The 66,734-nt window shown below is 50.3% G+C and overlaps 8 protein-coding genes across 21 annotated transcripts in view; all 8 read left to right on the forward strand.

The window, feature by feature from the left end:
* The first annotated feature begins 1,060 nt into the window (after nt 1-1,060).
* KLK12 (kallikrein related peptidase 12) lies at nt 1,061-5,939 on the forward strand. 5 transcript variants are annotated; one of them, XM_032487873.1, is made up of 6 exons: nt 1,061-1,114; nt 1,705-1,760; nt 2,191-2,350; nt 3,373-3,632; nt 4,580-4,713; nt 5,582-5,939. In XM_032487873.1, exons 2-6 carry the CDS (start codon nt 1,724-1,726, stop codon nt 5,735-5,737), a joined length of 747 nt encoding a protein of 248 aa, XP_032343764.1. In that variant the 5' UTR covers nt 1,061-1,114; nt 1,705-1,723; the 3' UTR covers nt 5,738-5,939. The 5 variants fall into 5 exon arrangements, with proteins under 5 accessions (XP_032343764.1, XP_032343763.1, XP_032343762.1 ...); XM_032487872.1 differs by lacking the exon at nt 1,061-1,114 and adding an exon at nt 1,211-1,528 and having other exon boundaries at nt 1,618-1,760; nt 3,376-3,632; XM_032487871.1 differs by lacking the exon at nt 1,061-1,114 and adding an exon at nt 1,237-1,528 and having other exon boundaries at nt 1,618-1,760.
* A 618-nt stretch (nt 5,940-6,557) lies between these two features.
* LOC102514336 (kallikrein-11) lies at nt 6,558-11,626 on the forward strand. Its single transcript, XM_006174279.3, has 6 exons — nt 6,558-6,936; nt 8,718-8,794; nt 9,430-9,586; nt 9,991-10,256; nt 10,831-10,967; nt 11,381-11,626. Exons 2-6 carry the CDS (start codon nt 8,755-8,757, stop codon nt 11,528-11,530), a joined length of 750 nt encoding a protein of 249 aa, XP_006174341.2. The 5' UTR covers nt 6,558-6,936; nt 8,718-8,754; the 3' UTR covers nt 11,531-11,626.
* Nucleotides 11,627-13,261: 1,635 nt separating this feature from the next.
* KLK10 (kallikrein related peptidase 10) lies at nt 13,262-17,370 on the forward strand. The gene is made up of 6 exons (XM_032487883.1): nt 13,262-13,415; nt 13,887-13,991; nt 14,694-14,877; nt 15,594-15,868; nt 16,057-16,190; nt 16,760-17,370. Exons 2-6 carry the CDS (start codon nt 13,901-13,903, stop codon nt 16,910-16,912), a joined length of 837 nt encoding a protein of 278 aa, XP_032343774.1. The 5' UTR covers nt 13,262-13,415; nt 13,887-13,900; the 3' UTR covers nt 16,913-17,370.
* A 3,397-nt stretch (nt 17,371-20,767) lies between these two features.
* LOC102514753 (kallikrein-9) lies at nt 20,768-27,514 on the forward strand. Its single transcript, XM_006174280.2, has 5 exons — nt 20,768-20,876; nt 21,052-21,208; nt 23,439-23,704; nt 26,198-26,334; nt 26,757-27,514. The coding sequence occupies exons 1-5, from the start codon at nt 20,834-20,836 to the stop codon at nt 26,907-26,909; spliced, it is 756 nt and encodes a 251-aa protein (XP_006174342.1). The 5' UTR covers nt 20,768-20,833; the 3' UTR covers nt 26,910-27,514.
* A 709-nt stretch (nt 27,515-28,223) lies between these two features.
* Nucleotides 28,224-33,084, forward strand: LOC102521031 (kallikrein-8). 8 transcript variants are annotated; one of them, XM_032487845.1, is made up of 7 exons: nt 28,224-28,317; nt 28,728-28,805; nt 29,110-29,202; nt 29,317-29,476; nt 29,689-29,948; nt 31,607-31,740; nt 32,883-33,084. In XM_032487845.1, the coding sequence occupies exons 2-7, from the start codon at nt 28,736-28,738 to the stop codon at nt 33,036-33,038; spliced, it is 873 nt and encodes a 290-aa protein (XP_032343736.1). In that variant the 5' UTR covers nt 28,224-28,317; nt 28,728-28,735; the 3' UTR covers nt 33,039-33,084. The 8 variants fall into 8 exon arrangements, with proteins under 8 accessions (XP_032343736.1, XP_014420395.1, XP_032343735.1 ...); XM_032487844.1 differs by having other exon boundaries at nt 28,226-28,317; nt 28,706-28,805; XM_014564909.2 differs by lacking the exon at nt 29,110-29,202.
* An 8,616-nt stretch (nt 33,085-41,700) lies between these two features.
* Nucleotides 41,701-46,000, forward strand: LOC116666014 (kallikrein-7-like). 2 transcript variants are annotated; one of them, XM_032487911.1, is made up of 6 exons: nt 41,701-41,778; nt 42,088-42,208; nt 42,693-42,852; nt 43,081-43,328; nt 43,588-43,724; nt 45,408-46,000. In XM_032487911.1, the coding sequence occupies exons 2-6, from the start codon at nt 42,142-42,144 to the stop codon at nt 45,561-45,563; spliced, it is 768 nt and encodes a 255-aa protein (XP_032343802.1). In that variant the 5' UTR covers nt 41,701-41,778; nt 42,088-42,141; the 3' UTR covers nt 45,564-46,000. The 2 variants fall into 2 exon arrangements, with proteins under 2 accessions (XP_032343802.1, XP_032343803.1); XM_032487912.1 differs by having other exon boundaries at nt 41,770-41,902.
* Nucleotides 46,001-50,091: 4,091 nt separating this feature from the next.
* Nucleotides 50,092-57,812, forward strand: LOC102515024 (kallikrein-6). 2 transcript variants are annotated; one of them, XM_032487916.1, is made up of 7 exons: nt 50,092-50,191; nt 50,840-50,967; nt 51,362-51,409; nt 51,766-51,922; nt 54,716-54,963; nt 56,052-56,188; nt 57,177-57,812. In XM_032487916.1, exons 3-7 carry the CDS (start codon nt 51,364-51,366, stop codon nt 57,333-57,335), a joined length of 747 nt encoding a protein of 248 aa, XP_032343807.1. In that variant the 5' UTR covers nt 50,092-50,191; nt 50,840-50,967; nt 51,362-51,363; the 3' UTR covers nt 57,336-57,812. The 2 variants fall into 2 exon arrangements, with proteins under 2 accessions (XP_032343807.1, XP_032343808.1); XM_032487917.1 differs by having other exon boundaries at nt 50,112-50,191; nt 50,870-50,967.
* Nucleotides 57,813-62,079: 4,267 nt separating this feature from the next.
* The window catches only part of LOC102521270 (kallikrein-5), a 12,722-nt gene continuing 8,067 nt past the window's right edge, over nt 62,080-66,734 (forward strand). Inside the window, exons 1-2 of the mRNA XM_014564881.2 lie at nt 62,080-62,261; nt 62,553-62,636. Of these exons, the coding sequence (XP_014420367.1) occupies nt 62,558-62,636 (79 nt within the window). The 5' untranslated portion in view covers nt 62,080-62,261; nt 62,553-62,557. The remainder of the gene's footprint in view (nt 62,262-62,552; nt 62,637-66,734) is intronic.

The raw sequence follows: 66,734 nt of genomic DNA on the forward strand, positions 1-66,734 counted from the left end.
CCTCACTCCCTGCAGCCCCAGGCAACCACTCATCTGCTCCATCATCTATCTATTGCGGATTTTTCATATAAATGGGATCATACAGCTTGTGGTTCTTTGTGACTGACTTCTTTCACTCTGCATAACATTTTCAGGGTTCATCCTTCTGTAGCACGCATCAGGACTACGTTCGTTTTATAGCTGAATGCTACTCCATACCATGGATACATCATATTTTATTTATCCATTTATCAGTTGATGGACATCAGCTTAATGGGTATGGGGTCTCTTTTGGGGGTGATGAAAATGCTCTGGAATTAAGGTTGGGGTGACGGTTGCGTAACATAATGAGTGCAGTGCAATTCACTGAATTGTAGACTTTAAATTGGCTCCAAGGCTGGATTTTATGTTGTGTAAATTTTACTTCAAAAAAAAAAAAAAAAAAAGAGATAAAAGCAGAAAGAGAGAGTGAGAAAGGGATTCTGAATCCTGAATCTCTCTCTCTCCCTTCCCTCTCTGTCCTCTGTCTCTCTCTGTTGGATGCCAAAAAAAGCAAACAAACAAACAAAAAAACAAACAAACAAAAACTTTCATAGAATTCAATAAATTGACCTCATATATACAGTAAGACCTGTGCTTCTGGAAGCAGGGAACAGAACTGATTCTGCATTTAAAAAATTCAGTGAGAACCAGACTTCCTGGGATCCCAGTTTGGAAACTCCTCTGTCTCACCTATTTATTTATTTTTTAAATTGAAGTATAGTCGATTTACAATGTTGTGTGAGTTTCTGGTGTACAGCACAGTGATTCAGCCATACATATATTCCTTTTCACATTCTTTCTCAATATAGATTATTGGATAAATATGTGAGATTTATATACAATGTCTCACCTATTTTGAAAGCTCTTCCTTTTCCTCCTCTTCTTTCTCAGCCTCTCATTTTCACTCTCCTGCTCTCTTAGCCTCTCCACCCTCCTGCCCCTTTCCTGCACCACTCAGGGAGGAGTCCCAGGTATCCACGGGCTCCACCCTCCCTGAGGCTTTGTCACTGGAGTTGGGATTAGAACCCAGCTCCCACATCACCTTGAGTCACTGGTCTCAGGGCTGCTGGCTGGTTTGGAGAGGAGGGAGAAGGTACGGGCTGGGTCTTCTCTCCAAAGCCATCCTGTCCCCCTCCTCCTCGCTTCCCCTCTATTTAACTGTAAAGCACAATTATGTGTCATTAGCCAGGAAGAGTTTCTACAGGATTAGAGGGCGCCCCACCCATATCTCCTTGTCCCCTTCCCTCAACCCGGAAGATGCATGGGCTGGGACAAAGAGAGTTAAAAGCTGTGTCAGCTGCTGGTCTGGGACAGACAGACAGAAGGAGGGGGCAGGCGAGGCAGCATGACAGGTGGCTGAGAGGCCAGGTGGACAGCGGGAGAGTTGACCAGCAGGATGGCCGGCAGATGAAAGGACAGGAGGGTAGGTGGCCAGGCAGAGTGCAGAGAGACCGACAGGCTGAAATTGCAACAGCCGCATGGACAACCCAGCGAGCACAGAGACAAGGTGAGGAGGGGCAGGCCATCACCGGCGCAGGGTGACATGCAGGAGACGGGCATGAAGAGGGATGAGCATGTGGACCATCCCCTTCTCAGGTTGCTGCTGGTGGAAAGGATGGGGAAAGGGAAGGTCTGGTTGACCAGGAAAGGGTCATCTCTGAGATGTCCTAACTTCCCCCCCAGAACCTGGAGGTGGCCCACCATGGAGTCCAGCATCTTTTTGCTCCTGTGTCTTATTGGTGAGTTCCCCAGAGGGAAAAGGAGTCCCCTGCCCCCCTCCCTCATGATGATGCCTGGCACTGAGGAGGGAAGCGGGGCCGACTCTATGACTCCATTCGCCTCCATCTCCAGGGGTCCTGTGTACCTCTCTCTCTCTGTATCTTCTGATCCATCTCCCCTCTGTCTCTTCCTGTCACTATGTCTGTCTTTTCTCTCTCTCTGAATCTCTAGTTCTCTCTTATCTTTAAGCATCTCTCTCTCTCTCTCTCTCTCTTCCTCCCTGTGTCACTGTGGGTGTTTCACTGTGTCTTTTTCTATACATCACTGGCTCTGTGTCTCACTGCCTCTGACTCTCTCTCTCACCTCTATCTTGCTCTTTCTGTGTCCTTCCTCCTATCTGAGCCACTATCTCTAGGACTCTGACCCCATCTCTCTGGCCCACGTCCTCAGGGCTCAGCCACCAGGCCACGGAGAAGATTTATAATGGCGAGGAGTGTGTCCCTCACTCGCAGCCTTGGCAGGTGGGGCTGTTTGAGGGCATCCACCTGCGCTGTGGGGGGGTCCTCATTGACCGCAGGTGGGTTCTCACAGCCGCTCACTGCAGTAGCAGGTAAGCCCCCATATGGGTCCCTCCTTTTCCAGGGTGGTCAAAGGGCGGGTGATGGGAAAAGGAGCGCTGGGCAAAGGGGTGCACAGGAGTAAGGAGATGGTCCTTCAGCAAGAAGGTCTGAGGTTAGACAAGGAGTAGGACTAACTCACAATGGTCCTGGGGGGGGGCCTGGGTGGGGAGGGGTGAGCTGGAAGTCAGGGAGGGTCCTGGACCTGCCCACCCACCACCTACATTCCCTTGTGTCCCACTTCCTTCCATATGGCATCCCCTGATGCAGTGTGGGTCATGGGCCCATGTCTGAGCCAAACCCTTTGTGCAGCCTCAAAGGCTACATCTGGCACCTGTCTGGACCCCAGCAGTCCAATCTGTAAAGTGTAGGAATTGGGCTTTGTAGGTTTGATGCTCTGGAATTTTTTGCAAAAGAGAATTTCCAGACATGGAGAGACAGAGATTTATTTGTTTTTTTGTTTTTGTTTTGAGAGGGAGGTAATTAGGTTTATTAATTTACTTATTTATTTTAATGGAGGTATTGGGAATTGAATCCAGAACCTCGTGCGTGCTAAGCATGCGCTCTACCACTGAGCTATACTCTCTCCCCCTGAGGGGCAGAGAGATATGGGGACAGGGAGAAACACAAGCAGGATAGAGAGAGCCCACTCATTATTCCCCTGTTGACTTAGTTGACAATGTTGATGACTCAGATCGTCTCCTAAGCGGTAGGATCAGGGCAGTGAACAGGACAAGCAGATGGCCCTGCTCCCGTGGGCCTCACCAGCTAAGAGAATCAGAAAGCGACACAGTTGCAGTGGCATGGAGAGAAGAAATGCAAAGAACACTAGAAATGGAAAGCTGGCAATGGAAATAGAGACCAAGAGTCAGGAAGAGGCAGAGAGAGACTGAGAGCAAGGGAAGGAGTGAGGGAGAGGACAGCCATCAAAATGCAGAACTGCAGAGAGAGACAAGGGGTCTGGGAGCCCGTGGGATGGCACACCTGTCACCCACTGAGCCGCCATGAAATTCAGCAGGTACTGGGTGCGCCTTGGGGAACACAGCCTCAGCAAGCTGGACTGGACGGAACAGATCCGGCGCAGTGGCTTCTCCGTGACACACCCCGGCTACCAGGGAGCCCTGCACAGCCATGACCATGACCTCCGGCTTCTGCGACTGGGTACCCCTGTTCTCCTGACCCGCAGCGTCCAGCCCCTACCCCTGCCCACCACCTGTGCCCCGGCTGGCACTGAGTGCCACATCTCGGGCTGGGGCACCACCAACCGACCATTGAGTAAGTGGGGCCTGGGGTCAGAGGTCAGGATGGGCAAAAGTTTGGAGGGTAGGGTGAGAGGTCAGGAGTTATGCTAGCTCAGCAGATGGATGGGTAAAGGGTCACAAATCAGGATCATGCTTTGGGCTCTGAGCTCATGGGTCATCAGGGGTCTTGGGAGTAAAAGTGGTTACGTGGTTGGGTGTGGAGTCAGAAGTCATGGGTCAGGGATGTGGTTAGAGGTCAGAGTGATGTTAAGGGTCATCAGACTGGAGCAAAAGGCATATGTAAATAGGATCTTGGGGTCATGGGTCAGGGACTCTGGTGTTAGTCATTGCAGAGTTGAGGTCATGGGATCCAGATGTTGGCCACAGTCTGAGGATGGGAACTAGGATTCTACCAGGGACCACTAGTATGGGATTGGAAACCATAGGGTTCGGTGTGTGGAGCCAGCAGTTAGAGGTCATGGAGTCTGGGGTCAAATAAACTAGGATCAGAGGTCACTTTGGAGTAGGGACCAGTGGTTTAGAAGATGTAGAGCTGAGGTTGGAGGTTAAGGTGAAGACAAGGAACATGGGGCCAAGAGACAGAAGACATGAGGCCAAGTTGAGATCAAAAGGTAATAAGACTGAAGGTGAAAGGTCACAGTAGCTAGGATTGAAGGAGAAAGTCAGGTCTAGATTCATTATATCTGAGGTTGGAAGGACCAGGAGGATCTTGAGTTATAGTACCAAAGTCATAGGTTAAAGGTCAGGCGGGACTGGGTCAATGAACTGGAGTGAATAGTCACCATGCAATCAAGTCATAAATCTGAAATTTAGAGGTTTGAGGATTGTAGAGGAGGCCATAGGAAGGGGTGGATTATGGACTTGGATTGGGCTTCTTGAGAAGAAGGATGTGGCCCCAAAGCTTTGGGGGAGATGAGGGAAGCTTTGGGGGATCCAGCAGTATCCATCTTCCATCCTCAGATCCATTCCCAGACCGGCTCCAATGCCTCAACCTCTCCATTGTCTCCAATGCCACCTGCCGGGCAGTGTTCCCGGGGAGAATCACAGACAACATGGTGTGTGCTGGTGGCATCGCTGGGCAGGATGCCTGCCAGGTAAGCGACTGCAGGCAACACCCAGGACAGGAAATAGGGGAGAGAGAATTGAGGGGTAGGGAGGGCACGTCAGGGAAAGGGGATGGGGAGAGAGATGAGGTCAGAAAGAAAAGAGAGGCACAGAATGTGGGAGGGAGAGCCAGGGAATGGAAGTCAGAGGGAGGGCGGAAACCTGAGAAGGAAAAATGGGTGGGGCACAAAAAGAGGGGGAGAAAGAGACAGAGAAGAAGAGGGAGGGCAAAGAGTTAGCCAGCATTTGGAGCTCAGGCAGGTAACGGGCTGTCTCTCCAGTTCTTCCCCACACCATCCTCCTGTTGATGCTGGCCCGGGTGAGGGTGAGAGATTCCACGATGGAATAGGAAAGGGGTCTGGAGGACTCTCACATTCTGTAATTTGGCTACCTTTTCCTCTCACGTCCTCCAGAAAGAGACGATTGCCCCTCCCTACTGGCCACGGCCCCAGCCATTGTCCTGGAAAGAACTCTAAAGGAGTTCCGCCCTCCTTCACTGGGATTGGGCATTGGTGCCTCTGCGCTCTTCCCTCATTGGTCAGGGCTCCAGCCATTGTCCTTGAGGGACTCTTCTACCATGCATGGAGTCCCGCCCTCCTCCCCTGGGATTGGCTGTTAGAAACAGTGTGTTCCTCTCTATTGGCCAGTCATTTCTGTTGTCCTCTGGGAACCTGGTTTTGTTTTTTGTTTGTTTGTTTGTTTGTTTTTTGTTTTTGGTCTGGTGATGAGGCTTGGAGCCCCAGTCCTCAAGGCTCAGGAATGGTTTGGGAGGACTAGGATGGTGCGCAGAGGGAGAGGAAAACTGAAACGGTATTTCTCCCATATTCATGCAATATTCTTTCTCCTTCTGCCTTCCAGGGTGACTCTGGGGGCCCCCTGGTATGCGGAGGAGTCCTTCAGGGTCTGGTGTCCTGGGGATCCGTGGGGCCTTGTGGGCAAGAAGGCATCCCAGGGGTCTACACCAAAGTTTGCAAATATGTGGACTGGATCCGGATGGTCATGAGGAACAACTGACCTGCTCCCTCCACCTTCATGCCTCTGCTTGGGGGCCACTCTGACCGTCAGCACCAACACCTCTTCCATCATCAACCCCAGTTCCCACTCTTCGTAGACTGGGGATCTTCCCGGAACTCCAACTCCAGCCGGCCCTTCTAAGATCCATGGTTGGGGGAGGAGGAAGTGTGTGACGATCTGAAATAAATATAAATGGAGGAGGGGCTGTGTCTCTTTGATATCCCCATGCTGGTTGGGATTGGAGGGAGGGCTCGTCAGTCACCCTACTCACTGGTGTAGAAATAATTATCAGAGAGGGTGAGGGTTTTCCCGGCAGTGGCCACACAGGAATGGAGTAGAGAAAGTTAACAGTAAAAGTAGGGGACATTTTCCTCCATCAGGCACAACAGGAACACAGCCTAGAGCTTATAAGCTTTTTAAAGGCCCTGAAGGACCTGAAGAGGGGAGGGGGTTGGGGAGAGGGAATTACTGGCTCCAAAATGTCCCCTGAAAACTGCAAAATCAAAATTCACAACCATTGGATTAAATGTCTGTAAAACCTTACATTCTTCCAACTAGCCAGTTGCAACTTGACTCGCCTGTAATTGAGGACACACATATATTTCATGTGGGATACACGTTTGTTTTAATATGTTTGCAGTGATGGAGGGTGGGGTGCAGGCTCGGAAGGCAAGAGGACCCAGCCTAGGTCTTAGAACAGTTCTGCCCACCTCTTAGGTACTTTGTCTTCACAGCTTCTCCAGGAGGTGGAAAGAGGATTTCCCCTCCCAGGTGAATGGAAGGGGAATTGGAGGTGGGAGAGGGTGCGGGGTGACCGTGACAGCTGTGGGAGCATTTGCTGGGTGCCTACTGAACTTGGCTCTCCTGGAGCCCTCATCCCAACCCCCTGAGGCAGGGCTGTCACCCCCATCTCACAGATGAAGAAACCGAGCCTCACCGGGTGGAGTCCCAATCCCACGTCACTGTGGTAGGAAGAGGCAGTGCCGGCTTTGGGGCCAGGGCTGACTGCTGTCAGAACCCAGATCTACCCCGTAGTCTTGCTCCGCACCTGGTTAGGGAAGAGAGGAGGGCAAGACAGAGGGAGATCTGACTGATAGCAACCAAGCCGGGAGAAACAGGGATCGGCACTTGAGTTTTGCAGACAAGGAATTTGAGGTGGCTCAGATTCGGGAAGTCATCGGACCTAGGTCACACAGCGAGTAAGTGTCGTGACTGGATTCTGAGGATCCCGGGGTTCCTGGCAGCCTAGGAGATGGGGAGAAGGGGTCGGACAGAAAGGTGGGCGTGGGCAGAGAAGTGAAGCCTCAGAGGAGCCCTGGGCGTTGGGGCACTTGCAGAGGGAAGACTTCCCTCCCCTGGGCCCTGACTCTCACAGGCCCCAACCTGCCTCCCTCACCCTCCTGCCTGCCCCTCTGCCAGGCAGCAGCCCCACCTGTGTGATGCCCCAGTCCCCTGCCCCCTTAGAATGGAGAAGGGAGGGGGCCCAGAGGAGGCCACGGGCCCACCGGAGCTGGGGCTGTGGGGAGGGAGGGGCAGGGATAGGAGACACAGAGAGACTGGGCGATGAGATGGATGGGGAAGGATTTAGAGACAGAGGTGGAGGGAGAGAGAGAAAGAGGAGTGGAGGAAGACTGAGACAGGGAGACTCAAAGAAAAATATAAAAAACTAGAGGAGATACTGAGAGAGAACCTGGGAGAGAAAAACAGAGTTCAACAAAAACAGGGAGAAAGGCACAGAGATACGTAGAAACAGAAAGAAAAATCACACACACACACACACACACACACACACACAGACACACACACACACACACACACAGCATTATAGAAAGGCAGGGAACCACAGAGATACAGAGACCGGCGAGGATGCAGACAGACAGACAGGTGGACACAGAGGTGTGGAGAAACTGAGAGAAGCTGGGAGAAAAGGGGCTGGGGGTGGTCATGACAGCGGCAGGTGGGCAGCACCTCAGAACCCAGGGCTGGCCTGGGGAGGGCCTCCAACACCCCGCCCCCAGGGCGATAAGGCAGGGCTGGGAGGCCCAGTCATCCTGGGCCCGCCCGGGGCCACCCCCTGCCTGCGCCCCTTTCTGGTGCCTCCCACTCCTCTCCGAGACCCAGCCTGCCGCATCTGCCACCACTGCCCACTGCTGGGCCCCCGAGCCCCAGCCCCAGAGCCCATGAGTCTGGGAGGGAAGGGAAGGCCCCTCTCCCTCGGGCACTGGCCTACCCAGTGCGCCAGGCCTCCATTTCTTCCTCTGCTCTGTGCTTGGGGCTGGGGGTGGGAACTGGGTCTCTCTGCCTTGATCTGTGTCTCCAGCAGGCTGCCCCTGCCTCAGTGACCTCTGACACCAACTGCGGTTACTGAGTCCAGCCCTTCACCCCCACCCCTGCTGGCCAGGGCGTTTCAGGACATTAGCCTTTCTGGTGACCAGCCCCGCCTGGCTCTATTGGGCTGTTCTTTGAAGGGGCAGGGGTTCAGCAGAGTGGGGGCCAGGATGCTGTCTGGAGTGGAGCCCCCTACCATACTCCAGGCCACCCTCAAATGGCCCATATCACCCTGGAACGGTTACTGACAAAGCCTGGTTCCCTTTATCTTCTCACCCTAAGATGCTGGGCCTGGCCACATCTCAGGTAGCAAGAAGGAAAACATTCTCCAAAATGCACCTCTGAGGTCCCGTGGTTGACTTAAACAGGGCAGGCTCATCATTTGCCCTGGGCAAAGCCCTCCCAGCAACTTCCACAGCCTACTTGGCTCCGGGAAGTTTCTAACTGGGATTAAGCCCTTGAAAGGCCACCCTCAGTACCAGATTTATTTTCAAAGTGTGGAGGTTGGGGTGCTGTGAGAACCAGGGGATTCCTCAAACCCCGCTGCTTCTCCTGTGGGGAGCCGGAGGAGGCAAGGGAGATGGAGAGGGCAGGAGCCAGCCCTCCGTCTCCCTGGAAAGTGACTTGGCCCCATGTCCCTCCTTGTTCCCAGAAGTACCTGGGGCCTGCCGTCCCCTTTGCTCCAGGTCATGATGATTCTGCAATTAATCATTCTCGCTCTGGTGACAGGTATGGTGGGGGATGGGGATGGGCAGGGGCCTCCCTCTGGAATCTCTAGGATCCCCAACCCTCTATCTGGACACTGATGGGGTTGATATTAAAAATATAGACTGGAGGGGAGGGTAGAGCTCAGTGGTAGAGTGTGTGCATAGCATGCTCAAATTCCTGAGTTCAATCCCCAGTACCTCCATTAAATTAATTAATTAATTAATTAATTAATTAATTAATTAATTAAACCTAATTATCACCCCCAAAAAAGCTTAAAAATAAAATGAAAAAATATATGTATATCATAACCCATAGGGCGTGTGAATGCATCTAGGAGCCATTATGAGGTCCTGGGTGCTCTTTGCTGTACCAAAGTGTAATCCTTTTAGAGCTACAATGGGGAGAGGTCAAAGACGGTCCCAGAGGAGGGGCCAGGGCAGCTGGGATGGTGTGGAAGACACTCAAAGGGCTCAGGACAGTGTCTACTGACCAACCACTGTGGAAGGATTTCAATCATTTCACACCTGGTCCATCCATAGAGTGCATCCCAGCGGGACATTAGGTTAAGGTCCAGCCCACCCGCCCGCTGTCCTCCTCCCCCATTTCTGGGAGTCCTCTCATGCTTGAGCCCCCTCTTTCGTCCCCACCCTTTCTAGGGCACACAGGGGGAGAGACCAGGATCATCAAGGGCTACGAGTGTCCTCCTCATTCCCAGCCCTGGCAGGTGGCTCTGTTCCAGAAGACACGGCTGCTGTGTGGGGCGACCCTCATCGCCCCCAAATGGCTCCTGACAGCAGCCCACTGCCGCAAGCCGTGGGTGCGGGGGCTGGGGCGGAGCTGGGAGGGGGCTGGAGATGGAGAGATGGCTGCAGAGGGGCTTGGGGCTGGGCAGAATGAGGATGGGGTGAGGAGACTGGTGTCAGATGTCAGAGATGGGCACAAGTGGCTTTAGCATTGATGATACAGATTGGGTTGGGACTGAAGATGGGAGAATGAATGATGTTGGAACTAAGATGGTGTTGGGAATGGGGTTAGATGCTGGGCTGGCGATATGGTTTAGAAGAGGGTTTTGGTGGGCAGTGGGGATGAGATTGGAAGAGGAGCTATGTTTCTTCATTCTCTTAGGTGCACTCATCTCTCTCCTTCCCCTCATGTCTCTCTCCATCTCCTGTCTCGCCTTCCCTTTCCATCTCTGACCACCGTCTCTCCCACCCCAGCCGATACGTAGTTCACCTGGGAGAACACAACCTCCAGCAGCAGGACGGCTATGAGCAAACCCGGACAGCTACTGAGTCCTTCCCCCACCCAGGCTTCAACAACAGTCTCCCTAACAAAGACCACCGCAATGACATCATGCTGGTGAAGATGGCGGCACCAGCCTTCATCACCTGGGCCGTGCGACCCCTCACCCTGTCATCACACTGTGTCACTGCTGGCACCCACTGCCTCATTTCCGGCTGGGGCACCACGTCCAGCCCCCAGTGTAGGGACTCCAGAGGGGAATGTGATGGGGGGAGGGTGGTTATGATTGTGGAAGGACATGGGGAACCAGAAGAACCTTCAAAGACGAGATTCATAGTGATACAAGAGGAGGCTACCTAAGGGTGTCAATTGTGGGATATGTTGGAAGGAAGTGTGGAAAAGTAAGGGCTGAGGAGGGTGGAGATAAAAGTTTGGGTCTTGAATTCAGACAGACATGATGTGCAATGTCAGATCCAAAACCTGCTAGTTATAGGTCCTCAGGCAAATGGCTTCGCCTCTCTGAACCTTGGTTTCTCCTCTATAAAATGAGAATAATCACATCCACCCACTAGGGCTGGATTAGAGATAAGGTTTATAAAGCAACTGGCATAAAGAATTTTACTTGATAGCATTACTGTTGCTGTTGCTACAAGCAGAGAGATGAGTTGATTGTAAGCAAGAAGGACAGGAACTGGATTCAGAGCAAGGTCCCCGGGTTCAGAAAACCCAGGTGCTGGGTTCAGAGCAAGCCTTGGAGTGTAAGAAAGGGGACCAGAGGGTTCTCACTGTCCATACCCTCTCATGTCGTTTCACAGTGCACGTGCCCCATACCTTGCGATGTGCTAACATCACCATCATTGATCACAAGAAGTGTGAGAACGCCTACCCTGGCAACATCACAGATACCATGGTCTGTGCCAGTGTCCAACAAGAGGGCAAGGACTCCTGCCAGGTCAGAGGGCAGGGCCTGGGTCTCCAACTGCATGGGTTCCACTCCCAACCTCAATTGTGCCTTCATCTACATCAACAATCTCATCCCCAACCTCAAGCCCACATCCCCCTGCACCCCCAAACCCATCTCCACCCCCAGTTCGCATTTCTAACCTAAACATGATCCGCAATTCCATTCCCATTCCCACCCCTATTTCCAACCCCAACCATCCCCAAATCCATTTCAACCCTAACCCCATCTTTGTTCCCACTCATAACTCTAACTCATCCCCAATCTCATGGCCAACCCCATCTTCAATCTCCAACCCCCTCCCAACACCATCCCCACCTCCTGCCTAACACCATGCCCAACCCTTTCCCCTCTTCCGTGGCCTCCCTTCCTCTCTAACTGGTTCTCTCTCTCCCCATCCCCAGGGTGATTCTGGGGGTCCTCTGGTCTGTAACGGGTCTCTTCAAGGCATCATCTCTTGGGGCCAGGATCCATGTGCTGTCACCAGAAAGCCCTGGTGTTTACACAAAGGTCTGCAAATACATGGACTGGATCCAGAAGACGATGGAGAATAATTAGCCAGGACCAGCGCATCACAGCCCAATACCCTTAATCTGTACCTGGGGCTGTGGTTCCTGCTCATTCTGTTAATAATAAAGCCCGAGCCAGGACTCCTTTATGTACTGTTTGGGGGGCTTCTTGACTTTGAGAGATGCTGTAGCATAACCCTCAGTTTGGGGTCTGGAGGTCGGACACCTGGGTTCAAATCTTGCCACATACTAACTTGTGACTCTGAGAGTGATAATAGCCATTTGGTTCACTGGCATGTCTCCAGCCCCAAACACAGATCCTGGCATATACCAAGGTTTCAATAATTACTTACTGAATAAATGAATCTTTCAAATGCTTACTATGTGCCAGCCTCTGGTCCAAGGGCTTTTAAATTATCAACTAACTTAATCTTCACAAACCCCTGTGTGGTTGGTATTATTATTATACCCATTTTGCAGATGGGGGAACAGGCACAGAGAAACAAAGTCACCTGCTCATGGTCACACAGCCAGTAAGTAGAATAGAAAGGAATCTGAAGCAAGGTGATTTCTTAACTACCAAGCAACACTGCCTTCAACAAGACTCAGTTTCCTTATCTGTAAAATCATGCATGCAGCAGTACGATAACACGTGAACAGTACGATAGACCTGTCCATAGTTAGGACCTAAGAAAAGGGAGCTATTAGTGTTTTGTTTCCAACCTCTATGATAGGTAGTTCATCAAGACGTGTGCAGGTCAGTACAGTAGCCACGTATGTCTATTTAAATGAAAATTATCTAAAATTGGAAATGTAATTCTTCAGTTGCATTTGCCACATATCAAAAGCTCTATATCCATGTGTGCCTGGTGGCTGCCATGTTGGCTTGCACACGTCAAACGCTTCCATCGTGGCAGAAAGTTCGATTGGATGGTGCTGAGCTGGACCACCTCTGGAGTTAACTCACTTCTCGCAGGATCTTTCCTTATGTCCTGCTCCCCTTTCAGCAGAGGTAGCTGTCATGAGAGGTAAGAGTCCAAAGCTGGAACTGGGGCCTCCTGGTTGTTAGGTGCACCTGCTGTGTGACCAACTGTGAGTCACTGCCCTGTCTGAGTCTCCCATTCTTCACCAGAAATGAGGAAGTTGGTAGAAATGATGTTGATGCCTCTTGTGGCTTTTGGCCTTCAGTGATTCACAGGCCTGTGTGTCACCTGGAAACATGCAGATGGCAGGGAGGGTATGAAGTGACCACACACCGCCATGATGCAGAACCTCCTCCAACACACATTGGCTGGTCCCTGGGACACACACGGACACTGCTCTGGCTGTGGGTGTGGGCTCAAGCACTGAGCATCCCTCGGGGGCTGCATCTGCCTCCTTCCGCTCTGTGTTTTCTTTTCCTTGTTTGTGTATGTCTGTCTCTTGCTCCTACTCTTTCCTTCAATCTGTCTTAGCTCTGCCTCAGCACTCTGGCTTTTCTCACTGCATCACTCTAGGTATGCATTTCTCTGTTTCTCCCCCCTTCTCAATTACCTTCACCTATCTCCAGCACTACCCAGAGTCCCTGGGGGTTGTGGCACCCTCTCTCCTCATCTAGGAAGACTTCTTGAAACAGGGGACCTGGGGAATCCCTATGAAATCCAACTCCTAGAAGGGTATTTCAGACACTGAGAGAAACCTGTATTCCTGGGCCCCTCCCAGAGCAGGAATCTGGGGCCCAGGTTGGATGCCAGCCTCACCCACTGCATAATTAGGGAGAGGGAAAGGGAGGGGGTGAATCCCTGGAGGGGAGGGTGGGGAAGTTTCCGGGCTCGTTGGGATTAAAAGGGAAGGCCTGGCCAGGGGTCTCCTGGCAGAGAACTTCGGCGGCCCACAGGGCAGGGCAGAGGCACTTCTGGGTCTCCTCCCTTCTTCCCCTCCACGACTCCAGGTGAGCGGGATGCATCTCACCTTGGGTTGGGCGAATCGCGAGAGCATATGTGAGGACCCTCGGGTCGCGGGCAGGAGACTTGTTTGAGCCTCAGTTTTCTTATCTACGAGAAGCGCCTCCGGGTCTTGAACCCCCACCCCAGCTATGAAGGATGGCGAAACCTCAAGCCCTGAGAGGCTGGCAGCAGGGACAGCCCCGGCCCGGAGAGCGATCCCCTCGGGCGTAGAGAGGGGAGGAGGATGCCAGAGGGGCATCACTAGGGTAACTGCGCCCATTACTGCTGTTCAGGCCCAAATCGCCCATCCGCCCACCCCTGCGTTTGTCGGCCGCAGGTTAAACGGGTCCCCGCGGGCTGCGGTGGCCCAGGATGGGAGGACGGGCGCGGCAGGGTGGGGGACTCTGAATGGGCAAATGTTCTGAGCCGCCCCCTGCCCACACCACCCCACCCCACCCCACCCCACCCCACCCCAGCCTAGGTCCTGGCCATGAGATCCCCGCACATCCACCTCTCCACCGCCCCTGGCGCTCGGGCCCTGGCGAAGCTGCTGCTGCCGCTACTGATGGCACAGTTCTCGGGTGAGGCGGGGAACAGGGCTCGACGGGAGGTGCCGGGGACCCAGGGTGATGGGGGAGTGTGCTCTTACCCCCCCCCCCCCCAACCAGCGCACGCCCCTCCCTTTCGGACCCCAGGACACACCCACAGATCCGGAGAGGCCCGGCCTCAAGTCAGACCCGCCCCTCTTCTAGCTCCGCCCTGTGGGTTCCGCCCCCTTTATTCCTCCAAGATCCGAACTCCCCTTTCTCCTCGCCTCGTCCTTTCCCTGCCCTTTCTTACTCCGCCCTAGTTTACCCCAAGCCTTGCCTTCTGGTTTTTGCCCTCGCCCCCTCTTGCAGCGGGTGGCGTTATTCCCGCCCCTACTTTCACCGGCTCCGCGCAGCGTTCTGTCCCCGCCCCTTTTACGCCACGCCCCTTGCTGCCCCGCCTCTTTGTGTACCCGATCTCTTCGAGCTCTGTGTTCTATCCTTGCCCCTCCTGGCCCAGCCTGCCGGGTCCCATTACTCCACTCCGCTCCAACCCCGCCTCCTTCCCCTTTCACATCTCTTTTCTCCTCCCACTTCTATTCACTTCCTTCAGGACCCCCAATTTCCACACACATCCCGGGGTTCTGCTTGTGCTCCCCCAGTCCTCGTCCCATGGCTCCACTCAGACCCCAAACGCAGTCAGCGCTTGCCCTGCTGCCCTGCCTGCTCACATCTCCAACCCCTTTCTTTCTCCAGCCGCGGAGGCTCTGCTGCTCCCCAGAAACGACACGGGCTCGGACCCTGTGGCCTCCGGCTCCCCGTGCGCTCACGGCTCGCAGCCCTGGCAGGTGTCCCTCTTCAATGGCCTCTCGTTCCACTGCGCGGGCGTCCTGGTGGATAAGAGTTGGGTGCTCACGGCCGCGCACTGCGGGAACAAAAAGTAGGGAGATCTCCTCGGGAACGCTAGGGAGGGGCTGTGGAGGCAGGCTCCAGGGAGGGGGCGGGAAGGGCTGGGGCATTTGCCTCTATGGCACTGCCAGCTCGAAGTGGGGTCAGTCCTGGAGGGCTTCATGTAGGAGGAGAAGTGGGATTGTGCTGTGGCCACGAGGGGGCAGTGTGGCCTTTCTCAGCGTTTCTGGGCCCATCCAGAGCCACTGTCCAGCCGATTCTCCTAGGGTTCCACTTAGATGTAGATAGTTGTATGCAGCAGACAGAAATCAGGGTCTCATGTGGTTAGGACTTTAGAACTAAAGGGAATTGTTCATCTCTTGAGTTCCCCACTGAGAGAGGAAGAAAAGGGTAGGTTTACCCAGATAGACCCTCTGCCTTCAATTCCTGCAGAATTTAGGGACCCAAACACCTGATCACTCCTCCCTATGTCCCCCTGAATTGGATCTCCAGCTCCCTTCTCTTCTACCCAATCCTCCCTCAGACCCAGGAGTCAGGGTCTCCAGCCCCTCCTCCATCACTTTCAAGAATCTAGACCCGCAGCTCATCCTCCCTCAGACCCAGACTCTCCAGGCCCCCAGCACCCTCCACTGCTAGGATCGAAGTGTCTGTGCCCACCCCACTGCCCATACTCACCATCCCAGAGACTCAGGGAGCAGCTCCAGTCCCAGTGAAGGCTTTGCATCCATCTGGCTCTTCCCTCCCCAGGCCTCTATGGGCTCGAGTAGGAGATGACCACCTGCTGCTTCTCCAAGGCGAGCAGCTCCGCCGGACCTCTCATTCTGTTATCCACCCCAAGTACCACCAGGGCTCGGGCCCTATCCTGCCAAGGCGAACAGATGAACACGACCTCATGATGCTGAAGCTGGCCAAGCCCGCGGTGCTGGGGCCTCGAATCCAGACCCTACGCCTGCCCTACAGCTGTGCCCAGCCCGGAGACCAGTGCCAGGTCGCTGGCTGGGGCACCACCACCTCCCGAAGAGGCAAGAACTGGGGGTTCTGAGGCCTGTATCTCCCGGAAGGAGGACTGGGTGCTGGGTCTCCTGGGCCTGAGGGAGGAGAGGCTGGGAGTCTGGGGCCTGGGATGGGAACAATCTGGGTTATCTGGACTTCTGGGTCCTCGAGGTTTGGGGGCTGGGCCCCAGGATTACCTGATATTTTCTCCCACCAGTGAAGTACAACAGGGGCCTGACTTGCTCCAGGGTCACTCTCCTGAGCCCTAAAGAGTGTGAGGTCTTCTATCCTGGCGTGGTCACCAGCAACATGATATGTGCAGGACTGGACCGGGGCCAGGATCCCTGCCAGGTAGGGACTGGCCAGGGAGGGTCTCTGACTCTTGGGAGCAAGGATAGGGAGGTTATGGGAAAACAGACATTCCCCAACCCCAGAGCCAACCTCCAGCCCAATTTCATCCCCATGTCCAAAACTACCTCTTTATTACCCCATCTCCAACCTCTTGTCCATCTCTACTTGTTTGGGTCCACCTTCTCATGCCCAACCCTGTCCTCAAGTCCACCTCCAAGCTCGTCCCCAGTCTTAACCCCCTTCCACCTTCAGCCACATTCCCATCCTCAAGCCATTCCTAAACCCCTACCCCCTCCCTGTCTCTGGATCCATCTCCACCCCACACCTACCATGAACTATAATCCCGGCTCCATGGCATCTCCAGTCTCATCTCTTATCCAACACCCCAAACCCCAAGTCCAACCCCATCCCCACCCCATCCCACCCCCAACCCCACCCTAACCTCATCTTTATCCCAACCTAGCTCCAACCCTGCCCACCCCGTCTCTTCCCCATCACTACCCCAGGCCCCCAAGTGGCAGCCCTTCCACTGGTGTATTTATTTGCTCTCTCCTTCCTCCCACCCCCAGAGTGACTCGGGTGGCCCACTGGTCTGTGATGGGACACTTCAGGGCATCCTTTCATGGGGCATTTACCCCTGCGGCTCTGCTCAGCATCCAGCTGTCTACACTCAGATCTGCAAATACACCACCTGGATAGAGAAAACCATCCGCTCCAACTGATCCAGAGGCCCTGCAACTCCTTCACCATCTGCCCTCTTCTTGCTTCCTCTGCAGTCAGCTGGACTCTTCCCCTGCCCCTCTCAAACTTCTGCCGTCCATGCACACCTGCTAACCTCTCTCCTCTTCCCTTGAGCCCCCTGCTCAACGCTGTCCTATGCCGGCATTTAGGTGGAGGTGCAGATAGTGGTAGCAAAGTGCTGTTCATAAGTAAGTTGCAGTCACTAGTCTCGAGAGAAGTTGTCAGTCCCAACTTGGCTTCCTGCTTTGTGACCTTGGCCAAGCCCAGTATCCTCTCTGGGCTTCAGTCTCCTCACCTGGAAAATGAAGATGATGTAGTGCCTACCTCATAAAAGTGTTACAAGGAGACTATAACGTGTGTAGATTGTTATGGAAATTGTCATGTAAAGCATTAACACAATGGATGGAGAGCTCTGACTAAATGTTAACAGGTCCTGGTGCGAATGTGTGTGATTCTGTGTCCTGGAGGGAACAGCACAGGAGTAGCCCCCAATCCCGCCCCCACCCCATACCATCGCCATCCCCACCTCTCAGGGCTGATGGGAGAATCACCTTTCCCACCCTCCTCTCAAGTTCTGTGAAGAACCTCTTAACTACTTCCTTCTTCCCTGCCACTGTTACCCATGTGTGAATCCACCCAACGCCTGTTCCTCAGGTCCCAGCAGGAGCTGGGCTGTCTCTGAGTCATCTGGTACCTCCTGTGCCTTCCCAAGGCCACCAGAATTCAGGGGACCTCACTTTGCATCCACTCCAGCCTCTAAGACTAGAGGAACTCTCCCCATCTTAGTTGCTAAGATGATGCAAAGAAGCCCTCGGAAATTTAGGGGAAGTTTTTTGGTTTCTTTTTTAGCTCCAGCTCCATCCCCTCACCTACCACCAACTACAGTCCCAGCTCCATTGCATCTCCGTTCTCATCCCCCTGGTCCAACACCCAGAGACCTTACGTCCGACTCCATCCTCATCCCATCCCAAACTGGCTTTGAGATTTTGCCCTGAAAAGTTGGGAGGAAGGGTTCTTGTCCCCTCCCCGAAACTGTTTCTGTGTAAATGTTCCTATGCTGGGGGCGCTGTTATACACAGAATCCAGGCAAAGCTAACAGAAGTTTGGGCATCTCCACTTAGCCCGGACTTTGGAGCAGTAACATCAGCGGAACACAGGCACAATAGAAAATTTCCACCCAGCACAGGTTGTTTTGTTTCCCCTTTCAAACACCAGTTTGTGGAGCCCCTGCTGTATGGCAGGACTGGTGCTGGGCTCTGGGAACACAGTGGTGACCACAAGGTCCCTGTCCTCACAGAGCCCGCAGAAGACTGGTGCACAGGGGTTGAGCTGTCTACACAGCTCCCTTCTGCTGACTCTTCCCCCGCCCCTATTAGCACAGCCAGGAAACGTCAATCAGGCATATCAGCTGAGTTTGTCATGTAGGAATCAGAAGCAAAGTAGGTGAGAAGTCGATTCACTTATAAAGGCAATTTGCCTGTCCCTTGAGCACATCGTTACGTGTTTATTGAGCCGTATCCTAAGCCAGATCCTGGTGATGACTCAGACTGGGCCTTACCCTCAGGAGCTGCTGGTCAGGTCAGGGAGACAGGCGAGCCTTACATTCTTGTCACTCAAGTCTCCATCCAAAGGTCACCTCCTCTGGGAGGTCTTCCAGGATTGCTCTGGCTAAAAGGGTCTCTCTGTTACCCACTCCCTTCCCTGGTCAATAAGCCACTGCTCTGTTGATTTCTTTTGCAGGACTTGTTGAAGCAAAAATGATCTCATTTATTTGTTTACTCCATAATGGGTCTGTCCCCTCCTTCCCTTCACCCAGTCAGTGAGGGCAGGGACTCATTTATTCACTGTGGTTTTCTAAGCACCTGTATCGTTCCTGATACATGGAAGGCACTCAACACGTTGTTGAATTAACAAATAACCAAACTGATCAGTGCTGTAGCAGAAGGAGGCACAGGGTGCCCTGAGGGAAGGCTTCTCAGATGAGGGGACATATACATGGGGTTTTAAAGGATAAGTAGGAGTTCACCAGGTAGCGAAGGAAATGTGTTTCTGTAAGTCATTGTGTGACCTTCAGCAAAATGCCTGAATGCTCCCTCTACCTCAGTTATCCCCACTATGAAAGAGAGGCTGATTAGACTCTTGTGACAATTAAATGAGAAAACATTCATGACACGCTGACCACATTGCCAGGCATGGAGCAAACAGTCAATAAAGCTAGCCATCAAAATGTTATTTAAAGCAGTTAGTACAGCACTCAGTACATAGTGGGTATTCAGTCTCTGATCTCAAGGACCTCCTCGTCTAGAGAGGGTTTAAGGCAACTGCAGTCATGAGTGATGTGTATTATGATGTAGGCAGTGCAGGGCTCTGTAGGAGACGGATAGACAGATTTATTAAAAGCCTACCACTGTTGTGTTTCATATGTGTTAGTTCACATAATTCTCCCACAACCCCAGTTATTATTGCTACTTAACAGATGGAGCAGCTGAGAATGGTCCAGTGACTTGCCCAAGGTCACACATGTAATAATTACCAGCGTTGAGGTTTGGATTCACATGGTCCAGTTTCAGAGTCCCTGCTCCAAAGCACGACAACATGATGAGGTCTACACTTCCAAGGAAAGCCCAGACCCAGCTTGATAATCAGGCTTATGACAACAGAAAATGGAAGAGAGGCTATGAGTGCCCCCAGGGAGGAAAAGATGGACTCTGCCTAGGAGAAATCAGAGAAGGCTTCCTAGAGGAGGGAGCATTCAGGTTGGGCCTTGAAGGCTGAGTAGAAGTTCACCAGGACAAGAAGGATATGGAGAAAGACATTCACTCATTCAATTAACATTTCCTGAGGCCTCCCATGAGGCCACCCCTGAACTGGGTGACGCGAGGGACACAGAGATGAGTCAGACCTGGGCTTGGCCCCCCAGGGTCTGTCCATCTGGTGAGGAGGAGGAATGGGAAGAGAGGCAGGAAGGATGGGATGATGGGAAAGACAATGGAGGGGAAGAGATAGGTGGAAAACAAAACAAACAAGACCATGTTTTCAGGACTTAGCCAAGATCTGGTGGCATTAAGCGAATGGGGAACATGCTTGGTTCTAGGCAGGTTGGGACCTGGATCCTTGTGATGGTGGGGACATGAAAAAGGAGGTAGGTTATGACCAGACTGGATTAACCTAATTGGGACCATATTTCCCAACCTCCCAGGAAAGGGAGGGGGCCGAATCCCCAGGGCAGGGAGGGTTGGGGTGTGTACACAGGTACAGCCTTCTTTGTGGTCTCTGTGTTTCTGTCTCTTTCTCTTTCTTTTTCTCACTCTGCATCCTTCTGTGTCTCTTTCTCCCTCTCTGTTTGTTTCTTTCTCATCCTTCCCTGCCTCACCCCATCGTGCCTGCTTGCCTGCCTTCCTCCCGCTGACCCCTGGTTCTTTCTCCCACCCCTGGGCGGTCCTCCTACTTAACTTTCCGGCCTGCCCAGTGCATCAGTCCCAGCTCACTGCAGCTTCAGTTCAAGATAAACTTGCTTCCACCCTAGGACCCCACCTTAGGGATCTTCCTCCTCCAGGCCACAGAATATCCGGTATGCAGATGTTGCATCTGGAAGTCATGGCGAATGAGGGCTCCCCTGTCTGGAGAACCCCAGGAGGACTATGCAACCCAGGGCCCCTCCCCCATTCAGTGGAGTCCTGATGATGCAGGCCACCAGCTCATCTCGACAGGGGGTATCCCCCTGTATCTCCTCCCTTCCCATGGCTCCCAGTCAAGGCCCTAGGACTTCCGCCTCCCTGTGGGACATTTCCCAACTCAGATTAATCATGGGGCGGCCCCAGGGAGGAGGAAGATGGCATGGCTTACCATAAAGAAGGTCAGGGCACGAAGCACAGACTCAAGGACCCAGGAAACCTGAGGTCATGAGGCTGGGATTCGTCTGTGCTCTGCTTTCTCTCCTGGCAGGTGAGGCTCCTGCCACCCATCCCAGGCCACTGCCCCTCCATGGCCCCCAAGCACCCCTCCACCAGGCCCTTTGTCCCCTAGGCTTCCACTCCTGCCCTCTAGGCACCCCAGCATCTCCCCCAGCCCTACCACCTTGCTCTTCACTAACCCTTCTGCACACCTCCCACCCTTCCAGGGCACAGCTGGGCAGACACCCGAGCCATTGGGGCCGAGGAATGCCGCCCCAACTCACAGCCTTGGCAGGCTGGGCTCTTCCACCTCACCCACCTCTTCTGCGGGGCGACCCTCATCAGCGACCGCTGGCTGCTCACAGCTGCCCACTGCCGCAAGCCGTGAGTGACCTGGGCGGGCCACTCTGGGGAGGGGGTTGGGGGTCAGGAAAGGGTGACGGGGCAAGGGGCCTCTGGCAGAGGAGGGAGGGAGTGGGCAGAAAGGGCTGCCTCCATTTCTGTTCCCCAGAGTTCAGTTCTTACAATTACAAAGAGTCGACTCTCCAAATTCTAGCCTTCTAAATAATCTGGCTCTAAGAGTGGAAATTTTGAAACTTTGACCCTTAGGAGCCTGGACTCTGACCCAGAAAAAGCCAGAGTGGTAGACTCCTAAAATCTTGAATCCAGGAGGTTTTACATTAGCTTCACTGAATTCTAGAATCCTGGATTCAGAGACTGGGAAAATCAAAGAAGTCTAGAGCTGCGCTGTCCAATGAAAATACAGCCCCAACCACGTGGGGAAAGTTTAACTTTTCTAGTAGAGAACACATTAAAAGGTAAAAAAGCAATGAGTAAAATTAATTTTAATAATAGATTTAACTTGACATATTCAAAATATTATTTCCTCGTTAAGCAATTTTTGAATATTTCTGAATGACATGGTTTAGTCCCTTTTTCTACAGCCTTCGAAACCAGACATGTATTTTAGAAGCATGACACACCTCAGTTTGGACCAGCCGTATTTCAGGTGCTCAATAGTTGTATTGCATAGCGCAATCCTAGAATCTTAGATCCAGAATATTCCAGCCTGGTTCACTGAATACAGAATTACATAGTCCTGGACTCTCTGAATCACAATGTTCTAGAATACTGTGACTTGTAGAATTCTAGAATCTTGAACAAAGAGCATTCCAGAAGCTTATATTCATACATGACTAGGTGGGTTTAATATCCCAGAATGCTGTCAGTCAAAATTCCTAAAATCCCCAAAGTTTTAACTGAGAGAATTCTGGAATTTGAAGCTATTTGAATCCTAGGTTCTTACAAATCTAAAATCAAAGATTTATAGAACTCTAGAATGATGAAATTCTAGTCTTATTGTCCCAAACTATTAGCATTCTGGTTCTTTGTATCCTAGATTTAGTTCAGATAATTTAAAAATCCTAGATTTTTTGACCCAGAAAAATCTAGAACATTAGAATCTTGACTTCATGAGATTTTAGAACTTGAGCCTCATAGAATTCTAAAATTGTGGATTCCTAAAGTGTTAGAATCTTAAAATTCCAGAATCTAGAATCTACCTGAAGCAGAAATCCTTTTTATATTATCAGGAAAGGGGCCATATATCCTGTTCTGATGTTTTCCCCTCTAGGGATGATGCACAGGGGCTGTACAGGATGCTGTGTGGGAGTTTCCCATCATGCATTGCTCCGTAATTGAGCCTCTTTTAGCTCAGGCCTGTACATCAGGCTAGGAAGACAGTGTTCGGATTTCAGCCCCAAAGAGAAAGAATGGGAGAAGCAGAGCTATGGAGGTACAAGGGACTCAGGGGGCAAGGACAAGTTGGGGCTGGTTTCCCAGATGCAGAACCAAGGCAACAAGTTGACAGAGAGGGACAGAGATAGAAATAACACCTCATACTCCTCAAGCCCTGAGTTCTCAGTCATTAACCTAGTTCCTAAAGTCAGAGGTCAGAGGCTGGGGGTGGACATGTAGACCCCCTGAGGGTCCCCAGCTGTTCAGGGCATGGACCAAGAGCAGAACAAGTGGACTGGGGCTGCCAGGAGAGGGCTTGAGGCAGGACCTCAGGAAGAAATTCACTGAGGGGTGAGGGATATGGCAGATGGGAAAAGCCTGAGCCCACAGACGACCCCAACTTGGGGATTTTCCATATCCTGCCCTCGCCATACATAAATTCACACACACAGAGCCACTCCCCACAGAAGCCATCAGACCTGTGAGGGCGGGGGTGTGGGGCTGTTGTTGGGTGGTAGGTGGAGCCTCTACATGCCTCCATGGTTCCAGGAGACCCAGCTCACCACTAAGGCCCCAGGTGGGGCAGGAAGAAAGGTGGCTCACTTGGTATGGGGCTAGGAAGGGGTGTGAGCTTTCAAGGGAGAGCTACAGAGGTAGAGGCAGACAAAGGGATGAAGTGGGAAGCAGGGACCCAGAGAGGGTGTGTGCGTTGCTTAAAATCACACAGCACCCTGGATCACACATAGATGATGGGGGCCCAGAGAGGGTGTGTGGCTTTTGGAGAGTCACACAGCATCCTGGGTGATAAGAAAAAGAGGACTGGACTGAGAAGACACCACACATTCTCCCACCTTGACCTCTGAGACCTGTCCAACAGGTATCTGTGGGTCCGCCTCGGGGAGCACCACCTCTGGCAATGGGAGGGTTCAGAGCAGCTGTTCCGGGCCACAGACTTCTTCCCTCACCCTGGGTTCAACCAGGACCTCAGCGCCCAAGACCACAAAGATGACATCATGCTGATCCGTCTGCCCAGGAAGGCACGTCTGGGACCTGCCGTGCAGCCCCTCAACCTCAGCCAAACCTGCGTCTCCCCGGGCACCCAGTGCCTCATCTCAGGCTGGGGGGCCGTGTCCAGTCCCAAAGGTATAGCCTTGCCCACCACACACACTCTCATGTTTCATGCCATGAGTCTGAACCCCATCTCTTTCTGTCTGTTTTTTCATCTCTTAAGTTCTGTCTATCATCTATCTCCACGTAGTTCATCAAATCTAAATGCTATAAATTGTACCATGAGTCATTATTTTACAACCCCTCTAAGAATGAGAAAAAGAAAAAAATGTTCCCATCAATCCTCGCTGGCACCATTCACTGGGAGACACATCCTGATTTCAGAGGTGTTGAAATGTGAGTATATGCATCTTACGATTAAAATAAGGGCTACGTCTCTCAGAGTCACAAATCAGCAATCCATTCATCAAATTTGGCTCCCCACAGCCATGCTGGTTTTCAAATTGTCTTGAAAGAAACCCCAACAATTCATTTATTCGGCTTGTTGCTGCCAACATGGAGAACCTGAGAGATATTACATTAAAGTCAAGTTACTGGATTCGCTTGAAAAATTCAAAACTGGCACTGCTGGGTCCACAGTTCTAAAATAGCGACCACCGGTGACCGAACCAAGGAAGGCTGCCCCTTTTCAGACAAGAAATGGGTTCTTGAGCCACTGCAGTTCACCACACTGGCTGCTGTTTCCCTGCAAAGTCCCCTCCACCCACTTCTGTTTACCCATCGAGTCTCTGGAAGCATCTGAATTTGTAACCCACATATTATATACATGGATAAATATGTATCTACCTGTATTATATCTACCTTTATTATATATGCTGTATCTCCCTCCTTCTCTAACTAACCTCTAAATCCTTCTCCCTGCCTCTGTCAATTACCATCTCCCTAGAAAAGGCTCCTCCCCTTTATCTCACTGCTTTCTCCCTGGAAATCTCTGTGTCTGTTTCTCCCTATTTCTTCATTGCCTCCTCTGAGAATCCCTTTCCCCTTGAGAGGTCTCTGTCTCCTGCCATAGTCCCTCTTTTTCTCTGTGTCTCTCTTCTTGTCTCTTGGGTCTCTGCATTTTTCTGTTTCTTTGCCACTGTCTCTAATTTCTCTCTTTCAGAATTTTTTTCATTTTTCAGTTTTATTAGGTAGAACTGTTGCAATTTGACTGCACATGTACAATGTATTACATGTAAATACATATACACAATATACTGCACATATTTAAAAAATTTACTTACATGTACTGTTCATTGTTTCTAAGAACGTTTAGAGCTTTAGCTTTCTAAACTTACATAGTTATCAAAGGAATAAACCCAACCAAAAAATAAGAATTAATTCAAAGAGATACATACACCCGACCATTAACAGCAACATTATTTATAATTGCCAAGATATGGAAGCATCTTAAGCACACATAAATAGATGAATGGATAATGAAGATGAAGTACATATATATGTAATGGAATACAACTCACCCATAAGAAAGAAAGATATTTTGTCATTTGCAGCCCTTCATTCACTTTTTTTTCCACTTCAAAAACCAGAATTTTATAACTGGCATAAACATTTCCATTGCATCAAAAAGAGCAAAATACCTAGAAATAAACTTAACAAGGAGCTTACCTATACTCTGAAAACTGTATAACATTGATGAAGGAAATTGAAGATGATACAAAGAAGTGGAAAGGTATCCTGTGCTCTTGGATTGGAAGAATCAACATTATCAAAATGGCCACACTACCCAAAGCAATCCACACATCCAAGGCAACCCCTGCCAAAGTACTCATAACATTTTTCACAGAACTAGAACAAACAATTCCAAAATTTATATGGAACCATAAAAGACCCCGAACTGCCAAAGCAATCTTTTGTAGGTCATTTTTTTTCTCTTTCTTCTTTTTGTTCTCTTTCTTATGGTTTGATGACTAGAGAAGTTCTTTTAACATTTGTTGGAAAGCTGGTTTGGTGGATGCTGAATTCTTTTAGTTTTTGTTTATCTGTGAAGCTTTTGATTTCTCCAACAAATTGAAATGAGAGCCTTGCTGGATAGAGTATTCTTGGGTGTAGGTTTTCCCCTTTCATCACTTTAAGTATGTTGTGCCACCCACTTCTGGCCTGTAGAGTTTCTGCTGAAAAATCAGCTGATAACCTTACGGGAGTTCCCTTGTATGTTATTTGTTGCTTTTCTCTCGTTCATTTTAATATTTTCTCCTTATCCTTAATTTTGGTCAATTTGATGACTATATGCCTTGATGTGCTCCTCTTTGGGTTGATTCTGTGTGGTACTCTCTGCATCTCCTGGACTTGGGTGACTGTTTCCTTTCCCAAGTTGGGGAAGTTTTCAGTTACTGTTTTTTGTTTGTTTGTTTTTTGTTTTAATGGAGGCCCTGGTAATTGAACCCAGGACTCCTCATGCATGCTAAGCATGTGCTCTACCACTGAGCTATACCCACCCCCCGATCTTTGAGAGTCAAATACGATGGCTTGGTGGGTCCTTCTTAGGAAACAGGGAGGTGGGTGCGGAGGGGCGCTGAGTGTGGTGGGGACAGCTGCTGACCTTTTACGGACCTCTTTCCCCAACAGTGCGGTTCCCACTTGCACTGCAGTGTGCCAACATCAGCGTCCTGGAGCCCAGACTCTGCCACTGGGCGTATCCAGGCCACATCTCAGACAGCATGGTCTGTGCCGGCCTGTGGGAGGGCGGCCGGGGCTCCTGCCAGGTGAGGCCTACTCTGCGAAAGAGCGGGAGGGGTGTCCTGCAGGGATTTCGGGGGCCTGGAGGAGAAGGGAGCTGAGGCCCCAGACTTCTTGAATCAGACCAAGGAAGGAGCTGGGATACCTGGGCCCTGGGAGAGAATGGGGCCAGGGCCTAGATTCCTGGATCTAAAGCAGGAGGGGACTGGGGGTTGGACTCTATGTCCTGGGGGAGGAGGGAGTTAGGAGCCCAGAATGCTAGGTACCAGGGGGAGGTGAGGGCTATCAGCTTTTACTCCTGGGTCTGAGGGAGGAGAGACTGGAGACCAGCACGCCTGGGTCCTGGAGGAGGAGGAAACTGGGGGCTTCCTGGGAGGGAGAAAGTGGCCTGTGTAATGTTACGTACGAGTAGACCTGCCTAACAGGTTCTCTGTTCGTCTGAGCACAGGGTGACTCTGGGGGCCCGCTGGTTTGCAACGGGACCCTGGCTGGTGTGGTGTCTGGGGGCTCAGAGCCCTGCTCCGAACCCGGGCGCCCCGCCGTCTATACAGCTGTATGCTACTACCAGGACTGGATCCAAAAGACCATGAAGGACATCTGAGCCCTTGTGCCTTGGACGAGCAGGACAGGGGCGTGGGCGCAGGGTAGGAGAATTGCAAGACTCCAGTCTCAGTGGTCTCCGCCGTTGGCCTCAGCTGCTCTGGAGACGCCTTCTGGATATTCAAGTTCCCACCTTCGGGATATTTAGACCCAGGCTCCAGCGAAATACATAGCCACGCCCCCTTGGAAGGAAAGAGGAGACACCTCTACCCCTCTCAGCTCCATCCCTATGACGTCACCAAGAACGGGCACTGACCCCATGGAACAGCATCACCTGTGGCTCCACCGGAGTAAAGACATCCACTAAATAGCTCCTCCTCTCCGAGCTTTGCCCAGTGATATTTCCCCTCTGAGCTCCACCCCTTGCGGCCCCGCCTCCCTCGTCAGAGATCCCGCCCCTGTGACGTGACGGGCATGGTAGCTTTCCCCACGTGGAACTCAGGCACCGTGTCGGGCTCCGCCCCTCGTGGCCCCGCCCTAGGCGTGTCCAGGGTTTGAATCCTGGCGGGGACACGACCTGAAGAAGTTGGGAGAGGGTGTCGATCCCTTCGGATCCAAGGGATGCTTTTACATTAAACGTGCAGAACCGCGCCTTCCTTCTGCCTGCTTTGTGGGATAAAGGAAGGACAACGGGTGGGCGGTGGAGGGCAGAGAGGGAACCGCCACTGCTTTGCAATTCCCTTTAAAGCCCCGAGTCGATCCTGCCTAAAGTCTGTCTCCATCAGCCCGATTGCTGCAAGGCTCCTGGGTTCTGCTTGGGTTGGTCCCGTCCCCCCGGAGGGAAGGGGAAATCAGGTCACGGTGCCTCCTAAACCTGCCTTCCCAGATCCTGGACCTCTCAGGGGGCAGCGGGCGGGGCCGACCCGCCCTCTGAAGTCGGGAACAAGAGGACTCGCCCTGTCCTCCATTCCGGGTTACTGGCAGCAGCCCTCTCCTGCCACAAAACCCCAGGCTCCAAATTCCTCCTTCCAAAAAGAAGGATTAAGAATTAAGAATTCAGTGCCAGCCCCTTCTCCCTCAGACCCCAAATCCAGGTCTCCTTACCCCTCCTCCCTCAGACCCAGGAGCCCGGGCCCCCCTGCCCCCTCTTCCCTAGGACCAGAATGTCTGGGCCCCCAGTCCTGTCTATTTCAGACCCAGGAGTCGCAGCACCAAGTTCCTTCACTCCCAGATCTCAAGAGTTGAAGATTCCGAACCCTCTTGCCTCAAGATTTCCCCTTCAGCTCCTCGGCTCCTCCTCGCTAATACCCAGGGTTCCAGTTCCCAGAGTGGGAGGAGGCTGAGCGGGAGGCGGGCATTCCCAATTAAAAAGCTCCAGAATCTTGTACCAGGCAGGCAGAGCTGAAGTCCCGGGCCCTCTTCCTCTGGGTCGGAATCAATAGGTGACCCCGCCTCCTGGATTCTGTAAGGTGAGATGCCAAAGTTCTCAGGCATCAGGCCCCTGAACCCCTCTCCCAGGGTCTAGGCCCTCAACCTCAGATCCCTGCCTCCTTTGAGACCCAGGAATCAGCACCTCAGCCCCCAAGATTTAGGAGTCCCACCTCCCAGCAATCTCTTCCTTCAGACCCAAGAGTCCGGGACCCTAACTCCCTCCTTCCTTGGAATGTAGAAATTCAGACCCGAGCTCCCCAGCTCCTCAGATTCAGGAATCTGGTGCCCCATCCCCTTCTTCCTGAGACCCAAGAATCCGGATCCCCAGCCCCTTCCTCCTGCAGGATCCAGAAGAACAGCTCCAGCTGCTCTGCTTCTTCCCAGATCCCAAGGTCACCAGGACTTTCTCCTCTCTCCTCCTCTCAGTTCTGCCCTCTCCCTCTCCCAGATCCCACCATGGGACGCCCCCCACCTGCTGCAGTCTGGATCTGGACACTCCTGCTGCTGCTGTTGGAAGCCTGGGCAGGTGAGTGGCTGCGCAAGGCGCCGGTGGTGCGCGGGAGCCTGTGGGGATGCTGTGGGGCTGGTATGTGTGGGTGCGTGCTGTGGGTGCGTGCGGTGGCAGGTGGGGAGATGCGAAGCATGCAGTCGCATGTGGGAGCTTCTGTGGGCTTTTCTGTCGGTGGGGGGAGGCGCGGCACACGTGGCAGCAGGTAGGAATGTGTCAGGTTCTGCTGCATTTTGCATGAGGACACCCAGCCTGCAGGGCTGCTTGCTGAGGGGCGCAGATACTCACAGGAGTATACGGGGCATGTGGATTCCCGTGACAGCAGGTGGAAGCACGCGCAGGCTCGCGACTCCGTGTGTGATGCCCCGCGGGCTTCCACGAGCGGACGTGTGCGTCTGTGTAGCAGCATACGCAGGTCAGGAGGCAAATGCCCGAGGGTGTGTGTGTATTCATGTGAACCCACAGTGGTTTTCCTGGCCCTTGCACTGCCCCAGAGGGTGGCGATCCGACCCTCTCCTTCCTGCTACAGGACACTTGTGGGCACAGGAGCCCAAGGTGCTGCAGGGCCAGGAGTGCAAGGCCAATTCGCAGCCTTGGCAGACGGCTTTGTTCCAGGGCAACCGGCTGCTCTGCGGGGGTGTTCTCGTAGATGACCACTGGGTCCTCACAGCAGCCCACTGTAAAAAAGAGTGAGTGGATGCCTGGGGCAGGGGTGGGCTGGAGGCAGGGGAAAGAGTGGGCTGGGGCTTCGCATCAGGAAGGGAGAGCTGGGGACCCGGTCTCTGAGAAACGAGGTCTGAGAGAAGAGGGAACTGAGGGACCCGGACTTCCAGGTCTGAGAGTGGAGGGACCTGGGGGCCCAGATCCCTGCCTGGGTCCCAAACCACCCCCATAATTACAGGAAATACACAGTGCGCCTGGGAGAGCACAGCCTGAAGAAGAAGGATGGAACAGAACAAGAAATGGCTGTGGCCCAGTCCATCCCACACCCCTGCTATAACAGCAGCAGCGATGACCACAGCCACGATCTGATGCTGATTCGACTACGTGGTCGGGCATCCCTGGGGTCCAAAGTGAAGCCCATCAACCTGGCGGATCGCTGCCCTCAAACTGGCCAGAAGTGCACCATCTCGGGCTGGGGCACTGTCACCAGCCCCCAAGGTAGTGGGAGGGAGAGGAGGAGCTGGTTGGCCCAGCAGACCCCAAGCCGTTGGCAAAGCTTTGCCCCTAGAAGGAGATGAAGGGAAAGTGACCGTGAAGTTGAGATTCACAGGTGGTCCACGCTGGAAACCTTAAAGGCCAGGAGTAGTGCGAGAAAGAAAGCGAACAGATTGTTAAGCAGAGCTCAGAAAAGATGGATGAATGCATGAATGAGGCGATGAATGAATGCATCCTTCCTTCAAGGTGGAGAGCATCGTGTTACACGACCTTGTGTTGTACAGGATTTTACATAATCTTCACAACAGCCTTGGGATACACGGGTTCCTCAGTGGCCCAGGGAAACAGGCTCCTAAAAATCTTCTCTCTTGAACCCAAGACTCCCGGCCCCAGATCCCCTCTTCCCTCACACCCAGGAGTCCAGACCCTTCCTCCCACAGGATCCACAGTCTAGGTCCCCAGCTCCCACCTCACTCTGGACCCAGAAGTCTGGACCTCGACTGAGGTCCTCCCTTTGGGACTTCAGGGTTTGGGTAGCCCCTTTGTCTGCTTCACAATGAAAAAATCGGGGCTCAGCTCAAAGAGGTGATGTGATTTGCCAGGAAAGCAAAATCAGGATTCAGGTCCCTGCCTGCCTGTCTCCTAAGAAGACAATGGGATGCTGTGGAAACCGACCTGCTCATGAATCAGGCAGGTCAGTTCAAACCATGGCCTTGCCCCTTTTCTCTGGGCAAGTCCCTTCCCATCTCTTGGCCTCACTATCTGCCTCTACAAAATGAGGTTAATTCTGCAGTAGACTTTTAAGCTCTACAGGGGCTCCAGTTATAACCGTTTTCTTCATGGTGTGTTCCTAGTGCTCAGGATGGTGACTGGTGCATGGTAGGTGTTTAATAGACATTTGATGAAGGAATGCATGGATGAATGGTTAAACGTATCCCTCCTTCAAAGAGCTGTTGTGAGCATTAAATGAGATTGTGAGCATATAGCTTCTGGCACATAGAGGTACCAGATAGCATTTCTTACCCTCTCAAGTCTATTCTTCAGAGGTTAATCAGAAAGATTAACTCCACTGTCGGTCGTCAGTTCAACTCTTATTTGTGAGCATCTGATATGCCCCAAGTACTGTCCTGTACAAAGCCTTACAAGGTTGCATGCTAGATGGGGGAATAGATAGTAAACAAATACATGTAAAATAAAATATTAGGCAGAGTCAAGTGCAATACTGGAATATCATGGAGGGAGTGATAGGGAGGTGATGTTTTAATTACAGCGGTCAGGGAAGCCTTCTAGGAGGTGCTGACTCTTGGAAGAAGTAGGATTAAGCTGAGATTGAGGACCTGATGGTCTGGGGAAGGGATGTTTGGAAAGAGGCAGAGGTGTCACAGGGGGCGCATCCAAGTTCCCAGTCACCTGATTCTTAATTTGAAAATGACTCAAGGCAAGAAACAAAAGATAGGGTCCAGCAGACCTTCTGTAGGCAGAGAGAAAGAAACAGCAGGGGCCATGGCTTTGTTTAACGTGGTGAGCAGTGACGTCCCCTCTGAAATGTTTCAGAGAACGCCCTGTGCAGCTGTGGATGCACTGAAGGGAGGTTAGACCCAGACAGGGATGGAAGGAAAGAGTTGCTCTCTCTGGGAACTTACAACCTCTGCCCCCTTCAGAGAATTTTCCTGACACCCTCAACTGTGCAGAAGTAGAAATCTTTTCTCAGAAGCAGTGTGAGGATGCCTACCCTGGGAAAGTCACAGACGGCATGGTCTGTGCAGGAGACAGCAGTGGGGCTGACACGTGCCAGGTGAGTGTCTCTGCAACTCCTTTCTTCCTTCACACAACTTGTAGAGACTTGAGGCTTGGTGATCCCAAGCAGCAGGGTGATCCCAAAGAGTTAGCACTCAGAGAGATCACGCCTATCTCTACAGAGTGGGAGACAAGTTCAGAGAAGTCACGCTCTCCCTGCAGGTCACACAGCACAAGAATCAGGATCATTGAACTGTCATTGTTGTTTTCTTGGGAACGCTTGCTTGCAGGATGGGGTGCAGGGAGGGGGGATTAAATGGGTGAGAGGATAAGTCTATGAGAGAGAGTCTGAGGCTAGAGGGTGCACAATCTCCCTGCCTTCTTTCTCAGTGTTAGTATCTGGAATTTGTGCTGACTTTACCAATGATCAGGTAGTCAGCCACTTTTCTTCAGGCCCTGACTGGGTTCCCTAGCAAAGCGGCCTTCTGTGACTGGTTCCTTGGGAAGTAATGCTGTTTTCCCAGCCGACCAGGGAGTGGCGCCATTGACTTCATTGCTCTCTCAATGAGCTCCTTATCCCCAGTATAACATATCTTGGGACATAGATATAACAGTCTCTTTCCCATTGGCTGCAACTTCGGTCCTCATGGATCCCATTGGCTTTGTCCCCTTCATGGAAGACCCACCCCCTTTGTTAATAATTGGTCCCTGAAGACAATGCTTCAGGGCTTCGTTCCCCATTGGCCAGGAATGGAATCATTACCTTCGGTGGGTGATCTTGCCGTGCAATCTAATCTCTCTGGATGATTCTTTAAAGACAATGGTCTCTTCCCACAGATTCCCACCAAGAACTCTGCTCCTTTCTTCTGTGTTTTGTAACTGGATTCAATGATCTCTTTAAGATTGGCCAGGAATGGAAGAGCTCAGTCCCCTCCGTGTTATGCCCACTCTCTTCTCTCTGGATTGGACCCTCCAGACATCATTCTCTTCCCTCATTGGTCAGGATTGCCCCTTATTGCCCTTAGGCATCCTGTCTGCATCCCTGTGCATGGAAGCCCCATCCCTCTCTCTCACCATTGGTTCCAGGATATAATGCTTTTATCCCCATTGGCTAGAAGGAACCAATCATGCTGCAGAACTGGTACTAAATGCTGGGTACAGCAGGGCATTAGATGAAAGTCTTCTATTCTCCCCTTCTAGGGGGATTCCGGGGGCCCACTGGTGTGTGGTGGCGTTCTCCAGGGCATCACATCCTGGGGGTCAGACCCCTGTGGGCGGCCTGAGAGACCTGGCGTCTACACCAGCATCTGCCACTACCTAGACTGGATCAAGAAGACAATAGGCAGAAGAAACTGATTGTAGGATGAGCCCTGAATTCCCCCTCAATAAACTTACAACCTGAGCCTGGCTCCTTCCCTATCTGTGCTTTGGCCTTGCTGGGAGGTGGGGAGGGGCAGGGGTCTGCACCCTGCTGGGAAGCGCAAAGGGAAGTCTAGAAAGACTAGGACCCCCCATGGCTACTGTGGCCATCACCACTGCCTGAAAAGACCTCCCGCCCCTCTTTGTTTTTTCCTGGAGGGACTTGGAGGAATAAGAGGTTAATTTCAAGGGAGAGAAGACACACAAAGATTTCCAAATATCCAATGGGCTGGCCTGTGAAAACATAGTTAAAGGGATTTCTGTTTATAGTTTTTCTGAGCAGCTAGTGTTTCTAAGCTTTAGCAGGGAGATTTCTCCTCCCTTGTTTAAAGAATTGTGAGATATACAGAGTAGGGTGAAGGAAATACATAAACAGCTTAAACACGTACCCATGAGCATCCATGAAACCCCCACCCTTTCTACTGAAGAAATAGAACATTGACAGCCCCCAGCATCTGAGAGCCAGGTATTTTTTCTCTCTCAAGAGAAATAGAAATGTTTCTCATGGCTTAGAGCTATCTGGAGGTAACTGCTCTGGGAAGAAGGAAATGAGTCATGTCACTGCTGGTAACAAAATTAAAGTATAAAGAAAAAGAACATTCTGGGGAGTTTTCATTAGAGCAAAGGCTGAATGTAAGTTGTCTTGGGAAAGATGTGGATAGAGGTGGTAGTTACTGTAAAGACATAAATAAAATGCCACCGGATAGAAACTGGATCCCCTTCACGTCTGTCTCAAATCTCTTCGTGTATGTTCCTTTCCTTTCTTGCTACCAACCATCTAACTCATGTATCTGACTCCCTGACTCCTTTCTCTACTTCATGCTTCTGCATTTTCATAGTGTCTGCTCCCTCATGTGCTTCCTCCAGCCTCTCTTCCTACTTCACATCCTTTGAACTTCACCTTCAACTACCACCAACTGCTTCATCTAGGATTTCTCAGATTATATTCTCACAAAAGAGAATCCAAGTGGTCCAGCTCCACGTTTCTCTTTCAGCCACATATCATAGGTCACTGAATGGCCAATGGTTCGACTGCCTTCTGGTCAGGTGACTAATCCTATGCAATCAGTAGATATTTGGAGTCATGTGATATGAACATGGCCTCCCAGGACTGTGGATGTGTGAGATGTTTTGCACATTAACAGCCTTCGTGATCCCCCATGAAAGACCCCAGTTACCAGAAATCTTAAGGAAGGGTTTCTGCCTGATACTAAACCCCTAGTGCCAGGGACACATTTCTGGATGGCTACTCAGCGGTCATCTCAACCTAAAGAACTGTTTTATGGTTTTTATTAAGGAAAATGCAAACATATATAAAATAGAGTAAAATAATAAATCCTCATTACCACTGTTCAACTTAACAATTAACAGTGTAAAACCAATTATTTTTCACCTGCACACTCAGACACTTCCCTAACGCTGAAATATTTTGAAGCAAATCTTGCCATTTCATTCTTAAATATTTCATTATGTGTTTCTAAAATGGGGACTGCAAACTGCAGCAGGCGGACCAAACCTTAAAAGCTAGAAATAGTTTTGACTATTTGACTTGATGACAGGAAACACTAACTTTGAACCCTAATTAAGCAAGAAGTTATCTTCCAAAAGAATTCCATTCTCATTGACAGACCTGTATTACAAAAATTTGTACTGATTGTGGGTGAAAAATATTGCCTGCCATATCGGTAAATAATAGACATTGGGGTTATCAAGTCATCAGCCCCTACCACTGCTTCCTCAACAGTGAGCCGGAGGGAACTCAGGATGGAGACAAGAAGGCAGACTGGCGTCTGCTACTAGCCCCAATGGTGCACCCTGAGGGGACTTAAGATAGGAAAAGAACAGGACACTGGCCCTAAACAGCTAGATGCATATCAAAGGAATGAGTTCAATGAGCCCAGACTCCTGTATCTTCCTATAAAAAGAAAAGTGCTAAATTGCTTAACTAGAGATATCTGTTTTTCTTAAACTAACAGTAATCTTTTGATGTTCTGACAACCTGGTCCTTATTACACAACTCCTATATCTCCTGGCTCTTTTTCTGCCTCTTCGGAGCAATCTCTCAGTTATCTGAGAGGCTATTGTCCAGGGCTAAGTCCTCAGAAATGTCCTCCAAATAAAGTATAACTCTCAACTTTTAAGTTGTGCATTTTTTTTCAATTGACATGACTATTACTATAATTTTGAATTTCATGAATTAAAAATGTATGGGAATTTATTTTCCCTTTTGTTATGTAAGTATCTGCATAATATCCTTGATTTTGTCTCCTGATTCACAAATCCTAAAATATTTACTATCTGGCCCTTTATGGAAAAAGTTTGCCAATTTCTGCTCTAAAAGACAAATTTGTTTTCAACATTATCATTTTTTACAGAGTTAACAATAATTCCTTAATATCCTGATATCCAGGTGATATTTAAATGTCCCCAATATTATGTAAATCAAAAAGGACTTGAAGATTAATTTATGGTATGAAGAAAGGGGGTGGCTGAGGTCAAGGAGGGGAAAAGACTTGTCCAATGTCAACCAGGAATTCAGGCATAGAATCATGGATTGTGGAGTCTGGCAAGAGATCAGAGCACCAGGCATGGACAAAAGTTGGAAGGACCCACTTACGTCAGAGAGCTTTTGGATACAAGTGGCAGAGCCCCACTTCAAACTGGCTTATGCCCAAGAGGGAGTTGGTTGGCTTAGGTGCCTAGAAAGGCCTTGGAGATGAATCATAATGTTAAGAGAAGGGACTTGGGTATCAGAATCTCAAGTATCTGAGTTGATGACTTAAGCTAAGCTTCTCTCTCTGTCTGAAAATTTCTCTCTCTGCCTGACAATTTCTCTCTCTGTCACTCTGCCTGCTTCTCTCTGTCTCTGTTTCTCTCTCTCTCTCATATCTGTGAACTCTTTCTCATCTCTGCTTGTCTCCTTCCTTCTCCTGTGGATCTCATTCTAGCCTCTGTAGACAGACTTCTTTACATGGAGGGAATAGAGCAGATACTGACCACCCCAATTAAGCAAACTCAGCAGAAACAAAGATCTCTTTTCTTCTGACAACTTAATATCAATCCCAAGGAAGACCTCTGATTGGTCCAGCTTGAACTGAGTCAACCCATTGGGTTATTTCTAGGGAGGAAATAGTAATCCTGCTGACTCTACTGGGTCATGCATCCATTCCAATGGGAGGAAGGGTTTGGAAAACTATGATTGACAGTTTCACCAAAATTGTAAGAAATGAGGGGGCAGCTTCCCAAAAGAAGAGGGGAGCTGTTCTTGATGGAAGGGAGAAGGGAATTCTGGAAGTCAGAAACATTGGACCTTCAGAATCCAAGGGGCTGAATCAGGAGGTTTCAGGATCATGATATCCAGAATCCCTCAGGGCAATGCACAGCTGCAGGACAGCCAGATACCAGCTCTCAGGTGTGTTCATGAGCTGGAAGATGAATCATCAGGCAGAGGATCAGGACATACATCTGATAGTGAAAGTATGAGACTGGGAGTCTGGGTGGGACTTAGGAACAAGTGCTGGGACTAAACCTGAAGGGTACGGGAGGGCTGGGATTTGGGGCTCTCACCAATGTGGTGACATGCATCAACTATCATAAGCCCATGAGGTCCTGAGTTCATTTTGAGCCAAAGGAGACTCTGAGCATACGTGAGGGTATCCCAAGGAAATTGCCTTCTCAGAGAGTGGGTTTGCGCAGCCATGATACTATTTGAATTCTGACCCTTCTGAATCCTTAGCTGTTGACTTCTGTTCAAGGAATGTAACCTCTTTTAAACCTCCATTTTCTCGTCTATTAAATGGGGAAGACAATCCTTGCTCAGACCCATGAGAGGAATAGAGATGAGGTTTGCAAAGCAGCCTGACACATCACACAGTAGGTAGGCAGAAATGGAGGCTGCTTCATTCCTTGGCTGATGGGGTAGGGCAGCTAATACCAATTCAGTGCCTACTATGTGCCCACTCATTTTTCCTTTCATAATTTTATTTAAGTCTCCCGTTTGCCTTGAGAAGTAGAATTTGCTCTCTTCCACTTTAGAGAGGGGCAAAGTGAAGCTCAGAAAAATTAAATCATTTGCCTGAAATCACAAGGAGGGCAATGAGCATTAGTCAAACCTGGGTTGGTCTGACTTGTGAGACCAAGTTCTTTTCTATCACACTTTGTGGCTGAATGGCTCAAGGATCAGGGAAGGACTGGGTCTAAAGCAGGCTGATTTCTGGATGACAGTGGTTTGCAAACTAGTATTTATTTAAGTATCTCCTAAGCTCCCTGGTTTGGGCTGCATGCTTAAAAAAAAAACAACTAACAAACAGCAGTCACACTTCCTCTCCTCACAAAGACTGGTGTTTAGCAACAAAATCCTATTAAATAATCAAGAACATAGAAAGACAGATATGCCAAGCACAGACAGTAGAAGAGATGTTCCAGTGATTTAGGAGTGAATAGCAGGGCTCCAGACTAGTGTAGCTGCCTCCCTCTTCTTAACATAATGCTGAGGAGACAGGGAGCTGAAGAGGGAATCCAGAGATGAAGATTTGGACAACAGATAACAGGTTGGAAGTCTTGCCAAAATTCCTCTTTGGGAAGCCAGGAGGGAAAGATACAGATTGCTGACTCACAGGGCCGTGAGGTCAAGTGGCCTGGCATCTACCCCTACTTGATTTGAGAGCCCATGTCAGAAATGTTGACACCCCTCAAGGCCAGGGCCCTGCTGTGGAATTATTGGAGTCAGGGGTCCGAGTTCTAGGGTCTGATTTGGGATTTGATGAGAGTGTCTCAGAAGTCTGGGGGACTTGGCTTGAGTTTAGTCAGTATGGGATCACCATTACTATGGTGTTAATTGGTACTTTATTTTAGAGTGTGTGAAACAAAGGGTCAAGGTGGTATATGGAGTTGGAAAAATGAAGATGAGGTGAGGGAAAGAGCTGGGCATAAAAATGGGATGGGATTTCACATAGAAACTGGGTTGAAGATGAGAGTAGGGCCAGGGCTGGAGTCAGAGTTAGGAAGGGTGTGAGCTGGAAATGGGTCCCTGGGGAGGGTGTCGATGTGGGCTTCCTAGAATACAACAGGGATGGAGACCATAGTCTGAGTTGTGTATGGGATCAGGTTTGGGACAGAGGCTATAGTGACATTCAGTGTTTGGGTCAAGATGGAGTCTGGTTTATGGTTAGGGACCCAGGATCTGGGTCAAAATTCAGGGTTAAGGTTGGTTAAGGTTGGTTTGTTCCTAGCCTGAGCCGATATTTGGAGTCAGGAACTTGGTAAGGAGCTAGATTCCAAGTTGAGGCAAAAGTTAGAATTAGTCAAGGATTGAGGGTTAGAGGTGGGTATGAGTTGGGGTTTGGGGTTAAGGGTTAGGTAAAGATTGGTGTCAAGAATTCTGTCAAAGGATTGGCGTTAGAATTATGCTTGAGGTCCCTGGATTCTCTCTTCACCCCCCTGCATCCTCAGCATTCTGTGGCTGAGATCTTTTTCACTCTCTCATAAGCACTCGATTATATCCAACCATGCTTTCTCAATGAATGGTACCACCATCCATCAAGCAAGAGACCTGGAAGCCTCCCTCACCACAAATTCCATTCAATCCATCACCAAGGCCTGTTGATTCTCCTAAATGCATCTTGAATCCATCTATTTATTACCATCTCCACTTCCCAAATGGCCTTATCAAGTCACCATCATCTCTCATCTGAACAATAGCATAGTCTCCTCATGTCTCCATGTCCCGTTAAAATCCATCCTTCAAACAGCAGCCAGAGTGACATTTTGAAAATACAAATCTTGTTATGTCACTCAGCTAACTAAAGTCTGAGTAGTTCACCATTGTCAACAAGATAAAGTCAAACTCACCATGACTTACAAGGTTCGTCATTGACTGTTCCCGCCAACTTCTGGTTTCTGAGCTTCATCCATACCCACCTTCCATCTCAGGACTTTTGCACAAGCTATTTCCTCTCCATGATATAGTCTCCAGGCTCCTTTCATTTTCATCTAGTTAATGCTTATTGTTTTCTCACTCTCTGCTCATTGTCACTTTCTGGGTCAAAATCTCTTTGAAGTGCTTTCATGACACCTGGTACCCTTCCTTCAGAGCACATATTATAGTTGTAATTTTACATTTGTTTATGAATTATTTGATTATTTTTCTTTTACACGAAACTATCGTCTCCTTGAGGGAAGGGACTCTGTCCAGGTTTGGGCACCATTGCATCCTCAGCATCTAGCCCAGCCTGGTATGTAGTTGTGCTCAATACGTTTTTCTTAAGTGGTTAAAGGATTGGGTCTGAAAGAAGATTCTTTAGGAGGAGGGCTGGAGAGAGAGCTGGGAATAGCAGCAGGATTGGTTCGTTGATTATTGGGGCTTCAAGATTTAGACTCAAGTTAGAATTGGATTTGGGAGGGGAGGATATGGCTCAAGGGCTAGGGCACATGCTTAGCATGCACAAGGTCCTGGGTTCAATCCCCAGAACCTCCTCTATATAAATAAACAAACAAACCTAATTACCTTCCCCCTCCCAAATTAATTATTAAAATAAAATTTAAAAGAGAATTGGATTTGGATTCATGGTTTGGGATCAGATTTGGATTCTGAGTTGAGATTTGGATTCAATGTTGAGGTCTTAGTATGGAAGACTTTAACTGTAAGAACAAAGAAACTTCAAATCAGATAGGAAACCCAAAGAAGTCACTAGATGAACTGGCTCCATTGTTGGTTAACACACCAGTTCAGCAAACTCATCACAGACCCTGGTTCTCTTCATCTCTCTGTTTGGCCATCTGCAGTGTTTTGACTTGGTCTACCAGCCACTTCTCTTGCCGTCCCAGGAAGGCTGCCACAGTTCCAGAATTTACATCCAGAAGGGGCACCATCTAGCAGAAGAAAAGAGAACTCTTCCAGTGTTTCTTTTTGGAAAGAAGAGACCCTCTCCCAGAAGTGTCCCACTGGTCTCCCCGTCACTCCCCATGGGCTAGAACTACGTCACATGTTCATTTCTAAACCAGTCCCTGGAAGGCAGAATATGGTTTCCATGCTTGGTGCAGTAAAGCTCACAGTCACGGTGAGGATAAAGGAACAAAATCGGGATTCTGATAGAAAGGCAGAAGGAGTGAATGCTTGAGTAGGCAACAATAATGTCTGTTATGGGTCAAACTGGGACAAAAATAGAGTTGGGTTAGGGTGTCAGGACTGAGGTAAGATTTGAGCTCAGGGATGAGGAACAAATCACATTTTAGGGGTCTGATTTAGAACCTGGGGTCAATTCTGCTTTTAGGAACTTGCCTTCAAGTATTATCAGGCAAAGGTTCTCTTATTCCTTAAAGTAAAAGCTGAAGTCCTACATTAATGTTCATGGTCTATGTCAGCCCAGTCCAGTTATGTCTCCGACCTCATTGCCTGCCCTCGTTCTCCCGGCTCATTCAGTTCCAGTCAAAATGACTCCCCTGCTAGAACATTCTAGGCATGTCCCTTGCCTAACTTACCTACCTGTTTGCTCTGCTTGGACTTTGTAACCTCCAAGTAGCTACACGGATCCATCCACCACCTCCTTCAAGATTTTGTTCAAATGTCATCTTCATGTTGTGTCTTCTTAATATTGTAACCGCAGGGGTCCTGAGAGTGGAGGGAACCAGTAACTCCCTACCCCTCTTCCCTGTTGTATTTTTCTCTGTAGCACTCACCAACACCTAACAAACCATGTATTTTACATAGGTGTTTTTGTATTCACAGTGTCCACTCCCCGAGACAGCCTGTAGGAAGGAATTTTTGTCTGCTTTGTTGTCTTCTGTGTCCCTAGGTGTCAGGATGGTTTCTGAAACAGAGCAGTGCTCAACTGCTCAACTCATCATTCAGATGCTTCCTGAATGAACACAATCAGCAAAGATGAATGTATAAGGGAGTTCATCCTAGCATTATTGTAATTAAAACCATCCAAACATACTCTGATTTGAAACAGAGCACGTAAATCATGGTACAACTATAGTACAGAACGTTATGCAACCATTATGAAGGAAGGAGAAACGAACTAAATGTACAAAGATGGAAAGTTGTTCAAGATATCCTATAGATTAAATAAGACAATATCATATTAGATAATGCTTGGTACAGACATTTTGTTAAAAATGCACAATATGTCTAGAAATCTACGGACTAGACTGATAACAGTAAGCATTTATTTACAGGGAAAGCATTTTCTTTTTAATTCATACCCTATTTTAGGGCTGGAAATGGGTTCAGACTCAAAGACATGACTAAGATGCAGCCTGAACAAGTTCCCACAAGCTGGTCAGAATTAGGGTACCGGTCTGGGTCATCCCGGAGAGGGGATGAGATTAAGAAAATGGGCCCCGGAGAAGGACCCAGGCCAAAGCTCATCCCTTGAACCCAGCCGTCCTTGACTCCTGCCCCTGCCCCTCAGAGCCAGAGCAGCTGACCGCCCCCCCACCAGCAGCCCCAGGGGGCCGAGTGCGTGGGGGTGGGGGGGTAGAGAAAGAGCAGTGCAACCAAATGCTTTAGCTGCCCCAGGGGTTCCAGATAACCACAAAGCCGGCTCCACCTGCGCCCCAAGGTGTCGGGGGCGGGCACAGGGATGCATGTGGTATAAGAGGTACGCCCAGCAGGTCTGGAGACGCTTGGCTCCCAATCGAGTCTGGAGTCCAGGTCACATCAGCCCCTTCAGTGGTGAGAAGAGACCTCATGGGGGGCGGGGCGGGAATGAGGCTGGCTGGACAGCCGACTCCTGCTTCTGAGCCCAGGGAGGAGTGAGAAACCGGGACTCCCAGTTCTGAGCGATGAGGGGCTGGAGGTCTGGAACTTGGGGTCTCTTAGGGAAAAAGGAACTAGGGATACAGACTTACAGATGGGGAGGGATGGCAGCCCAGATTCCTGGGTACAAGGGGAAGGAAGTTTGGGGGCCTGGACTTCCGGGTCTGACAGAGGATGGGGTTGGGGGCCAAGACAGCCTATTCCTGAACTCTCTGTCCTTTCCAGCCCCAGCAGAAGAGACCCTTCCCCTGCCTGGCAGAGAGACTCAGAGAGGCCACCATGGCAGGAGTCCTTCCGCTCTCACTGATCCTACTGCTGTCTTTAGCCCTGGGATCTGCTGCACCAGGTGAGGACCAGTCTGGGAGGCCTGCCCTCATCCCTGGACCTCCCATCCTCCCCACTGACCCTCTTCAGGGCTCTCTCTCTCCAAGGGGTCCCTGAGTAGGGACCTCTCTCTGCTCCAGCAGCTCCCTCTCCTCGGAGACAAGACTCTTCTGCCTCCTGCCTCCTTTCTTCCCGCTTCCTTCTGACTCCTGGGGACTCTGTGCCCTCCGGGCCCTGTCTCCTGCACTCAGGGTCTCTCCCATCAGCTTCTGTGGTTGCCCCCGGATGAGATGCTCCACCTGGGTTTCTGAGCCGGGCTGTCTCTGTCTCTGTCCTTCTCCATCTCCTGCTTTCTCGGCACTGTTTTCCATCTCTGCCTCTGCATTTCTTCATGCCTCTTTGTCTGTCTCTCTCCATCTCAGTCTTCAAATTCCTCGGCTGCTAACTCAGCCTTCCCCTGATGTTAGCTACCCATGTTTTTCTCTGTGTCTTTTCTCTGTGTTCAGCCCAGCAGAACATGAGCGGGGAGAAGATTATTGATGGAATCGTATGTCCGAGAGGCTCCCATCCCTGGCAGGTGGCCCTGCTCCACAACAACAAGACTTACTGCGGAGGTGTGCTGCTGAGTGAGCAGTGGGTCCTCACCGCTGCCCACTGCAAGCTGGCGTATGTAGGCCCCGTGAGCACTGCCAGCTCTCCGTCTGGGCCCCTGTCCCCCTCTTTCTGGGTCCTTGTCCCCATCTCTCTGAGTCTCTGTCCCCCTCTCTCTGGGTCCCCATCCCTCTCTCTCTGGGTCCCTATCCCTCTCTCTGGGTCCCTATCCCTCTCTCTGAGTCCCTGTCACCCTCTCTTTAGTCACAGTGCCTCTCTCTGAATGTTGCTCCCCTCCCCCAGTGAATACAACGTGCACATGGGCAGTGACCGGCTGAATGATAAGATGAGCCAGAAAATCAAGGCCACAAAGTCATTCCGCCACCCTGACTACTCCACAAACAGCCACGTTAATGACATCATGCTGGTGAAACTAAGCAAACCGGCCAAGCTGTCATCCACTGTGAAGAAAGTCAAGCTGCCTTCCCACTGTGACCCCCCTGGGACCAGGTGTACCGTTTCTGGCTGGGGCACCACCACCAGCCCTATAGGTAAGGCTGTCTCAGTGACCCAGAAGCCCCAGACCCTAACCTCTCCTCCCTCAGACCAGAGGTCCAGTCCCCCAGCACCTCTCCCTTAGACCCAGGAGACCAGAAGCTAGGCCCCTTTTCATGACCCTAATGTTGCACCCCACCCCCAGTCACCTCCTCCTTTCAGGGTCCAGGGTCTTGGACCCCCATCCTCCCTCCATCAACACCTAGGGGTCTACAGTCCCAGGCCTCGGACTGACAACCCCTCACCCCCTTGCAGTGAGCTTTCCAACGGACCTCATGTGCACAGATGTGAAGCTCATGTCCTTAGAAGACTGCAAGAAGGTTTACAAGGACCTGCTAAAAAGTTCCATGATGTGTGCTGGCATCCCCAACTCCAGTACCAACTCCTGCAACGTGAGACCCCCCTTCCTCCCTTGCCCTGGGTCCCTGGCTGCTTCGTCTCAGCACGGAGACCCATCTTCCCCCTCCATCCGGAATCTGGGGCCCGACCTCGGTGCTGAGCCCTCCCTCACCACCGCCTCTCACCCGCCCCCACGCCCGGCTTTCCTGGCTGTCTCCACCCCATTCTCTGCCCAGGTCACTAGTAGGAGCCCAGCGAGGGCGGGTGAGGCAGAAGGATGAATGGGAGGGACTGGGGATGGGGAAGATGGGACCAGGACTAGGGGAAGGCAAGTGAGGCACTAATTTCAAACCTAAACTTTAAAATTGGGGGTGGGGGACGGAGGGGCAACCCAAAAAACTCAGTAATCAAGGTAAATCGTATTCTAATGCAATATATTTTTTTAAATCCATGCCAAATTCTATGATGAACAAAATGTCAGAATTTTCAATAGAGAGCCATCAGTCTTAGCGAATGCCACCGACTCAGGCTTCAGTGAGCCTCTGCACGGCCCTGTGCTGGCCCTGTCTTCATCTAAAATTGGGATGTGATGTTCATCGTGGATTTTTTTCCTATTAAATTCAAACTTTAAGGTATCGCATTAAAATGTTATTTACTGCAGTTACTGAGATTTTGTGCCTGGTGCTAAGTGTCTCTCCCCTCACTTGGGTCCTGGTCCTGGGCAAAGAACTGCCCCTCCCTCCTCTTTGTGACCTCCTCTCCTCTGTCTCTGGACACTATCTTCCCACGTCTTTCTCTACACCTAATTGCGTCTCATTCTTTTCCTCTGTGTTGCTTCCCTCCCCCCAAAGGCCCCCCATTGGCTGTCTCCCCTGTCACTCTTTTGATTTGCCTCCATCTCTGCCTCTTTCTCCAGCCCCTACTTTCTGCTTCTCTGTCCTCCTCTTCCTCCTCCTCATTTCTTCTCTCCATCCTTTACTCTACCTCCCTTCCTTTTCTATCTGATTTTTTCCCTTCCTGCATCTCCCTTCCCATATCCCTACCCTTCTCTCTCACACCTGCACACTCCACATTCAGGGATGATGAGACGGTACGTGTTAGGCATAAGGGTGACAGGACAGAGATGTTGTCCTAGAGAACGGGGGCTCCCCCTTTTCCCCTAATGAGGGCTGGGTTCCTGAATGTGCACATGGGACAGTGACACAGGGTCCCACACTCAAGAGAGTCCCACACTTGTTTTAATGCACTTCTGTTGTGGTCTTGAAATTCTTAATGCTTTTTGAGCAAGGGGGCCCTCATTTTCATTTTCCACTGGGCCTTGTGAATTATGTCCCAATGGTTCAGTCCTTAGTTTCTAGGACCACCCTGTCCCCCTTTCATGTGCCTGTGTCCACTCCCTGGAGATAATGCTCCTTCTCACACAGGCTTGGTGCTGAGTTCTTAAGGATGGGAAGTAAATGGGGCTCTGACCCCTGGAAGCCCTGCCCCTTCTCTGTGTTGGGTCTCTGGCTGGGGTTCAAGCTGGTGTCTTCAGAGAACGTGGTTTGTCTTCTGCATGATGGCCTTAATCCCTGCTCTCCCATTGGTCCTCAGAGAAAGTGAGTCTCTCCCCACTGGCCAGGGTGGAAGTCCAAGGTCTGGCAAGACATAGATTAACAACTGCGAGAGTTAATGAGACTGAGGTGGGGGTGGGGTTTCACTCTGAAGTTGAAGCTAACTTGCTTTATCCCTTCCAGGGTGACTCGGGGGGACCACTGATGTGCAAAGATACCTTGCAAGGCTTGGTGTCCTGGGGAACTTACCCTTGTGGCCAACCCAACCAACCGGGTGTCTATACTCAAGTCTGCAAGTTCCTACACTGGATACACGAGACCATGAGACAGAATTCCTAATCTCTTCATACTCCCATCTCTCCATCCTTATGCCCTGAACAGGAAATTCACGGAAGTAAGGACATTGATGAAGACCTGTAAGCATACTTGATTTTACCTTTCCTTAAAGAGATCAAAACCTCAACAATATGTGTGTAAACTAATCAAATCAGCAAGGACCTAAAACCAAAACGAGAAACACAAAAACCTTGGTGCTGGTAAAGATGCAATGAGACCAGCACTCTCAGCCATTGGCACTGTAAATTCATACAGTTTTTATGGAAGGTGATTTGACAATGTGAATTGAGACTATTAATTTTTAGTGTCATGCAAGGCCATTTATGCTGTGTGATGTTCAATGAAAAAAAGGGAAGATACAAACATATATATGAATGTGATTTCCACTATGTAAAATGAAAATATTCATACAATAAAACTTGAAAGGACTTGTATCAAACTGCATAGGGGGGTAGTCATTGAATTCTCCCTTTCTCCCATTTGCTTTTCTGTGGGTGTGCACTTTTATAACCTGAAAAACAAAAGCAGAAAAGCTCTGGCGAGCTAAGGCGAGCTAAGGTTGGGGAGAGGGGACCCTTAAGAGAGGGAGGCTGGGAAGAAAGATGTTTCTGATTTTGAGCCCTTGCCCTGCCTTCCTGTCCAGCGGTGTATTTCTCTCCATTTTCCAGGGCTCAGCTTTTCTCATCTGTCAAACGGGGGAGATGGTAGAGAGAGGAAAAGGGAAGGAGGAGAGAATATGTCTACTTCATGAGGGTGGAAAGGGATGTGAAAGTGTTTCTGGGCATTCATTTCACAGGAGGCAAAGTAGGAGGGAGGGAGGGAGGTGGTCTGGGGGACGCATAGGACAGGCAGGAGGATGGGACACCTGGGTCGAACAAGGGCCTGCCAAAAGTAAGCTCCCAGCCTCCTGGGTGCCAGAGGAAGTTGGGGGCTGGGAACCCGGGTAGGTGGGCTCCAGCCCTCAGAAAAGCAAGGGAAGGGGCCTCAGAAAGGGAGGAGGGAAGAGTCCCTGTGACTCAGCCTGGTCACACCCTGTCCCCACCATCAGAGTCTCCCTGAGCAGTCACACCTCAGAAGTTGCTGACAGAAGGATCCACTCCAGCCCAGGACTCGCCCCTCCTACCTGTCTTTCCAGTTTCCCCCCCAGAATCCCCTCCCAGGCCGCCTTCTCCTCTTGATGGAGCACCACCAGCTTCCCCTCTCTCCTGGCCTCCCGCTCTCCCACACTTCACATGGCAGAAACTCTGCAGCCACCGCGCAGCTTCATGTCTTCCTCTCGCGTCCCTGTGCACAGGAAGCTAACCCAGGAGTCCAGACACCCAACCTCCCCCTTCCTCTGGATCAGTGTCAAGTTTAAGTCCTGTTAAGAGTTTTTGGCCCCTCACACCCACAGAGCCCCATCAACTTTCCCTCTCTCCAGCAAGCCACCATGAATCAGCATTCAATTTAAAATTTTGAAAAGTCACAAAACATCACAGTTGCAGTAAATCAGCCTGGAGAAACTTGGCACTGCCTCTCAGGCAGCTCTTGTATACAAGTCTGGAGGTAGACTGGTTTGCAATGACTTGAGAGAGTACTCTTGTTGAATTGAAAAAACAGCTTCCTCTTTTGGGGGACACATAGGATAGCGTCATAGTTCAAGGCAGTGACTCTAGAAACTGGGCTGTTTGGGTCCCATCCCAGTTCTGGCAGCTGCAAGCTATTTGCCTTTGAGCACATTACTTTCCCATCCTTGTTCCTTCATCCTTGAAATGAGAGAAAACAGCACGTATTTCCCAGGGCTGTTATGAAGATTAAATAAGTTTAATATTCAGAAAGAGCTAAAACATTCTGACCCAGGATGAGTCTGCAACGAGTGTTGGGTTTTATAGTTTGTGACTTCTGGCACTTTTTCCTGCTTACGCCCTCATAAAGTCTTCTATAAAACATTTTCTTTACTGAAGACTTTTTCAGAGCCTGTCACTTTGGAGAAACACATCTCATGAATAAGCATGGCGTGTGGGCGGGGGGCAAAACCATGAAAGCCACTGGCAAATGCCTAGTTGAGAGCTTGGTTCTCTCTTAGAGATTCTTCCACTCCCTGCTGCCTACCACATCCCTCCTTTCCCACATGGCTCTCAACAATTCCTCCCCAATCCACCCATCCCCTGTTGTAGTAAGGTAGATCCAGTGAGGGTGTCAGGAGACGGGCCACGTCTGCCACCATGTTGGAAGCTGAGTTCCAATTCAGGCTCCACCAATTTCCTGAGTGTTTGATGGTGAGTAATTAAATCCCCTTCTCTGAGCCTGAGTTTTCTTTTCTGTAAAGCAGGAGTAGGCGTAATGAAGTTATTTAGTCATTTGGTCAACATTTCCTCCAGCTTCCTGTGGGCCGAGTCCTGCGCTGGTGCTTGGGACATAGGGGTGAGTCAGACTTTGTGCCTGCCCTCAAGGAGCTCATGGGTCCAGTGGGGGAGATGGATGTGGATCCAGATGTTCACCATCCAGGGTGACTTAAGGGAGGCACCTGCTGTGGGAACCTAGATGAGACGGACTAACCCAACTAGAGGGGGTTGGAAGTTGGGTGGTGTTTTGGGAAGGCTTCCTGAAGGAGGTAATGTTTAAGCAAAGACTTGAAGGACAAGTTGTGGTTGCCAGGAGAAGTTAGGAAGAGGATCTGGGAGGAGGGAACAGCATAGGCGAAGGCCTAGAGATCAGAAGGCATGGCATAGTTCAGAGAAACGTCAAGTCATCTCAATGGCTGGAGCGCAAGGGAAAAAGTGTACAGAGCTGCACTGAGCAATATGGTAGCCGCTCCCCACGGTGACTCCTGACTTGTGAAATGTGACAAGTGCTGAGGGTGCTGTAAGTGCAAAAGACACATCAGATTCCAAACGCTTATTATGCAAAAAAGTAAGAAGGCAAATTCTGTCTTTAAATTTTTCTTATATTGATTTCACGTTGGAATGATCGTATTTTGGTTAAGTGAAATGTTAAAATGCCTCCTCCTGTTTCTTCTTATTTTTTAACAAATTGTGGCTACTAGAAAATTTTTCAGTGCATGTGTACCTGGCATTCTATTTCTACTGGCCAGCACTGCTCTGATGCTGAAGGTTTTCTAACACCAGGTTGAAGGACTGGGACTTCGTCCCGAGGGTGCTGAGGGACTCAGGCCAGGGTTGTGAGCAGGACAGAGGCAGGCTCAGCTCTGGACACAGGAAGATGCTTCTGAGGTCAAGTGAAGGACACAGAGAAGGGGAAGAGCTTGGGACAATGGTCCAGGTGAGAGAGGAGCAGGTCTGAGGTAGGGCCAGGGACATGGGGATGGAGAGGAGGGACCACACAGAGAGAGGAGGCGGTGGGACAGGGCTTGGGGATCAGCGGGCTGTGAGTGGTCCAACCTGGCATCTGGCAACATGGTGGGTCCTGAGAAGACGATGCTGAGTTCACTGGGGACATGAATGAGAAGAGCCTAGGGGAAGCTGGGGGGTGAGGGGAGAAGCCCCAGAGAGTATACTGAATGCCAAATTGGTTTTCATCCCAGGAGTGATGGGGGGTGGGGCCAAGCCAAGTTGGTGACAATTAGATTTCATGCAAGATTTAAATGTTGCCCATAGTGCCAGGCGCGAGCTGGTGCTGAGGTGGACATTATTATCAGTCGTGCTTGTTACCCAATGACTTTCCCAAAAGTCCCATTTTCCTTCTCACCCGTTCCTGTGATCACCACACCCATTTCTCCCCTTGCGGCCACACACACCCTCACTCCTCCAGGCCACACCAGTCTGTTTCCCGCACATGCCAGGCCTTTTCCCCCCTCTCCTCCTGACGATCAGCCCAAGTTCAAAGGCATTTCCTCAGATCTTCCTGGATCCCCATGTCTCATCACACTCCCGTGGCGCTTCCAAATTTTCCTGCCATCCTGCTTATTTCCACGTCTCTTCCTACCTGTTAAATCTCATCAGCATGCCCTGAAATCCTCCTGTGTCCCAGTAGCTCCCCAGCTGTGCCCGCCACGTCATCCCCTCTGCAGGAGCTAATTCCCCTCTGTGCAAACACACAAGCTTCTTGTGGAAACGCAGGGGGAACCCAAGGGAAGTGAGAAGAGAGACTTAGAGAGTGTCAGTGGAGATTCAGGGAGTCAAGGAGAAAGACAGAGACCTAGAGAAAAAGATGGAGGAAGAAGCAGAGGGGTAGAGAGACCCAAATAGATGGAGAAAGAGAGAGAGAGACAGAGGCACCCCTACCATGGCCAGGAAGAGAGATGGACAGAGAGAGCTCAGAGGTGAGCAGACTTGGAAGAAGATGACCAGGAAGGTCAAGAGTCCTGATATCCGGGAAGAGGTGGGTGGACAATCAAAGGACAGCGACAGGACTGTCAGACAGGGACAAAGGGAAGCTATTGACACAGTCACCCGCCCACCTGCTCGGAAGAAAGCTTGAGAATTGGAGCTGCCAGAAGCATGGCACTGGGTGCTGGGGGTGGACAAAGCCCGATTGTTCGAAGGCCCTTTCCCCACAGCGCCTGGGCCTGCACCCCGGCCCGGGGCAGGGGCGGGGACCAGATTGGTGACGCATGCTTTCTCGCTGGCTGGCTTGCTCACTCTCGTGGGGACACGGAGGTCGCCAGCACCCACAGAGGGACTGACAGGCAGGTGCGTGATTCACCCCAGCCCCACTGAACCCATGCAGCCTGGTTCCTGGTGCCCAAGGGCGCTGGACCCAGGAGTAAGGGCCTGCAGGTCCCAGAGCGCTCACGGAGGAGGTGGGAGTCCCGTAGGCCAGGGGTACTGTTTGCTCGCCGGGGATGCAGGTGTTTGGGTCCTTAGACGCTGTCTTGCTCAAGGACCTGGAAATCTATGAACTAAGGAGAACAAGCTCCTATGTTCTCTTCCTTTAGACACAAATGTGCAGACTCCCATCTTCTTTCTCCTTGAAGGACCAGAATTCTCAGCCCCCAGCCCCCTGCTCCCTCAGACCCAGGAGTCAGGCCCCCAGTGCACTCAGGCACCAGCTCTCCCCTCCCTGAAAGCCAGGGTCCGGGGATCATCAGGGGCTGAGCTGTGGGGGTGGAGGAATGTGTGTGGGAGGCCAGGGTGAGGAGGAAAGGGTGGGGCAGCCTCCTGCCTCAGGAACCTGCAGGGACAGGGGTTAAAAAGGAAGCACCAGGAGCATCTGGGGACAGGACCAGCCTCTTCCAGGGTGCCCGTCCAGCCCTGGGCCCCACAGCATCGACATTCATTGCTTTCTGCCTGCCCTCCGTCTCTGCCTCCTCCGAGGCGTCCTCTCTGCTTTGCTTTCAGCATCCCTTCTCTCCCCGTGGCTCCCTGCAGTCTGACTCTCTCCGTCTCCCTGTCTGTCTGCCTGTGACGTGGGCTGTCCCTGCCCCCAACCCAAGAGTCCGGGCCGCCAGGCAGCCGGTCCCCAGCAGGTAAGATCACACGAGAACATACAGGTGTGGGGGTGAGCGACTGGGCAAGCACAGAGCCAAGCGCAGATGAGAAATCCCAGGGAGAGGAAAGGATGTCAGGGGCCCTCCCCCCTGTCACTAAGCAGGGCAAACTAGAGCCAAGAGTAGAAAAATAATGAGAAAGCGATGCTGAGCTGCAGGTCCTGCAGTCTCCTGCCTTCATGGGACTCTCAGATGGACGACATGGGTCGGGAAGACCAGAAGTCAGGAGGCAGAATGAGAAGGACAGGCATCAAGGGCCAGGAGGACATGGCAGGCCAGGGAGCAAGGGGAGGAGGAGGAGGAGGGAGAAGAGGGAAGGGACTGGGTGAAGTCTGGGACTGGGGCTGATGGAGCACTTGGCTTCCCCTCTCAGGAATGGCCATGAGGACGCTGATGGTAGCACTGGTTCTGGTCACTGCAGGTGGGAAGAAAGGAGACGGGGATGGGGTGGTCTGGGCGCGGGGTAGGGGTGGTTGCGGGGAAGAGAATGGAATTGGGGATGGAGATACACATGGGTATGGAGGGGGTGGGCTTGGGATGAGGAAGACGTTGGGGGCTAGGCTAGGGTTGAGGGATGCAGATGGGAAAGGGGTGGGAGGTGGGTTTGGAATATGGGGAAGAGCTGAGAATGAGGTTGGTTTGGGGGAATGGGGATAAAACATGCTTAGGGGTGGTGATGGAGATGCTCTTGATGATAAGACAGGAACGGGGTTCACCTTGGGGGATGCACCGAACGCCTCCAGACCTCCTGTCTGACTCAGAACCTCCCTCCCTCAGCCCAGGCAGAGGATAAGGATAAGGTGATGCATGGCGGACCCTGTGAGCTGATGTCTCACCCCTACCAAGCAGCCCTCTACACCTCTGGCCATTTGCTCTGCGGGGGGGTCCTCATTCACCCACTGTGGGTCCTCACCGCTGCCCACTGCAAAAAACCGTGAGTCTCCGCGCCGTGATTGAAGAGTGGTTGCAGTTAGAGCCTGCAGGAGCCTTGCAGACTCCAGGCATGAAGTGGCACTCATCCCTCGCCTCAGCACGAGGCCATCTGATAACCAGTTTCAACTGGCCAGGATTTAATTGAGTACTAAATATGTGCTGGCCACTGTTTGGGGCCCTGGGGGTACAGCAGTGAAGAAAACAAGCAAAACTGCTGCTTTAATGAACTGACCCTCTAACTGTGGAATCAGATCAGACAGAGCCCTGGAGGGAGAGATGGATAACTCTAAGCACAGGGAGAAGCCGCTGGAGAGTTTTAATCAGGGAAGCAGCATGATCTGATTTACATTTTTTTTAGAGCACTCTGGAAAGTGGATTGGGTGAGAGGTGAGGAAGGGAGGCATGTGGAGGCTGCTGCCGTGGTCTGGTGACCAGAGATGATGGCTCGGACCAGGATGGGGAGGTCTGGATGGAGGGAAGTGGGGATGGAGGGAAGTTGAAAACTCTGGGAGTGTTTTGAGGTTGAACCATGTGGGATGGGAGGCAAAGAGAGCAAGCAGGGCTGACTTCTGGGGATTTGACTTGAACAATTGCCTGTTGTGTTCTCTGCATTGGGAGAGAGGGAAACAGAAACCATTTGGGATACAGGCAGGCACACATCAGACATTTTGTTTTAGCCAAGGTGAGACTGAGGTCCCTAGGAGACATTCAAGAAGGATGCCAAGTCGGTTGCTGGTGCTTGAGGGGAGAGGTCAGAGATGGAAGTAAACATTAAGGCATCAGCCACAAACAAGGTGGTATTTAAAGCCACGGGATGGGGTGAGATCATACAAAAAAGCGGGCACAGATAGAGGCGTGTAGATGGCCCAGAAATAATCCTCGGGGCACTAATAACCACTAGTTAGATGATCAGCGGCTGCCATTTTTTCCCAACACTAACTGTGGGCCAGGTGCCAAGTGAGGCAGTTTCTATAACTTTCCTGGAATCCCGCACAATAAGGGACTCTTGGCCCCATTTTGCAGATGAGGAAACTGCGGCTCAGAGAAGTAGCAAGTGACAAACCAACAGATACCACACCCAACTGTTGGGAGGGGGACCCCAGCAGGGATCTCACCTTGCAGGATCATGGACTCAAGGACCTCCCTCCACCAGAATGGTCTCCCCAAGCTCAGGGAGACCTGGCATCACTCCCACCAACCTCATTCATTCACTGGGTGTACACTGATCAAGAACACCCACTAAGTGCCAGATTTGGGGTTCAACAGTGGCTGAGGGATACCCAGAGTCTCTGTCCTTGGGAATCCAGGAGCAGAAAGGTGCAGAAGGACAGTTACTGAATCCTTGAAAAGCCATACAATGACAAATTACTCCAAGTCCAATGAAGGAAAAAAAAAAATCAGGGATGACTCCATGAAGGAAAAGAACAGAGGTACCTACTTTAGGTGGAGAAGGGTGCCCTGAAGGACTTTCTGATGAGATGAAATTCAAGCTGAGGTATGGAAAATGAGAAAGGATAGCCAAATGAAGAAGGGGGCAGAGCATCCAGGGCAGAGGACATGTAAGGACAAAGGCCTTGGGGTGGGAAAAATCTGAAGAGTTCCAAGAAAAGAAAGTTACCAGTTCACTGGGGGTCAGAGGATGGTGGGTAAAGACACCTGGGCTTTATTTTGAGGGTAATGGGGAGCCATGGAAAGCCTTTGAGCAAGGGAGTAACACCTTGATCTACTTCACAAATATTTATTGAATATCCATCAAGTGTCAGACACTGGTCCACATGCTGAGGAAGATGTATCTGAATAAGACAAAAATCCCACCTTGATGTTCTAGAGCTATGCCATCTAATGTGGTAGCCATTAGCCACACATGACAAATGAAACTTACATTAATAAAAATGAAGCAAAATTCCAAATCCACTAGCCACACTCCAAGGGTTCAGTAGCTGCCTGTGGCTAGTGGCCACTGTATCGAACAGTGCAGACAGAGAACATTTCCATCATTGCAGGAAGTTCTATTGACTAGCACGGTTATGGCAGAAGTAGAGAGAATAAAACAAATATTTAACAATACGTATATAGTATATCAGATGATGGGAAAGAAAGGAGGAGAGGGAGATAGGGCTTGCTTGTTGGGAAAGGGTGCTGGCACAGGGGACAGCCAGTTCGAAGGCTCTGGGGTGAAATGGTGACTATTGTGCTTAAGGAAAGACAGGGAAGCCAGTTTGTCAGGAGCAGAACGAGAAGAGGGAGGGTGTAAGGAGATAACTGAGAGGTGATGGGGGCAGATTGTGTAGGACCTTGCAGGTCACACTGAGAGCTTTGGCCTTTATTCTGAGTGAGATGGGAGTCATGGGAGGGTTCTGAGTACAGGAGGGACAAGGCTGGCTTATGTTGCTAAAATATCTCTGGTTGTTTTGTGGAGAATAGGCTGTAGAGGGGCAAAGGTAGAAGCCAGGAGTGCAATGAGGCTGTAGTCCAGGTACAAAATCAAGTCCAGGCTCAGATCAAGATGGTAGCAGTCGGGGAAGTGGACAGTGGTCAGATGCTGGTATACTTTGGAGAGACAAAAGGATTTTTGGACAGCTTGGATGTGAGGCAAGAAATAAGGGTGAAGAATAGTCTCCTGGGTTATTCTGGAAGGATGGAGTTTTCATTTACTGAGCTGGGAAGACTGTGAGGGGAGATGCCAGATGGTTCATGGTGTACCAGGCTACCCCTACCTCTTACTGTAGCCCTCTCGGGAGTCTCAGTTGCAGCCCAAGGGCTCCAGGTGAGACCCAGCCTTTCTCTTTCCCAGGAATCTTCAGGTCTACTTAGGGAAGCACAACCTTCAGCAAAGGGAGAGTTTCCAGGAGCAGAGCTCTGTTATCCGGGCTGTGGCCCACCCTGGCTACAATGCGGCCACCCATGACCAGGACATCATGCTGTTGCGCTTGGCGTATGCAGTGAAGTTCTCTGAACACATCCAGCCCCTGCGCCTGGAAAGAGACTGTTCAGCCAACCATACCAGCTGCCACATCCTAGGCTGGGGCAAGACAGCAGATGGTCAGTAGTGGGAAGATAGGGAGAATGGCGCAGGCGAATGGGTGATGGGTCATGGGGGAGGTGGGCTAATGGTGAGACCGATGGGGCAGTGCATCAGTGGGTGAAAGTTCAATGGGAAGAGAGGGCAAATATGGGAGTTGGGCCAACAAGTGAACAGGCAATAGAGAAAGTAGGCCCATGGGTGAATGGTATGGAGACATGGGCCATAAGATGAAGGGTCAAGAGGAGGGAGGGTCAGTGGGGAGATACTAATGAGGAAGGGGTCCAGTTGTCAAAAAGGGCCAATCAAGATGCATTGATGATCAAAAAAGTATAAATGGAGGAGGAACTAATGGAAGAAGAGAGATCAATAAAGCAAGGGAGCTAGCTGAAGGATGTGAGCCAAGAAAGAGAACAGGATAGAGACAGCCAATGGGGGGAGGGGCCAACTAGGAAGAGTCCGTGGTCAAGAGGGGTCGCTAGAGGGACAGCCAGAGAAAGAAACAAATCTAACAGATCAGCAGGGACCATTAGGGGTGGCCCTGTGAGTGAAGAACCAAAAAGAAAGGTAGAACCAGTAGGGGAGGGGGAGGCCATTTAAAAAGAACCAGTGAGGGAACTGGACCTTTGGATGGGAGAGACAGTGGGGAAAGAAGGGACCAATGGTCAAGTGGTGACCAGTTAGGGTGAGCCAATGGGCAGGAAGGGTCCAGTGAAGGAGGAAGGGATATAATGGAGGAGGAACTAATAGAGGAACAGTGCCCAGAGTCGGCTGGACTTACTGAAGAAGGTGGGACCAATGGGAGAGACACAGGTGGAGGCAGGACCTAAGAGAAAGGAAAAACCAATAGGAAGTGAGGGCTGGTAGAGGCGGGGTAATTAATGAGGAAGACAGGCCAATGGGAGGGAAGAATGTTGTAAAGAGGGACCATTCAGGAGTCAGGGGTAATGGGAATGGGTTTTTTAAGACTGAGAGACAAATAGGACGAAGGGAACCAGTTGGAAATGGGGACCAATAGGAGTGGGGGACATACGGGTGTTGGGGGATCAATGAGGAGGGCATGGGAAGGGCAGGTTGTGAAGTCATCCCGGCCCATCTCTCTCTGCAGGTGATTTCCCTAACACCATCCAGTGTGCATACATCCACCTGGTGCCCCATGAGGAGTGTGATCGCGCCTACCCTGGCCAGATCACCCAAAACATGGTGTGTGCCGGGGATGAGAAGCATGGGAAGGATTCCTGCCAGGTGAGGAAGCCAGGACCCTCCAGTTACACAGCAAGGGACAGAGACGGGCAGGAAGAGACAGACACACAGACCAAGCTAGACCTTCACAGAGACAGGCTAGGGGAGAATCAGAGGCATGAAAAGGGAGAGAGACTCAATCTGACCCACAGAGACACAGTCAGGGACAGCAGATATATAAAGACAGCCAGCAAAGACAGGAAATGCAGAGACAAGGATGGAGATGAAGAGAACAAGAACCCGAGAGACACAGTAAGGCGGCAGATGGTGCTGTGGAGGAGGGGCACCCTGGCTGGGAAGCGAGGGGCCTCCATCCCCACTCTCAGATACCTTTGACTTGGGTTTCTGCCGCCATTGTCCATTGGGTCTCTCCTTTTGATGCCAAAACTGAGCCCTGTGCATTGAAGGATCTGCAGAGACCAGCCAAGAGGGAGAAAGAGACAAAGACAGAGAAGAGTGACACACAGTAAGTTGGATGCAAAGAAAGGGCAGGTGGTTGAGTCCCAGTTCTGAGACTGTCCATCTTCTCTTTACAGAGCTCTCTTTTTATATAAATACATATATAAAAAATCCATTAAACATATATATTTATCTGTATATAACTTTCCACAGAACATGTATATGTATTTCTCACTCTCTATATATTTTACATAAAACACACACACACACACACACACACACACACGCATATATATACTCTCTTTACCTCCCCTCCCCAACTCTGGACCTCTGCCCTCCCCACACCTCTCAGTCTCTATTTCTAACCTGTAATCCTTTTTCCCCCTCTTTTGCTGTCTATGCGTCTCTGGATCTTGGTGTTCTGTTTCTCTATGTTTCTGAGTCTCCCTCAGTCTCTCTCCATGTCTGTCTGTCTCTCTTTTTCTCTATACATGAGTCTTTCCATCTCTGAGTGGCTCTCTCCCTCTCTACATGTCTCTGTGCCTCCTTCTGTCTTTCTCTGTGAGTCTGACTCTCTCCCTCCTTCCCACAGGGTGATTCCGGGGGTCCGCTGGTGTGTGGTGACCGTCTCCGAGGTCTTGTGTCATGGGGTAACGTGCCCTGCGGATCCAAGGAGAAGCCGGGTGTCTACACCGATGTCTGTAGATATGGCCACTGGATCCAAAAAACCATTCAGTCCAACAGGCCCTGACATGTGACCTCCAATTTTTGACCTTCACCACCTTCCCAGACCTGACCCTTAATAAAGGCAATGACACCGAGCACGATTCCTCCTGATTTACCTGACCCAGCTCCATCCCTGCATCTCTGTGGGTGAGTGGGGACCTGGGCTAACGGGTCTTACCCCCGCCACTAAAAGAATACAGGAAAATCCCTTCCAAGCCTCTCTCCCTCCCTGATTATTCCATGGGCTCAATTTCTCCCTACAAAGGAGTGGTCCCAAGTCTGGCCACACGTGAGCTGGAGTCCCAGCTCTGCCACTTGCTAGCCTTATACCCTCAGGAAGTGCCTTCCTTCACTATGTAATTTTCCCAGTCAGCAAGATAAGGATAATAATAGTATATTCCTCATAAAGCAGTGGTGATTCAAGGTTTTGAACATGTGAAACATATGCAACAGTGTCTTGCCCACCTGTGAGAGTAATAAAGAATGAATTTTATTATCCATGGTGCTTTTTGCTTTTATCTCACTTCTGCCTCTCTGAATCCCAGATCTTCTTAGTTCCCTTTTACAGCCCAATTTGATTTTTCTCCTCCCCCGGGAAGACATCCTTGACTCTTCCACCTTGTGCTGGCCCTGAGGCATGTCTTTATCTCCTGAACTCCCCTTGTAGCAACAAAGGCAGGGAGAAAGGAGGATTAGGAGACCACTGTGTGTGGGAAGAGTGACAGGAGATAAGATGAGAGAGGAGAGCAGGGACCAGACCCCAAAGGCTCTAGGTTGAGAGGCAGGGGTTTCTCCTGAGGGCAATGGGGAGCCATGGAAGGGATGTGAGCAGGAGCAGCACTAGGGCCATGTGCAGTATGGACCAGAAGGGAGAGACCAGAGACCAGAGACCAGAGACCAGAGACCAGGGAGGAGGTTGAGGTGATGGTAAAGTGAGAGAAGATGAGGGCTGAGCAGGGGCTGGGTCTGGGAGGGCTGGAGAAGGGAGGCTGAATATGAGTTTGCTGTATGGAGATATTTGGGTGGATGGCATTCTCAGAGAGCTAATGATCCAAAGAAAAACCTGGGGGTGTGAGAACACTTGCTGTGTCCCGGAGATGGACAATCACCCAAGATGGTGAGGGCTGGGGTTTGAGGCAGGACAAGTGGGTGACTTGGCTGGGAATATAGGTCAAGGGAAGATGGTACTGAGCCTTGAGTACCGGGCAGAAGAACTTGACCTTGATCCTGAGGCCTTTGAGAAAAAGCAGGACTGGGTCAGTTCTGGGTAACTGAAAGATTCTGCTGCAGTCCATTGGAAGGGAAGGGGATGGGCAGGGAGGTGGAGAGACTGGAGGCCCTCCCCAAAGCGAGGGGAGCAGACGGGCAGAACTGGCTTGCACGTGCTTTCTGGGACTCTCCCACCCATGTGCGCCGGGCTTGAACCCACACCAGCGCACACACCCTACGCCCAAGCCCCAGGTCTGTTCCTGCCCTCAGAGAGGCCTTCCTTTCTTAACTCCACTACACCATCTCTGAGAAAGACAAAAACAACATCTAAGCCAGGCAGCCTCCCAGGAAGGCGAGTGGGACAGGTAGTCTCCAGAGAAGGAAAAAGAGGGTCCAACATGGGAGCTGGAGTTTGGAGCAGAGAAATATTTAGGAACAGAGGGAGAATCAGAGACAATTTGCTTCATAACTATTTATTGCAGTCTTATGTTTGTCTGGGACAGAGGAGAATGAAGTTGGAAGTAATTACACAGAGCAACCAAGCCATAGGAGATATTCAAAGTCAGTCATGTGTCATTTTATGATAGAAGAGTTATGTGGTCCAAAGACAGAGGGAGTTTGTGGAAAAGAACAGAGTCTTTTGACTCTAAAGGTCTTTAGAATCAGAGCAAAGGCACACTTAGCTATCCCAAGAACCAAAGAAAAGCGAAATTGTATCAAATTTACCAAAAGTGAAATTTTGGCAGTGGGAGAGAATCATTGACTTTTTATGAGTCAATGGAAATATTGAGTCACATAATGGCCCGGGCCCACCTTACCCAACACTTTCTAAAAGTTATGAGTTATAAGTAGAGCCACGAAGTTCACTGGGATCACCAGGAAGAACCCAGCCAACGAACGTCCAGACCAAAACCAACTTCAGGCAACTGAGAGGAAATCACCTTCCTCCATGGATAGTAATGATAACACAGGCCAGGTACTATTCTAAGAGCCTTATGCACCAATTCATTTAATCCTCACACACCAAGCCTGTCAGCTAGGTACCCTAATTGCTCCCACTTTACAGATGGAAAACTGAGGCACAGAGGGGCAATGTGGTTTGCCCAGAGGCTCATGGGTAGTAGGTGGCCAAATCAGAACTGAATGTTGTAGAGGGCGGGGGTCTGGTGCCAGAGTTTGGATTCCTAATCGCTCTGCTTTATGAACATCTTCTTTCAATTCTGAGATGTTTTCAAATTGAGCATAGAAATGTTGAAGGCCCTACCCTTTTTTTCTTTTCTTTTTTTTTTTTTTTTTTTTTGGTGGGGGAGGTGATTAGGTTTATTTATTTATCTATTTAATGGAGGTGCTGGGGGTTGAGCCCAGGGCCTCGTGCATGCTAAGCATGCGCTCTATGACTCAGCGCTACCTCCCCCTTGAAGGCTCAATCCTTAACATAAATGTTTAAAATATTCTTATTGAAATAGAATTGATTTACAACATGAATGCTTTTTGAGGCAGAAGCCCTGCACGTTTGGTGCCTGAATGTCCGGGGAAATTTTGTCTGTTACAGGGACAGTCTTGTGGCTTCAGCTTGCCATGGGTCACCACTCTGCGACTCTTAAGTCAGAGTGATACCACATTTCTACCCAGGGCTGGGGTACTTGGAAGAATACGATATTGATCATATTTGTAAGTGTACTATACACAGAAGTTTAAATTTACTTAAATGCTCTGGAAGGTTTGTCTAGAAATTGAAGGACCTCCCAAAGAGACCAACTATGTTTGGTTTTAGAAATGTAGTTTTAGATGTTTGAAGACATTTCATGAATTAAGTTTAGAAATGGGGCCAAACATTATCTTAAAGACTTACCTGGAATCAAAAGTCATATTTGGAATAGAAAGATTTGTAAGCTAAACTTAAAAGACTCAGAAAGAAGTAGCCTGCTGGATTTGTCACTTTAATGCATGAAATAGTTATTGCGATAGTTAAAAGTAACCTTAGCATTTTATATTTTTAGGGTTTTTTTCCCCCTACACACTGAGACCAGCCTCAGAGCTCTAAAACGTCCCATTCAACAGGTGCTGGATTATAGAAGTGAGCAAGATAGCCTGGTTTCTGCCCTCAAGGAGTGTGAGCCCCACAAAGGCAGCATCTCCAGGGTTCTTTGTCCATTTTGTTCACAAATAGAGCTGGGTCTGACACACAGTAGGTGCTCAGTAAATAGGAGCTGAATGAGGCTTTGGTTCTTATGTCCTGGCGGAGACAGAGACTTGGATAAAGTTAGAGACAGATACAGAGAGGTGGGGGCAGACAAAATGAAGGAACAGAGTGAACGAGAGGTCAGGAGAGGCGGCTCCCAGTGGCCCAGGTCCTGGGAGGGAGGAGGCATCTCACGGGTCCCCACCCATCGCCACATTTCCCAAAACCACCCGCCCCCCAGCCTGGCCTCTTAGCCTCTTTCCCCACTGACAGGTGGCCACGCCCAACTCTCTCACCCACGCGGGGCTGAGCCAGGCAGGCTAGGGCACCTGCCGGGGCCCCCAGAAGGGATCGCTGCCCCTTTCTGCCCCGTGGCCCTGGTCCCAGGGTGAAGGAGTTGTGGGCATTCCTCAGCAAAGTGGCCAGAGTCTTCCTGGCCCAAGATGGAGGGCAGGGGAGACAGAGGGAGAGAAAGACACAGAGATACAGATACTAAGTGACAGATATATATAGATATATATATTCACACACACACACACACACGTATATATACATGGAGAGAGAGAGAACAAGAGAGGGAGATACAGGAACAGAGAGAGACAAGGGCAGAGTCACAGAGAAAAGACAGAGAACAGAAAAGAAAAGATGCAGAGAGACTCGGGGGTATAGAGAAAGAGAGAGTCACTGAGAATTACAGAAACACAGAAAGGGGCATGAGGAAATTTAGGGCTGGCGGATGTGTTCACTGTCTTGACTGTGGTGACGGTTGGATGTATATGTGTCAAAACCCATCACGCTGTTCATGCTAAATACAAGCAGTTTATTGTACCACAGTTTTACCTTGGTAAAGCTGTGAAAAAATAATAAAGCAGAAGGGAAATGAGAGACTTGAGAACTCTAAGGTATGTTTGACATAAACGCATTCAGAACCATTAAAAAGAGAGAGAGAGTCATGAAGACACAGATAAAGGGCAAGACTTAGAGGCCCAGAAAGACAGGGATGGACAGAGAGACGGAGAGACCTTGAGACAGAGAAACAGGGATCCTGAGACAGAGCGGATGGGGAGAGACCTAGAGGAGACTCTGTGGGCACATTACACCGAGAGAGGCTCAGAAAGATTTCAAGGGAAGCAGAACACGGAGAGAAGGAAGGCTAGGAGGAGAGATGATGGATGGAGGCAGAATGAATGAAGGAAACAGGGAAGAAGGAAAACACTTGAGCCAAGAGGAGCTGCCTGTCCGAGGCTCAAGGCTCGGGGCCAGGAGACCCCTCCCCATCCCGGGGCCAGGGAGGCAGGGAGCGGCCATCCGAGCTGCTTGAGGGATGCTCCGGGGCGGAGGTGGGGGGAAGCCAGAGGAGTGGTTTGCTAGGGCCCGGCAGGGCGCCTCACTACCCGGGAATGCGCCCAAGGGATCAGTGGGTGGTTATAACCCAGGCCGGGTGCCCGGAGTCAAGGAGGCAGTGGTGGCAGGACCGTGGAGGCCAGTGGCAGCGGGCCTGAGAGTCTGGCAGCTGAGCTGGGACCCAGTTCCCCACCCTCTACCTGGGGGACACGGCAGGTGAGGCCTGGGGAGGGGGACAGGAAGGGAGAGATGCTTCAAGTTGGCTCTGGCCTGGGATGTGCCCCCATCTCTCTCTCTCTCTCCATCCTCTCTCCTCACTCAGACTGGAGGATGCTGGATGGTGGTTCCTCTGAAGTCTATAATCCTTTGTCTCAGCTGAGCGCTGTGGGTGGGCAATGTCCTCGTGGTCCCTCTCTGCCCTGGGGAACCAGAGAGAGGAGGAGGTGGGGGTGGGATAAGGGCTCCCAAAATCACCTGGGCCTTTCCATCCTCTTCCCCACTTCCCAGGTGCAATGGTCATGGCAACGGCAGGACCCCCCTCAACATGGATGGTCCGTGCCCTGATCACAGCCCTGATTCTGGGAGTGACAGGTAACTAGAACCCACCCCCCCGGTGTGTGTGTGTATGTGGGTGTGTGTGTGAGTGTATGTGGTACATTTTCCCATATCAAGCAACTGTGACAGGTAGGAGTACCCTTTGAGGCTGTATATGTGCTTGTGCGACTGGGTGTGTGTGCCTTTTAAGACGGTGTGTCTCAGTAACTGTGTGGGTGATTGTATGTGCGCTGTGAATGCTACTGCGTGTGTGGCTGCTTGGCTTTGTGTGTGACTGTTGGTATCTGGGGTTCCTGACCCTGTGTCGCTGGACTGTGTGAGACAAAAGTGTCTGTCACCATGAAAATGTGTGGCTAGATGCTCTCGGGTTGCCACTTGTGATTGCGTGATCGTGGCTGGGTGCAAGGTTACGTGTGGCTATATTTGTGACGGTGTGACTGCTTGAGATTCTGCGCTTGGGCGATTATATGTGACTGCATATTGGTAGGGGGGCTGCACGTGTGGCGGTGCAGCTGTGTGTGGAGCTCCCACCCCTGCTATGACAGACTGAGTGTGCATGTAACCAAACTCAGGTTTGGCTGCTCACTGCTCAAAAGCCACTAATTCCAGAGGCAAGTGTCAGTAGAAAGAAAAAGTGCTTTAATCAGAAAAGCTGGCAGTCTGGGGAGAAGGTAGACTCAGGTCCAGAGACCAACTCTGAAAAGTCTGCTCAGCCATGACAGTTTTGAAAACTAAAAATGAGAAAGGATCTCAGTGAATCATCGAGAGGCAGGAGGTTGCATTCTGCATCCTTCTCCGTTGCATGCAGACTGGCTGACTCTCTCTTCAGATGTTATCTTGCCCCAGTGATCTGCCTGCAGGTTGGTTAAGGGGGCTGTTAGGGGTAGAGAGTTAGTCATTCTTTAATTACTTTATTCTTCATTCTTACTACTTTTAATCTAGGAAAACAATCAACAGGTTAAGCAAGGTGTGGTGTGCATTCAGGAGCGCATAAGTCAGGAGTTAGTTTAAGCTGCTTAGAGACCTTCATTCCTGTAATTGGGTGCTTTCAGGCTTAGAGGGGAAGAGAAACGGGCAAACAGGAAAGGGGCAAAAGAGCTGCTTTCAGTTCCCCAGCGTCAAACATCATCCCATTTCTAAGGGCTTAGGAGCCAAGGTCCATTTTCTGTAAACTTCTTCATGCTGACGGACAGTCCCGTGTTCTCCGAGTGGAAGAGATAAGATGCGGGTCGATAGCATCTCTTTGCTGACAATTTTAGTTGCCTGTTTACATCTGGGGGCAGAACAAGCTATGATTATTTTGATGCCCACAAAGATACAGATGATTATGAGCAATCATGTCAATCCCATTCCCCTGAGGCCACAGATTCAGTCCTGCTCAAGATGGGGCCGCTGATGTTGTGGCCGCAGTCTGGTCATCATGCAGTTAGCTCTTCCCCTCTGGTGGCAGTTACAGTGTCTGTGAAATGACTCAGGAATGTGCACGAGACACGGAGAGAGTCTGTGACTCTGCTGTCCTTATCGTTAACCAGTTGAACCTGCTCTTTTGTGACTCAGGGAGGCTTGAGGTTTTCCACAAACAAGAGGAGGGGACATGGAAGCGCTTTTGCACTTTGGGGGGGGGGCCCTGCAGGGTTCTGCTCAGTTCCAGTCCCCCCCCCTCCTTTGATACTCCTCAATCTTGAAGAGGAACAGGGGCAGAACCCGAAAAGGAATAAAGTCATAAACTTGACAGAGGCGCCCACGGGGTCCTGCTTGGTTGCACCCCCAGACGCTGCTCTGAGAATGGCTGGTGGCATCCGAGTGTGACACAGCTCAGAAATTTCAGGTCCTCAGCAAACACAGGAGCGTGTCTGAAGTCACACCCACGGTGGCCACCTACTTTTACCTTGAATGTCTGAACCACAGCTACTCCATTTTGACTTTCAAAGGCATTTCCCTCCTCAATGGCCAAAACAGATGTCACCGTTAATGATTTCAGTGCTTTTCTGGAGATGAGGAGATGCAAAAATTGGGGCTCGTAAAATCTTCTCCTGAAAATATCTAGCTATCCGAAGGCCTGCTTTGCCAGTTTTTCTCAGAGCACAGAACGCCCCATTCCTGATCTCCACCCTGAACTCTTTTTGGGGTGTGTTGCAGGTCAGCAGCTGCAGTGGCTTGTGACTGAATCCTTGCCGAGGTGGATGGCAAGTGCCAGTTTTTGGTTGGCAGGTCATACATGGCCTTGGATTTGGGAGGCATTTCATGACTGTTTCACCCCGTGGTGCTGGGAGTGCTCAGTCAGGCAAAGATTTCATCGCTAGGCCACTCGGCGTGCTGTTATGGGACCAGGCTTCATTAACAGTAGCCAAAAGTCTCTGGACCACCTGTATCACTAGTCTGTTATGGTCCAGAGGGAAAAAAAATCATCTCCCTTGTTGCTTCTTCCCATATCTCGAGTTACACTATTATATTCACTGAGCTCACACAGAACTGTGTATCTGGTCAACTGCTCCAAGTTGCCTAGCCATCATTGTTTTTATCAGAGGCTTAGTCACACATTTGGTGATGTAAGAAAGAACAATTTTGTAAAATAAGCAATATATAAATAGCATAGCTAGCAGTACTAATGCGGTCATAAGTAAGAATTTAAGTCCAGAACTTCCACGAGGTACAGCCCAGTATATCCCCGGGTCATCTGACTTAGTCTGTTCTGTGCCAGTCCTCATCTTTAAGGGAAACCACATGTTGGCATTGCCCACAGGCACCCAGTCCAATTTCCTAGTGCTACTAGGCTGGTTCCCCTTGGCGTGGTTTAATTACTCTCAGTATAAGGGAACCCTTAAACTTAAATGAACATACCCTGGTGTTAACCACATAAATCCATCCCATAATTGTGGGAGGTTATATTCTTTGGCTGAAATTTTGCTTGTTGCTCTGATTAAGCCGGAGTAACTTTAGAAGAAAATGTACATTTATGGCCAGAGTCAGAGCAAGTATTATTAATTGGCCAGGTAAACAATTTTGAACTGTGTTTTGCATTAACCTCCTGTGGGTTGGTAAACATGAACACCAATAATTTCTAAAAACATGTGCTTTCTCATAGAGAACACCTCAGGGTGGCATCAAGCATATTCGTCAGTAGTCCTAACTAAATGCATTTAGTTTCTCTGGTAAAAGGAAGTCGGTGTTCAGTAATTAATGTTTCAGTATCTTATTTTATTTGCAAATGACCTAGCTATTCAATAAACTTCCATTGCTTAACTTGATTTAGCAAAACTCTAAATTTCAAGTTGCCCAATATCTGGAGAGATCTGTAGACATTTCTGAAATACAATTATTCCTGAAGAGTTCATCCCAAAGCTCTTATCTTGCATTTAACTTACTTATAGAACTTTCATCATACCAAGTTTTGTTTTGCTGATAAATTTGCAACAGATATAATCAGATTTTGACTTATATTAAACCCAGATACAAAAAAAAGTATTATACTTAATGTTGGTGACTCTACAGACATATCATATTAATTACATCAACAAATCTAAACTAACTTTAAGACCAGGTGTTATTTTTAACATTGACTATTTCCCGGTTCACGTGATCCTGAAATTCATTCTGGTTGGTCACCTCCTGTGTTTCTGAGAATTTATATAAGCACTTAATTTCCTTTAAGCCAGTTAAGTAGAGCTCATTCACAAATTAATTTTGAAAATACGATCCAAAGGTAAAGACACGTATATATAACACACACATAGACATACAGACAGAAACAACCAGAGAGCTCATAGCTTCATTTTCTAAGCTTAGTCATGAATTGGGTATTACAATATAAAACTCACTAGTTTGTAAGTGATAGTTGGAATACATTAAATTTCAAAAACCTCTTTTCAGTTTTTTTTTTTTTTTTCCCTTCAGTCTCAGGAATTGCAGATGGTCTAGATAAGTGTTCCTGAGGATCCGGTCTCCAGGCACAGGGAGAGAAAAGCAAACTCTCCTAGAAGGACTTGTTCCCTTAGAGCCAGAATTCTGAAACAATATTTTAACAAGCTGTTTTTTCTTTCTAACTGCATATGCAAGAAAACAAAAAAAAAAGAACCAGTTCTGGAATTTTTCAAAATCAGTTTCACCTTAACTAATTTTCTCTGGAGTCTAAAG

The sequence above is a fragment of the Camelus ferus genome, chromosome 9, assembly GCF_009834535.1.
Source record: "Camelus ferus isolate YT-003-E chromosome 9, BCGSAC_Cfer_1.0, whole genome shotgun sequence".
NCBI lineage: Eukaryota > Metazoa > Chordata > Mammalia > Artiodactyla > Camelidae > Camelus > Camelus ferus.

Coding starts and splice junctions, on each gene's coding strand:
- KLK12 (XM_032487871.1), top strand. CDS start 1,500: ATGGACAACCCAGCGAGCACAGAGACAAG. Junction 1,761..2,190: donor TTTGCTCCTGTGTCTTATTG/GTGAGTTCCCCA, acceptor CCACGTCCTCAG/GGCTCAGCCACCAGGCCACG. Junction 4,714..5,581: donor CTGGGCAGGATGCCTGCCAG/GTAAGCGACTGC, acceptor TCTGCCTTCCAG/GGTGACTCTGGGGGCCCCCT.
- LOC116666014 (XM_032487911.1), top strand. CDS start 42,142: ATGGCAGGAGTCCTTCCGCTCTCACTGATCCTACTGCTGTCTTTAGCC. Junction 42,209..42,692: donor CCTGGGATCTGCTGCACCAG/GTGAGGACCAGT, acceptor CTCTGTGTTCAG/CCCAGCAGAACATGAGCGGG. Junction 43,725..45,407: donor CCAGTACCAACTCCTGCAAC/GTGAGACCCCCC, acceptor TATCCCTTCCAG/GGTGACTCGGGGGGACCACT.
- LOC102521031 (XM_032487843.1), top strand. CDS start 28,932: ATGTGGGAGCTTCTGTGGGCTTTTCTGTCGGTGGGGGGAGGCGCGGCA. Junction 29,203..29,316: donor CTGTGTAGCAGCATACGCAG/GTCAGGAGGCAA, acceptor TTCCTGCTACAG/GACACTTGTGGGCACAGGAG. Junction 29,949..31,606: donor CACTGTCACCAGCCCCCAAG/GTAGTGGGAGGG, acceptor TGCCCCCTTCAG/AGAATTTTCCTGACACCCTC.
- KLK10 (XM_032487883.1), top strand. CDS start 13,901: ATGAGATCCCCGCACATCCACCTCTCCACCGCCCCTGGCGCTCGGGCC. Junction 15,869..16,056: donor CACCACCACCTCCCGAAGAG/GCAAGAACTGGG, acceptor TTCTCCCACCAG/TGAAGTACAACAGGGGCCTG. Junction 16,191..16,759: donor GGGGCCAGGATCCCTGCCAG/GTAGGGACTGGC, acceptor TCCCACCCCCAG/AGTGACTCGGGTGGCCCACT.
- LOC102515024 (XM_032487916.1), top strand. CDS start 51,364: ATGGCCATGAGGACGCTGATGGTAGCACTGGTTCTGGTCACTGCAG. Junction 51,923..54,715: donor GCTGCCCACTGCAAAAAACC/GTGAGTCTCCGC, acceptor TCTCTTTCCCAG/GAATCTTCAGGTCTACTTAG. Junction 54,964..56,051: donor CTGGGGCAAGACAGCAGATG/GTCAGTAGTGGG, acceptor CTCTCTCTGCAG/GTGATTTCCCTAACACCATC.
- LOC102514336 (XM_006174279.3), top strand. CDS start 8,755: ATGATGATTCTGCAATTAATCATTCTCGCTCTGGTGACAG. Junction 8,795..9,429: donor CATTCTCGCTCTGGTGACAG/GTATGGTGGGGG, acceptor CACCCTTTCTAG/GGCACACAGGGGGAGAGACC. Junction 9,587..9,990: donor GCAGCCCACTGCCGCAAGCC/GTGGGTGCGGGG, acceptor CTCCCACCCCAG/CCGATACGTAGTTCACCTGG.
- LOC102514753 (XM_006174280.2), top strand. CDS start 20,834: ATGAGGCTGGGATTCGTCTGTGCTCTGCTTTCTCTCCTGGCAG. Junction 20,877..21,051: donor TCTGCTTTCTCTCCTGGCAG/GTGAGGCTCCTG, acceptor CCACCCTTCCAG/GGCACAGCTGGGCAGACACC. Junction 23,705..26,197: donor GGCCGTGTCCAGTCCCAAAG/GTATAGCCTTGC, acceptor TTTCCCCAACAG/TGCGGTTCCCACTTGCACTG.